Source organism: Scatophagus argus, chromosome 13, assembly GCF_020382885.2.
Source record: "Scatophagus argus isolate fScaArg1 chromosome 13, fScaArg1.pri, whole genome shotgun sequence".
In the NCBI taxonomy this organism is placed as follows: Eukaryota; Metazoa; Chordata; class Actinopteri; family Scatophagidae; genus Scatophagus; species Scatophagus argus.
In genome coordinates, this window is record NC_058505.1 from 12,588,693 (window position 1) to 12,649,640 (window position 60,948).

The 60,948-nt window shown below is 40.9% G+C and overlaps 3 protein-coding genes across 10 annotated transcripts; 2 read left to right on the plus strand and 1 right to left on the minus strand.

Annotated features, from left to right (window-relative positions):
* Positions 1-2,681: 2,681 nt before the first annotated feature.
* Positions 2,682-18,227, plus strand: LOC124069650 (zonadhesin-like). Of its 4 annotated transcripts, XM_046408965.1 has the most exons (30): positions 2,685-2,978; positions 3,071-3,123; positions 3,273-3,344; positions 3,851-4,074; positions 4,171-4,252; positions 4,626-5,023; positions 5,736-6,300; positions 6,406-6,602; positions 6,697-7,086; positions 7,567-7,859; positions 8,483-8,748; positions 9,150-9,215; positions 9,548-9,685; positions 9,799-10,055; positions 10,183-10,267; positions 10,443-10,514; positions 10,733-10,867; positions 10,986-11,242; positions 11,347-11,431; positions 11,684-11,929; positions 12,050-12,187; positions 12,631-12,887; positions 13,071-13,155; positions 13,243-13,805; positions 13,854-14,367; positions 14,497-14,705; positions 15,483-15,639; positions 15,731-16,068; positions 17,009-17,138; positions 17,329-18,227. In XM_046408965.1, exons 1-30 carry the CDS (start codon positions 2,902-2,904, stop codon positions 17,469-17,471), a joined length of 6,492 nt encoding a protein of 2,163 aa, XP_046264921.1. In that variant the 5' UTR covers positions 2,685-2,901; the 3' UTR covers positions 17,472-18,227. The 4 variants fall into 4 exon arrangements, with proteins under 4 accessions (XP_046264924.1, XP_046264923.1, XP_046264921.1 ...); XM_046408966.1 differs by lacking the exon at positions 9,150-9,215; XM_046408968.1 differs by lacking the exons at positions 10,986-11,242; positions 11,347-11,431; positions 11,684-11,929; positions 12,050-12,187 and having other exon boundaries at positions 2,682-2,978.
* Positions 18,228-25,624: 7,397 nt separating this feature from the next.
* LOC124069774 (bypass of stop codon protein 1-like) lies at positions 25,625-36,642 on the plus strand. 5 transcript variants are annotated; one of them, XM_046409197.1, is made up of 13 exons: positions 25,625-25,882; positions 26,760-26,792; positions 27,207-27,227; positions 27,687-27,719; positions 31,712-31,744; positions 33,313-33,345; positions 33,572-33,604; positions 35,040-35,072; positions 35,226-35,357; positions 35,465-35,668; positions 35,908-36,039; positions 36,122-36,210; positions 36,325-36,642. In XM_046409197.1, exons 1-13 carry the CDS (start codon positions 25,828-25,830, stop codon positions 36,397-36,399), a joined length of 906 nt encoding a protein of 301 aa, XP_046265153.1. In that variant the 5' UTR covers positions 25,625-25,827; the 3' UTR covers positions 36,400-36,642. The 5 variants fall into 5 exon arrangements, with proteins under 5 accessions (XP_046265153.1, XP_046265154.1, XP_046265157.1 ...); XM_046409198.1 differs by lacking the exons at positions 31,712-31,744; positions 33,313-33,345; positions 33,572-33,604 and having other exon boundaries at positions 25,627-25,882; XM_046409201.1 differs by lacking the exons at positions 27,207-27,227; positions 27,687-27,719; positions 33,313-33,345; positions 33,572-33,604 and having other exon boundaries at positions 25,627-25,882.
* Positions 36,643-42,818: 6,176 nt separating this feature from the next.
* pax3a (paired box 3a) lies at positions 42,819-60,678 on the minus strand. Its single transcript, XM_046408454.1, has 9 exons — positions 60,315-60,678; positions 59,502-59,737; positions 58,902-59,031; positions 58,500-58,643; positions 49,635-49,834; positions 48,824-48,989; positions 48,487-48,707; positions 44,953-45,216; positions 42,819-43,789 (listed from the first exon to the last, which is right to left on the minus strand). The coding sequence occupies exons 1-9, from the start codon at positions 60,397-60,399 to the stop codon at positions 43,772-43,774; spliced, it is 1,464 nt and encodes a 487-aa protein (XP_046264410.1). The 5' UTR covers positions 60,400-60,678; the 3' UTR covers positions 42,819-43,771.
* Positions 60,679-60,948: the final 270 nt, after the last annotated feature.

The following is a 60,948-nucleotide window of genomic DNA, read 5'->3' on the forward strand; positions in this document are numbered from 1 at the left end:
TATATATATATATATATATATATATATATATATATATATATATATATATATGCATACATGGCTGATTGCTGTGTGAAGAGGACGTGAACATCGGATTATTGGTTTATTGACAATTTTGGAAATTCTCAAGTGCAAGCCTTCCAATCCAACATGGGAAAATTGTGAGATTTGGGGATTTCCAAATCTGTTTGGCCATCCGACAGCTGCCTCTGTTGAAGCACTCCAGCACCTTAACTCTCAGCCACTTCCATGATCACTGTATAGTTGTCTCAAAAATAAAACTTCATCTTGTAAGTGAAACTGGAAAATTACAGGTTGTTCATGGATGTTTAGATCAGTTTGTTTTTGGGGGGGTTTTTTTGTTTTTTTTTGTCGGAAATGATGGTAACAGGAGAGCAGGTCACCATCTGTCCTTGAGATCTGTGAAAAAAATAAAATAAAATAAAAGTACACCTCATTTGTTCCGTTTTCCCAAAATAACATCCGTTGCTTACCCAGGTGTTTTTAGCGATGACATAGTGGAAATAGCAGAAGTGAGCGTTAAAAACAAACACAAACTTATTAACTGTTAGTCATGGAACAGGGCACATGTAGTCCTTGTAAAAAACCACAGTGTACTGCTTTGTCCTGGCCCCCTGTTGCTCTTCCTCCCGCTTCCTGTGCATGAGGTTGATTATTAATGGGTCCTCTATTTGTTAGGTAAAAAGTTATGAGTTCAAGTATGGAATTATGGACTGATCGATATGTATTATGGATAGATATCAGCATTATCTGATTGATTACTTCGGATTTTATTTTTGTACACCGACTGACATTACCCGTAAGATCCATCAGGCTGGTTTACTGAAAGGTGGGTTTGTATCTCTAGATAAAGAATGAATGCACTTGACCCTGGGACAGGCCTTATCAACACAAAGATACAAAGTATACATACAAAGTATACATACAAAGTATACATACAAAGTATGTGCTTAGCAAAAGCTCATAAGTGAGTGCGATAAAATGTTAACTGAAATAAAGCAAAAATATTTGTGTGCTGCTTTGAGTAAAAATTAGATTTCAGATGAGACATTGCAGAGCTTTACATGCTTTATTTCAAGGTACATCATCTAAAAGTATATCTGTACAGATCTGAGTGGATGAGTTTATGAGTTACTCACTTCCGGTGGCATTTTTCACACACCTTAAACACCCTGAGATAAAACGCTGATTATCTGTTAAGAAATCAGGTTGGTGTCTTTTCAGATAACTGAAGATTATCTCCAAAGTTAAGATACTGTATTTTAATATTGTGTTATTTTTCTATTGCCAAAAAGGACAAAAACTTATGTGTTAAACTACTTTGTCAATGTTTGCTCACAAAGACCTTCTATTAGGTTGGACAGGTTTAAAGAGCACCAATATTTGTCTTGGGCCACTCTTTCTATTGACGCATACCGACAGGGTTACAGGAATGTCACAACAGGTGGGTCAGACAGCGCCTCTTTCTTATCACTCTTTTTCCATCTGTTCTTACAGTGTGTGCTGCTATCTAGCTGACATAAACTTAATATACTGTAACATTATCAGGGCACGATGTGCACATGCTTGATTTAGTGCTTTTCGAAAATATGGATTGCATGAGCTGAAACTCTCAATCGCTCATCGTTTTGTCTTATCAGTGCAAAGTGTCAGTAAGTTACAGGATTTGCACAGAAACACAGTCTTTTACTGCATGTAGAATTCAAGATAATCAGCACAGAATACACTTTCAAATACATTTCTATTAACAGTTTCTTAGTTAACTATTATAGCATAGTTTCTAAGTTCTGAGATATACGTTAGGAGCTAAATTATATTATAAGAAAGTGATTTCTGTTTCTGTAAGGTCCCAATAGTAACATTTCTCCAAAGGTATCACAAATATTATAGCGATTATTATACAGTAATCTTATATTGCAGGGGCAGCAATAAAGTCATTCATCTATTCTTATATTGCAAGTGTGCTTTTGAAGTTTGGTGAGTTTCTTTCAGTACACAGAAATCAACACCACTATATTCTTTAAGCATACAATGCAAGAACAGAAGAGGAGATCAGAATAGTATTTATTGTCATTGTACATGTACAACGAAACTGAATGCAAAGCTTAATTAATGCCAAAATTGAATACAAAAAAAATTGAAACTACAAAACAGTATAAAAGAAAATGTTTAAAAAAGACAAACAATAAATAACTGAGGCTAATAAGGACAAGTGGAACACATAAAACCATACACACATCACTTTATGTGTTCTTATGTGTAGTTAGAATCCTGTTGCAATTTTGTCATTAAAATTGCCAACAGATTCTAAACTTGTGTGTCTCTGTGACAATGTCATGCACGTCAAAACCACCAAACCTGAGCTCACGACATCCCATGAAAACTCAAAATCTTTTTACACTATAGTGAGAAGTCAGTGGAAGATATTTAATTGCTGTGCAAAAAATATAGTAAATAGGATCTGTACATTCACATATCTTGGTCTCTGGTCTTTTTTATGACCTAAAAATGCCCAACCCTGACCTGGCCCTTCATTGTTTACTGTAACTGTGTTAGCTACTGTCGTCACCTGTAGAATATTTTTACACCCCAGACTCAGTCCAACCCCTTTTTATTTGTTCCTTGCCTCAAGTCCTCTTTCTCCACCCTCTGCTGAGGTTACCTGGTCAGGTGGAGGGGCTATAAATGCTTAGAACCTGCAGCTCTGTTCTGAGAATGACACAGGAGGACCCACATCTCCGTGCTGGCAGTTACAGGGAAATAATACGTTTGCACAGAGAAGCTCGGCAGCAGTTACTGCTCACTATTCATTCTTCAACTCATCAAAGAGAGTATTAGCAACGGGAGAGAAGCTGACAGGCTGCCGTTAAGGGATCAGCAATGCTTGGAGGAATCCACACAGATTTGTTGGTTGCAGTGACTATTCTCTTTCTAACCCAGACAGGAACTCAGTGCAAGTGAGTCTGAAGATGTTTCAATTTTCATATATTTAATTAATTTTTGGCGATTGTTAACTTGTCCTCATGTTGTTGTTATTTTTTCATTTCAGGGCTGAAAATGACTTTTCATTAGTTACTTTACCAGACTGGAGGACAAACTCAGGTATGTAGTTAAATTAAAATTCAATTGCTAGAACAGCCTGAATACAATTTGTCCCTCAAATAAGGACTTAAATACACAGACATAAATAAACAGAGAGATACACATTCTGTACACATTACTATATCTGACCCCTTTCTTATCTGTTATAGAATACGTTACACAATGTGACAACAATCTGATTTGTGACTGGACAAGGAATGGATCATCTGTTTCTGCAGCAGGTACAGAAGATAACAGGGATTGTGCAATATTGCAGCATACTGTGACCATGTCATTGCCTCACTGCATATCATTAATTGATCTGAAGCAAGCTAATAATATTTTATAGACTACTGTTCTCCCAAGGGCAATCAAAGTTGAGGGCCTGCACTCAAGGTTAACATTTGCCATCAAACACTCCAAACAGCTATTTTGTATTTAATGATAATCACATCACAACAGATGTACTTCTTGTTTTATTACAGTAACAAAGGAAATGGTTTGCTATTTTTGATGGGATTAAAATTATGATGCAACATAAAGCCTCATTTTAACTAAGCAGAGTTACAAATATATTTGACCATTTGTCAAAAAAAAACCAACAGAAAAAATAGGTCATTGAATTTATCCGTTAGAAACAAAGTGTTACACTGGAAATATTTGTTTAAAAATACATCTGGTCACTTTCTATTATACGGATGAAAGCATCTGGTTTATTAAGTTGTCTTATTGGCATTTTTACCCACAGAGGATGTTGCAGTGAATATGTTAAAGAGTGGTCCACTGGGGATGGAGGGCGAGGCCTGTCTAGAGTTTTGGTACCTGACCCCAGCTGCAGCTAAAGTGTCAGAACTCCAAGTTCTGCTAAAAAGCAGTGTTGGTCTGGTGGAAATCTGGACCTCACCTGGCCTACCCGGGGATTCGTGGAGACAAGTGTTTGTCCCCTTGACCATCACTGAACCAGGGACTCAGGTAAAATGGCAGACAACCACATATTTGTGACTGTACCATAGTCAGGAATTAAAATAATATATTACATGTGTAAATTATTATCTGTTTTTATATCAGGTTGTATTGAAAGCATCATCAGCAGTGTCCATGGAGGGACAGGTCGTTTTTAACCGGATAGGAGTAAGAAAAGGCTCATGTGGTAAATATTCTTTTGTTATTTAAAGAACAGCCAACTTTGGTCCCATTAATCAATATGAAATAAAAATTCATGCACTATTCATAGGTAGAATATGTAGGTGCAACACACATAAGCTATTACTGTCATGACACTTCTCAGATTACTGTCAGTCATTTTTTGAAAGGTGGTAAGAATGTTTTTCATACTTTTGATCATTGGCAATTAACAAATTATTAATCTTAGTATCACTATGAGCAACAGGTCACATAACTAAGATAATTAAGAGCAATCCATGCACGGACCATTATAATTCATTCATGTTCCTAATCACTTATTCCTTGCCAGACGGTGTTGTGATTATAAAGTCATAATTTACTCATTCACATACCCACAGGACAACAGTGTGAATCTAACACAGAGTTATGGACAGATGAGTCCACTCGCTGCCTCTGTTCTGTTGGCCAGCTCTCCTGCTCTCCCTCTCAGTGCCCTGAGGGCCAAATCTGTGGTCGTCAAACTGAAAGCTCCGGTGGGATTTCCGCCTCTGGGACGTGCACTATACACAGTAATAGAGACTGCAGCACTTTTGATGGAGCGCTGTTCCGCTTCATGTCATCCTGCACCTACACACTGGCTAAGACCTGCTCACCCAATGAGACCCTGCCCCTATTCAGTGTGGAAGTGGTCAGTGTCGAGAGAGGGAACTCATCTCTACCAACTGTGCAGCAAGTCATTGTGGAAATGGGGAACTTGAGAGTGTCCCTGTTGAAAAAGCAGACACGCCGTGTTGTGGTGAGTTACTTTACAGTGAGATATAAATTTATGCAGGCACACATACTATGACCCATTGCTAATGTCTATAGCATCTGCCAATATAGGGACAATTCTTCATAAAAGTTATAAGACCAAGTCCAAGTCCAAGTCACACCACCCTGTTCCATTTACAAAGAGACACCAGCTCCGAATGGCTGTTGTATCCAAATAAGTCATGATCAACATTAACATAGCATTTATGTCACTACACCGATGCAGCCATAAAGTCATTTTTGGCACTCCTAACAGATTATTTTCAGTTTCCTCAGCTAAGTTGGACAATATGAGCATTTGAAATTTTTCATAATTAATGGGGAGAGTAATTTGCAGACCAAGCCATCCACAACCTTTTTGCATGTTGGAAGATGTTTTTTTATTCCATTAAAAATATACAGTATTTCCTATTTGTCATTGCTCCCTAAACTTAAAAATAACTTAAGTACTATCTGTGCAACTTACATTTGTGGCACCTTGTGGCAATGAGTGTTAGAATACAGCTGTGTAATATACTGAACTGAGCAATTTCCATTCTACTGATAAAATTTAAGTGCAGAATTCAGTGCCATAATGTCCTGGAATTCGTAGAAAACCAACTGTCCTTATCAATTCTCAAACACAGCATCAATTTTCAGAATGCTGCTATTCATTGCTGATGATAGCCAGTAAGTCGAAAACTTATCATGTTCTTCAGGTTAATGGGATCTGGAGGAAGCTTCCACTTAAGCTCAGCAACAGCACTGTCAGCATCAAGAGCAACCCTGCTGCCGTTATACTGGAAACCACCTCGGGTCTTTCCGTCTCATACGACACCGCTGGTGCTGTCCATGTCACCTTGCCATCCATTTACTCTGATCATGTCTGTGGCTTGTGCGGAAACTTTAACTATCTCAGAGGAGATGACTTCAGAAAACGTGATGGTATAGATGCCCAAGATGCTACAGCTCTGGCCGAGAGCCTGCAGACTGGGCAAACTACCTCCTCCTGTGACACCATTCCTGTACCTCATCAGTGTGACCCTCTGGAAGAGGCTGAATACGCAAGTGAGCTGTACTGTGGAGGTATTCTCTCAAGTACTGGGCCCTTTGCTGAATGTCTGGCAGCTCTGGGAGCCGAAAGCTACTTCAGGAGCTGTGTGGTCGGCATGTGCTCTACTCATGGTGACCTTGCGGTGCTATGTGAGACATTACAGGACTATGCAGATATCTGCCGAGAGGCTGGAGTAGCAATACCCATATGGAGGAACTCTACAGTCTGCTGTATGTTGTTTTATTAATTCCTTATTTTGTTTCACTACCTACTTATAGCAGCAAATAATGACTGTACTAATACAGTATGCTCTCTCTTCTTTCCTCCCTTCTCAGCCCATCAGTGTGGTGAGAACAGCCATTATAACTCATGTGCTGATGGCTGTCCTGAAGTGTGCTCCAGCCTGGATATAGCTGGTCCCTGCGGAAGCTGTGTAGAAAGATGTGAGTGTGACTCTGGCTTCAAACTCAGTGGGGGAAAGTGTGTCCCAGCAGAAGACTGTGGGTGCTGGTATCACGGAAACCACTATGATGTAAGTGGGGCAGAGGAACAAGAAACAATTTCATACTGACCTATTCACTTCTGCATTGCTAGAATTCATTCACACAACTTCCTTTTGTCTGCAGAGAGGAGAAACATGGCTGCAAGGAGAGTGTGCGTGGAAGTGCCAGTGCGTCGGTGAAAATGTCACACAGTGCACTAAAATGCAGTGTGCAGACAATGAGATCTGTAAGGTCAAGGATGGGATCAAAGGCTGCTACCTTCTCAGTCCCGCCACCTGCAGTGTGTACGGCGATCCACACTATATTACATTTGATGGGATGGCTTATGATTTTCAAGGGGGCTGCAGTTACACACTGGCTACCACGTGCGGAGAAGAAAGCTCAGTCCAGTTCACTGTCGTTGGACACAACATGCATCCTCCTCTTCAGAACGTTACACGGTCCAAGCTGGAAGCTGTGACTCTTCAGGTTGAGGATCTACACCTTACCCTGAAGGATAGTGGACAAGTCGATGTAAGCACAAAGACTCCTTCTAATTCTCTACAGATCAAAAAAAAGTGGAATCCCGAATGGAACTCTTTTACAGCACATGACTATAACAAAGGCAGTGAAAATGTGAATGACAGCTTCCAGTCCATCAGTTGTGTCTTGACCTATAAGTTTACTAGATTTGTAATGTCGTCATTCTGTATTATGGCTGTAATCCATTCATGACAGTGGCTACTGACTATAGTATCAACACACCCATGTTTACAAGGGGCAGTTATTACTCTGTGTCAGGTCACCGGAGGATGTTGCCAATAAGAACACACAAAGTAATAGCCATCCCACTTGACTTTGCCCTGAACAGCCAGGTGGCAGTTAATTAGTTGCACTTTCTATCCTAGAAAAAAAGTTTCAAATAACTTACCAGTTGTTTTGTCAGGCATTTAAGACAAATTCACTTTTCACAAGAATAAATGTATTACAACTGATGGATTGTCCTCTCTTTAGGTGAATAATGTCCAGGTCCAACTTCCCTATTCCACAGAAGGTGCATATGGCTCAGTACGGGTTGACATGAAGAATAACTTCATTGTCTTGGAGACAACCTTTGGTCTCAGAATGATGATAGATGGGCAGAACAGACTCTTCCTGCAGGTGGATGAGCGCTACAAGTATGAACTGTGTGGACTATGTGGCACCTACTCTGATCAACAGGACGATGACTTCATAACATCTGGAGGCCAAAATGTTACTGAGCCCTTTGAGTTTGGTGATAGCTGGAGGGTGCCAGACGATGATGAGTAAGTCACTCTTAACATACTTATTATTATATTATACTTATTTAATTTGTACTAAAATCTCCACACATTTTAGTACAAATTAAATAAGTGTTATAACATTTTACTATCTCCAAAAGAAAAAAAACACACATACCACACTCACACACAACCATACTAGCAGCATGTATTTAGATGATGAGACAAGACGAGCATGCTAACCCACTAAACTAAGATGATGAACATGGAAAACATAGACCACCATGTTAGCGTTGTCATTATATGTTAGCACACATACAATAGATTTTAGGTCAAACTACTACTGGTGCTTAAGTACATAAATACATGAAATATTTTCTGTGTAGAGGTAGTTGTTTGTGCTTTATAAGGAGGCAATAATTTTACAGCCTGGCTTGCCTGGTTCATGTATTAATAGCCAAATTAAAAAAAAAAAAAAAAACAGGTTACCTTATTGATTACCAGCTAATTACTAGATGAATACATGTACACAAAGTAGGTTACTTTTGCAAAATACATACACCAAGCTCACAACCTCACAAACATTTCTCAACCATTAACAAACTATATTTTGTTTTATTTTGTGGTGGAATAAATCTAGCTTTTTATTTAATTATTTTATTGTCAAGGTGTGTTGCTCATCCAAATAATCCCAGACTCTGTGATTATGAAGAGGAGAATGATGCCTACAATGAGTGCTACACCCTCCTAAGGGATGCCTTCAAGTCTTGCCATGAACTCATTCACCCGAGCATATACATCAACAGTTGTGTGTATGACTACTGTGCCACAAATGGTGACCAACACACCCTGTGTGAATCTCTGAAGTCCTATGCAGCAGCATGCCAGGTTGCAGGAGTAGAGCTTCCCCACTGGCAGACAGATACAGCCTGTGGTGAGTCAGCTGTGGTTACTCTCTGAAAGGATATGAATGTGGTGAATCTGGTGTTTTATAAGCACTGAAGAAAAAATGAAGTTATTCTAGTAGATGTCCTGTATTTGTTATTTATTGATTCTCTTTACCAATATCTTCAAAACTCTCTTCTCCTCTTTTTTTTCCCCATTATGGCGAGGGATTGGCTCCTTGCATGAGGCAAATGCCTAGAGCCCTGCCTGATTGAATTTTGATTGTCTTCTCATTCATCTAAGCAATATAGATAGTTCTAGATATGGAGGGGGGAGCCCTATGCAAAATATTTTGCAGGGTGTCAAAAAGGCTAAGGTGGTAAACTCATTTCTTTTTGTTTATTTTTGTTTGTTTGTTTGCCTTTTGTTTTATTTTTGTCCCCATTCCAGCTGAGCCCCCAACCACAATTCCTCCAACAACTCGAACTCCTGCCTCACCAACACCAGATCAAACTTGTAAGAGCATTCAGGGGGAAAGGGTTTATTTGTTGCTAATTTGGATAAGATGGCAGTGGCATAATCCAGTTTGTGTATAAATATACATACACACACCCATATATATCTATCTATCTATCTATCTATAGATAGATAGATAGATAGATAGATAGATAGATAGATAGATAGATATGAATGTGAATTGATTAATTTTTATTGATTTTGATTAGGCACAAAGTTAATGGAATTATATTTTTATGGATAATATATTTTCACATAAAAACTGTATTTTTCAGATTGTAACTTCATCATCATCATTTCCATTTTCTTTGTTTGTTATGCTTCTTTCATAGTCTGTCCTATGAATTGTAACTTTGAAGAAAATTTGTGTGGGTGGGAACAGCTCATACAGGACAGTTTTGATTGGACAAGGAATTCAGGATCCACCCCATCAAATCTAACTGGCCCAAACCAAGACCACACCACTGGAGGTAAAACTGAACATCAACACTTGATATCATATCTGTTTCGCTGCTGCATTTGTTTTTGTTTTTTTGTTTTTTTTCATGTAACATTTATTGTGCTATTTGCAATGGTTCTCTAGCTGGTTTCTACATGTATATTGAGGGAAATAGTGCAACCTATGGAGATTCAGCCCGTCTGCTGAGCTCAGTGTGCCATTATAATGGCCCACTCTGCTTGCAATTCTGGTACCATATGTATGGTTCAGCTACAGCCATGGCGCTCAACATCTACCTGCTCAAAGACAATAAAGTCACCAAACTCTGGTCCATGATGAATAACCAGGGACCAAAATGGCATCCAGTATATCTTGACATCAGCGTGTCTGGACCATTCCAAGTAAGTCCAAAACTATACACTGAGAATATGTGTGCCTAAAAGATGCTGGCCAAATGTTGCACAGGTTTCTTGAAATGACTAGTGATCGTATTCTGTATGACGAAACATATCTTCCTTCCACTTTCAGATTATCATAGAGGGAATTCGAGGCTCTGGTGCTAAATCAGATGTGGCCATAGATGATATATCCATCCACATTGGCTCATGCTCAGGTGATGTTCACATCCAACAAAAAGGAGAAAAAACATTGTACATTTGATTACTGATACAACCCGTCACAATTTTAAATGTTACATTTCCAATGGTGCAAATGCATTAACAACTAAAATTATGACCATAGAAAATATATCAAGGTTTATACATAGTCAATTATCTAACTTCCTTTAGGTAACTTCCCTGGTCTGGTTAGTGGAACTGAGCTTCCTTCCACAACTGTAGAAATCCTCCCCTCATACCCAGGTAAGTGTTCAGGAAGCTATGTTTTATGGGCCATTTGTTTCTACATCAGAAAGATGTAGTTTGGTTATAAATTAACTTTTGTGTCTAGCCCAGTAAACACTGAATGTGCAATTTTAATGGTAACTGAAGTTACAGGTCACCAAAATAAAGGAAGTTGCATAAGGGCAATATGGTGTGCAATGGTTCAAGTTAATTTTTTGCAAATGTTTCCTTTATAGTCTGCAATATTGACTGCAGCTTCGACAGCAACCTTTGTAGCTGGAATCAGATGGTCACAGATGCTTTTGACTGGACATGGCAAAGTGGTTCCACTCCCACCCTGATGACCGGTCCCTCTGCTGACCACACTGGTGGTAATTCACTCTATCTCTGTTTAATATGGCGACAGATGCAACTGTATGGGTGACAGCTGTATCACCATGGAAAGTTTATCTACCAATTTTGATAACGAGTTTCACCCTTCTTTTTTAGATGGCCACTATCTTTACATCGAAGCCAACAGTGTGACACACGGAGACACGGCTCGTCTCATAAGCTCAGAGTGTTCTGACTCTGGTCCTCAGTGTCTGCAGTTCTGGTACCACATGTACGGTTCAGCCGACACAATGGGCCTCAATGTCTACTTGCTCCAAGACAGAAAGGTTGACACTGTCTGGCAGAAGAGGAATGATCAAGGAAATATGTGGCACCTGGCTCAGCTGGACTTCACAACAACTAGAGCTTTTCAGGTCAGGACACCTTCCACCAGAGAGCCAGTGACGGTGTAATGTTAGAATATTACCAATAAAGGACATATTACAAAAAATAACACATACATATTTTCCAAACTCAGATCATCATTGAGGGGCGTAGAGGCTCCAACGAAGAGTCTGATGTGGCCATAGATGATGTAAAGCTTTATCATGGTCGATGCTCTGGTAAGAAATTTTCGTACAGAATAAGTACCAATATACCTTGAAAACATATTGCTAATGTTAACGCGTGTACCTTGATAATGTTTTAAATGTACACAATTATTATGTTGGGCTCTCTCTATTTACAATTTAATTAAAGAGTTTGGTCTAGACCTGCTCAAATTGGAAAGTGTCATGAGATAACTTTTGTTGTGAATTGGCGCTATATAAATAAACTGAATTGAATTGAATTAAAATTATTAACATTTCTTGCAGATCTGAGTGATGTTGTGACAAATCCTCCGAAACCTGACGGAGACACAACAGCTCTTCCAAGCATCAATGTGCCAACCACTGCAGCTCAAGAGACTCCTCTGGTCAATGTTACTGACCAGCTCCCTGTTACACCTCAGCCCCCTGTAGCAAATGTCACCATACCTTCTGCAGTGCAAACAACAACCCCCTTAATTAACAAAGACAATGTTACTGAAGCTCCAACAAACAAACCACCACCACACCCAGGTATAGCAAGGACTCCATACTACTGCTTATATATCTCTTTTTTGGGACTTCCATAATTTTTTGTGATTTCCAGAATTATGGCATCAGTGATCTAAAGATATGTCTGACTTGTGTCTCTAGTGTGCCAACTGCACTGTGATTTTGAGCAAGACCTATGTCAGTGGAACCAACTTCTTACTGATGTTTTTGACTGGACAAGGCATACTGGCTCCACTCCTACTATGATGACTGGTCCTTCTTCAGATCACACCACTGGAGGTAATTAGCCTTCTGACACACGGCAAATAATGTTGGCATAAAACTGTCAGGAAATAATAAAAATCACACTCTTTTCCAGTTTGCAATCAGACATCATCATCAGACAATGCCATGCATATACCTAATGAAAAACCCCTGAAGCAGTTCTTCCTTGTCAAACCAGAGTAGTAGACTGAAAAAGGTTGTCTGAGTTCCAGATGTATTTCATCAAGATATTTTTGCATCCGCCTCCTGTGTATGTGCCAGTAGAGATACTGCTTATAAATTTAGTCATTTTTTGACTTTCAACATTTAGAATGCATGTGCAGTCTCAACTTCTGCAAGCAGTTTCAGAAAAAATGGATATCTCTTCAACATGAAATTAAATGAGAACTCAAAGCATTTTCTAAGGAAAAGTTGCTGTCACTTACTCTAACACTTTTTACTCTTATGTCCTTAATCAGATGGCCACTATCTTTACATCGAAGCCAACAGTGTGACACATGGAGACACGGCTCGTCTCATAAGCTCAGAGTGTTCTGACTCTGGTCCTCAGTGTCTGCAGTTCTGGTACCACATGTACGGTTCAGCCGACACAATGGGCCTCAATGTCTACTTGCTCCAAGACAGAAAGGTTGACCCTGTTTGGCAGAAGAGGAATGATCAAGGAAATATGTGGCACCTGGCTCAGCTGGACTTCACAACAACTGGAGCTTTTCAGGTCAGGACACCTTCCACCAGAGAGCCAGTGACGGTGTAATGGTAGAATATTACTGATAAAGAATGTACAAAATAACATGTTTCTCCTCTTAACCTGTCTAATATTAGAAATGTGCAGAGCAAAACAGTAATTATGGGCAACTTAAAACAATAAACTGACCTCATCATGTTCACTTTATTTTAGATCATTTTTGAAGGGCGAAGAGGCTCCAACGATCAGTCTGATGTGGCCATAGATGATGTATCGCTTCATCATGGGCACTGCGCAGGTTATTTTCTCCTCATACTCATTTTTCAATTTAGATTTCATGATTAGAAATTGATACAATTTATTGGATTGTGAAATATCATTACAGACCTTGGTAAACCAACAAATCCTGCTCCTACAACCTTTAATCCACCAACAACAGAAGGCACAGGGCTCCCACCAGAAATCAGCTCAACACAACCACAAACATCCACTTCATCAGAAACAGACCCAGCGTCAACCTTTACAACAACAACTGCTACAACAACCCCCACAACAACTACAGCCACCACTAACTGTGATACACTAAACACTAGAACAACACCAACAACTGTAACCCCAAAAACTTCAAATCCTGATTTCCCAACAAGTTCACAGCTACCCATAACATCAAAACCAATACCTACAGCCACAAGTAAGCCAGAAACTACAGCTAGACCCCAGCCACCAACAACAGAGCATGTAGGGGTTGAAACTTCAGAGCAACCAGAACCTGAAATTACAGAAAGACCCCAAACAACAGCAAGACCAGAGCAACCACCTACATTTACTAATGAACCTCAGCCTCCAGCCACAAATAAGCCACAGCCACCAACAACAGCTAGTTCACAAAAACCAACTAACACCCAGTCACAAACAACTGTTACACCACAACAACCAACCACAGCTAGACCACAACCTTCAACTGCAGCTCAACCACAGCCACAAACAACTGTTAATCCACAACCTCCAACAACATCTCAGATGGCATCCCAAACAACAAGTAGACCTAAACCTCCGACCACAACTACAGCAAAACCACCATTGACAGCAAGGCCACAACCATCATCCACAGTTAAACCACAACCCACAACAGCTGAACCACAGTCCACAACAACATCCAGGCCCCAACCTACAACAACCATTAAACCACATTCAACAACTGGCAGACCTCAGTCTACAACTACAACTATTCCACAATCGCCAACAACAGCTAGACCACAACCCACAACAGCTGAACCACAGTCCACAACAACATCCAGGCCCCAACCTACAACAACCATTAAACCACATTCAACAACTGGCAGACCTCAGTCTACAACTACAACTATTCCACAATCGCCAACAACAGCTAGACCACAACCTACAACAACCATTAAACCACATCCAACAACAGACACCCCTCAGCCTTCATCTACAGCTGCATCACAATCTACAACTGAGAGTCCACAACCATCAACTACATCTGTAACAAGTAAGTTGTGTAGTTATTTGCAGTTCCATATTTTAACAACAAATATATGTGTACATTGACTGCATTGTATTTGTCATTTTAAGCGTATAACTAAGTATCCACCCCATCCCTCCCTTTTTGGCTTTTTAGCACCCTCTTGCCCACAGAACAGCCATTACACCACTTGTATCCCTGCCTGCAGTCCCACCTGTGCACACCTGAATGGCCCACCAGGCTGCAGTGACAATAAGAGTTGTATACAGGGATGTGTATGTGATGCTGGCTTTGTGCAGAAAGGAAGGGTTTGTGTGCCTATCCAACAGTGTGGATGTGTGGACAGGAATGGCACTAAACATCAAGTGAGTGGCATTTCAAAATAACTCCTAACTCGCTCCAACAATGGCACAAGTCATATACAGTGTTGATTTTCAAATACATAGAATTATACCAACATAAATATAAAAACAATATTTTTGTTTTCTTTTATGAACACAAAAGACATGTACAACAGCCTGTTATAGTTCCTGCCAATATGACGCAACTTCACACCCTTGGGGATGAATAAAATATCAATCTATCCATCTCTATCAATCAGTGAAGAGCTGTGGAGCAATATTCCATAGGACACAATCAGCAACCTGATTGGCTCCTAAAGGATGTGTGTGGCACTGCATGAGGCAAATGATAGTCACAGCAGACACTGATTTTCTGGTTTTCTGATCCATGATCCTATTTTATTCTTTGTGGTATCTATAACCAAAAAATGCACATCTGTAAACCTTGACATGTGAAGTCTATATTTTAGTGCACAATGATTGTCTTTTTCAAAACAGAGTGACCTTTAATTATGACCAGCCCAAGGCATACCTGTTCAATAATCATGTTGTTTAATCAGCATTTTGTTAAGCCATGCCTGTTATTTTGATGGATTATCCTGAGTGAGAGAAGTGAAGGAAGTGCTCACTAAGTCTTTTGTATGCATACAAATGTGTTAAATGTGTTAAACTTGTGAAAAATGGGAGCAAAAATGAAAATGTTGGGTTTATATTTTTCCTGACTACACTGAAATTATGAACATTATTGCCAAAAATGTTGCATGTGAACACTGAGTATGATGACTCTTTCTTTTTTGTCAGTTTGATGAAGTGTGGTACGCCAATCACTGCAGTCAGAAGTGTGAATGTGAGAAACACCAAGGTGTGGGGAAGATCGACTGTGATAACAAAGAAGAATGCGATGGAAATGCTGTCTGCCTTCAAAATGAGGAGGGCGATTATTACTGCCAGCCTACAGGTGCTGTAAATGCCAGAATTTAACTTTGTGATGTATCTAGACCATACAGCTTGTTCAGTAATTTTTGAAATGCTCTACACTTGCTCCACAGACTTCAATGAGTGCACTATCAAGAAGGACAATGAGTACAGAACTTTTGACAAAATGAAGTACGACTTCGAAGGCGAGCACTCTTATGTGCTGGTCCAGACCAAGAACTTACCAAATAACCTTCAAGAGGTCTACATCGAGGGCATCAATACACGCATAGTACATGATGATGATGAAGATAGTCAGCAGCATGGTGACAGTAGCAGTGAAGAAGACCACAGTCGCAGTGACGAAGATGATGATGACAGTGAAGAGCATGAGGAACACCAGATATTACAAGAGCTTAAGATCAGAGTGTACAATCACACTGTGGAGTTAAAGAAAAAACGGAGGCTAGTCGTAAGTATCAAGGGAATTCTTTAACAATATACAGCCTCCATCTCGTTTTCCATTGGTGCCCTTTCAGCTGACACAATATTTTGTTCATGGGATAATATATTTCTGCCCACCCACAAACATTTGTGAGAGCGCAGGGGAAAATAGGCAGCACTGCTTCACATTTTCTCTGTGAGGTGTTACAACAGCAGTGAGGCAGATAATGTGTCATGTGCTGTGTGCAAAATTATGCTCTGTCATATGTTATTTCCTAGTTGGCACTTATACATTTGGGTGTGTAGAGAAAGAAAATGAAAGAGAGAGAGAGAGAATGCAAAAGTGCTGCAATATTAATTTATTCAGGAGTCAGACATTATTATGCAAGTATACTCTAAAATACAGCCTGAGCTAAATCGAAGAAGGCCTGCATAGAGAATATTGTTTTAATATTAATATTCTATAGCCAAAGAAAACTGGCACTGAAGCTTGAGGAGAAGGTCATAGACACTTTTAGGAGAATCAAAATTATTTTTTCAGTATTACCAGAGTGTCAACTTTAAACAGCATCTGAAAATTTTATATGCAGTCAAAATAAATTAAAAGTCATGCCAGCAGCCATGCTAGCAGTATAATCTTTGCCAATATTAATTTAGCATGTTGGCAAAGTAACAAAGTACGATTTGCAAATTTAAATGTTGTCTTTCATATATTTGGTCTTAAATAAATTAAATGTTTAACCTTGAAAAGTGATTACGAGAAATTGCAAAGTCAGTCTGAACAGCGTTGACCTAATCTACAAACTGGCAATGTTATCACTAGAACGACATTAGTAGCACAGCTAAAAATGTATGTTTTGTGCCTCCCTGCACTTAGTATACATAAAGATAAACTAATGAATACTAGCTAAGACAAGTATTTTCAAATATGAACAACTGCATTGACAAATCCCCTTCTCTGTCTCCAGGTGGATGGGAAAAGAACTAACACTCCTATAGCACCAACTGCTGGTCTAAACATCTATGAGCACTTCTCTCGCATTTATCTAAAGACCGACTTTGGTCTCTCAGTGGAGTTTGATGGACAAAGCACAGCAGGTAACTGATCTTCGCCTCATTAAACAAGTCTAACAGAATGAGAAATAATCCATAATTTTATATGATTCATATCAAATTGTTGAAATTACAACTCTTCAATCCATCTAATATTAATGTCAGTGTTATTTACTCTGGGAAAGGATTATGCAATGAACTAATTGACATTTCACGATTAATTTTGCTCCTGCAGAGATTATCCTACCACGTATATACAGAAGGAAGGTGGGGGGTCTTTGTGGGAACTTTGACAGTCAAAAGCAGAATGACTGGATGAAGCCAGATGGTACCAGGGCCAGGAGTGTTCAAGAGTTTGGAGAGAGCTGGAGAGTGTAAATATCACATGGATACAGGGATTCAACATGCCACTTAAAATTATCATGAAGAGGTTTTGACCACTGGTACACTCATTACTGTGGGAGTTTACAAGAAACCTTAATATAGTATATGTGTCACCTATAAAATAATAAAAGAGACAATTCATGCAGAGGTTGTTAATCTGCCATTTATCTTCATGAGTAATCATTTCGTCCACAAAAGATTTTTTAAAAAATGTAAAAAAAAAAAAAAAAATTGTCCAACCAACAGTCCAAAAACCAAAGAACTGTCATTTTTCATCATGCAAAAAAATGACAAAAAAAGCATCAAATCATCCTTCAAGAAACTAGAAGCAGCAAATGTTTGACATTTTCACTTCAAAAATGACTAAAACAATCAATTTTCATTTTTTTGTTGATATACACAAACTACAAAAACACTTTAACTGCCTACTACTGCACCTACCTTATGGGATTACGCATTTGCTGTTTCAAGAATCTTGTATCAAGCTTTAAAGTATTTTTTTAAGTAACTCACCTTTTTAAAATCTCTTAACATATTCTTTCATCAGTCTATCAGACTTTACTCTTTGTGTCATTACCATGTGTGCTATTTATTCATAAGTGAACCTTTGTGCATACACTGTATGCCTGTATGTTTGACTATAGATGGATTAGGTATCACTATCTGAAATAAATTTGATGTGCAATAACTAGTTATTCAAAACACTGCTTGCACTTGTTGTACTGTTCAAATAAATATACAGAGAGTTAGAATTTGTGTCACCTGTTGTCTAATCATTTCAATCTCAAGCTTAGCCACAAAAGCATACTTGAAATATCTACAGTGTGAACCCATTATCTACCTGTAAAACGGAAGAAAGTATCATCACGGGACGCCTGTAACATGATACTATTCTGTAAACAAAGGGTGCTTATTAATTCTTCCTGGCAGACAATAGGATCATTCTTTCTGTGAGTTTGTAAATAGTTGTGATGTTCTTATAAAACAGTCCTTGTTACACTTAGCATCGACACACAGTGATGGATTGGTTTGCGTTGTACTTCTTTCTCCTGCTCGGGCTGCCATGCTATCATGGTGAGTGGAAAATTACCATATTTTATATAGGAATGGTTTAATTAAACAAAGTCATGGGATAAACATTCCATTCTACAAATGTGTTAAACTAGTAAAGAATTTGGGATACGAGGTTACAACAAGACTTTTTAACTAACAAACATTGTTTTATTGGTGTTTTACTTGCTTGTAAAAAGCTAATCATTTGCCAAATGATTAAATAATAATGCATGACTCAGATGACTGGATTTTTACAAAAACATAATGGAATCTAATTTAATCCTCACAACTGCACAGTAAGCTCCTGCTGACTCAGGCTGTTATCATCATCTTCATCATCATCTTTGGGTGCTCAGCTCTAGTATAGGAAAAATCAGAGTCAGCTTGCAGGTCATAAGTGATCAAAGTAGTAAGTAAACAAAATCTACTTGTTTATCAAGTAACAGTGAGAGGTCATTTATCAGAACTGATTGTCCGGATGGGCGGCACGGTGGTGCAGTGGTTAGCACTGTCGCCTCATAGCAAGAGGGTTCCAGGTTCGAATCCCGGTCTGAGCCCTTCTATGTGGAGTTTGCATGTTCTCCCTGTGCCTGTGTGGGTTTTCTCCGGGTACTCCGGCTTCCTCCCACAATACCAAAAACATGCACATTAGGTTAATTGGCTACTCTAAATTACCCCTAGGTGTGAGTGTGAGAGTGTGTGGTTAGAGTGTGTGGTTGTTTGTCTTTGTGTGTTGGCCCTGCGATTGACTGGAGACCAGTCCAGGGTGTACCCCGCCTCTCGCCCGTAGTCAGCTGGGATAGGCTCCAGATCCCCCGCGACCCTGACGGATAAGCGGTATAGAAAATGGATGGATGGATGATTGTCCGGACCTCAGTGTGAAAACTCCCACAAACAGGCACTAAGAATTACCAAGAATTACTAATTTAATTCTAATCTAAATATAAAAGCGGGTAGCATAAAAAACAAACAAACAAAAAAGTTTATGTAAAGTTGGTAAAGACTTCATGATGGTAAGTGATGCCATTATTAAGGCAACTAAAAAGTTAGGTAAATTTTGTAAAAAGTTAATCAATAGCTAAATGATTAAATCATAACATACAACTTAAATGACTAGATTATTACAAAACATACTGTAAAATAACTATTACACAGCAACCTCGTGCTGGACCAGGTTGTTGGCGTCTTTGGGTGCTCAGTTTCAATGCAAGAAAAATCAGGTCATAAGTAATTAAAGTAGTATGTAAAAAGCATCTATCTGCTTATTACATGATGTGAGAAGTCATTTATCAGTGTTAATTGTCCTGACCTCAGTGGAAAATTATCCTCATACAGAGATTAGAAAAGGTGTTCACCCCTTTGGATGTTTTCTCTTTTTACTGCTTTTATAAATGAAATCACGGTCAGTACAATTTGGCTTTTTGACAAAAATATACAAAAAAAAACTGTAAAAAAAAAAACTGTAAAAAAATAAACTTTGTAAAACGGCTCCAGCTCTGTCAGGTTGCATGGGGATTGGCCACTCCAGAACATTCAGCTTCTTGTCTTTTCTGTGCAGCTTTCACTGTATGCTTCAGGTCATTGTCTTGCTGGAGAATAAATCCTCTCCCAAGTTGTAGTTTTCTTGTGGACTGAATCAGACAGTCCTCCAGGATTTTCCTATATTTTGTTGCATTCATTTTAACCTCTACTTTTACAAGCCTTTCCCATATCATGATAATGCCTCAGGATAATGCTTCACAGGACAATGGTGGTTTGTGGTGATGTGCAGTCCAGCAAACACAACGTCCAGTCTGATGGCCAATAAGTTCCGTTTTGATCTCATTAGTCCACATGATTTTGGAGTCTCCCACATGCCTTTGAGCAAATTGAAGTCTAGATTTAATATGAGCTATCTGCAACAGTGACTTTCTCCCATAAAGCTTTGACTGGTAAAGAACCAGTCAAAGCAACAGGCAACAGTTGTTGTATGCTTACTCCTTCACAGTAGTCATAGGTGTCTTGATGGCCTCCCTCACTAGTTTTCTTCCACGGTGACTTAGTTTGTGAGGACAGCCTGCTCTAGCTAGGTTTACACTTGCCATATTTCTAATGCTAACTGAACTCCAGGAAATGTTCAGTGACTTGGAAACTTTTTTTTGCACCAATCTCATGACTTTTCAGTAAGCTTTTCCCGAAGATGGATTGTGGTTTTGTCTTCACAGTGTAAATGTAGCAAGAAATACTGATTAACCAGTGACTCGACATTCCAGACACAAGTGTCTGTATACGACAATCAAATGAGACACATTCACTGCACTCGTGATCTCCATTTCGCCATCTGTGAGATAACTAGCACCCAGAGGCTGGACCTGTCTAGAATTAGGTTAGTCAATTTAAAGGGGGTGAGTATTTACATAAATTGGTAGAATCTTTTTGGCACTCAACATTGGCACTCAAGAATTTATTGTTTTTGTACATTTTTGTCAAATTATATTAAATAAATAAAAGTGGTCATTACTTTTTATAGGCACTGTAAATAGACACTAAGAATTACTCATTCAAATCTAATCTAACTTAAGGAAGAGGTTTAATTAAATAAAATTTTTATGTAAAGTTGGTAAAGATGCCATTATTAGGAAAGCTGCTATTTCTACAGACATAGGTGACGAAAAAAGAAAGGACAGGAAAAGTCTGTAAAAATGTGGAGAAATCTGGCAAAAATTACCATCAGTTACACCTCTATCACTAAACTGAATGAACATCAATTTTTTTGCGAGTGCATCTCTCGATCTGACATTAAAAATTACATTAATATCATGTAATGACAAGGCAACAGTTCTCTGAACAAGAATTAGCCTGTTTTGTCAGGTGACTGTGTGGTTCTAGTTGTCAGAAAACCATCTGAACAACATCATTTCCGACTTACCAGACAGCACACTGGGACATCTTTGCCAGTCCTCTTGCCTTTAATCTCAAGTAAAGGCTCAGCTTAAATTTGTTTCCTCATAATTGACATGTCATTGTCTCATTTCATTTATAGCTCAACCAACTCAGAATACCGCTCCAACAGGTAACATCCACAACACCACCTCATTCACCATACTCACTGTGCCATTCTTCAAGTGCAACATATACTGGCTCAACCTCATTCTCACAATGATCAGCCAGAATATTAAAATAAATCTCACACAACGCTCAAACCTCAACTCTTAGCAACATCTACTATCATTACCACACCCTGCTGTAGCATATGCAAACCTATCAGTGATTTGCTTAATTATAGGGCTGTTAGTCACTTTGTATGTCACCACAGTGATCATGAAACAACACGCCAAATGCACAGTTCTGCATGCCTACAGTGTTCATCTTATACACCTGTGCTGTGTGTGCTGCAGGCTGTGCGGGTCCCCCTGTGCTGTGTTGCCCTGGTTTAAACAACAGCTGTTCAAGGACAACATGTTTCTGTGATGAGTATTGCCTTAATAATAATGACTGCTGTCCTGACTACATATCAACCTGCACACAAAGTAAGTGAGGGTAAACACAAAAACAGGAAGAGCACAGTTACATCAGTTTAGGATTCAAGATAGAGATTGGTTTAAAAATTTATACTGTAAATTTGTCTTTATCAGCTACAGAAAGACCCACCATCACAAGCAGCAGTGCTACATCTACACTGGCAAATAATGTCACAACTTCAACATCCACAGTATCAACAGCAGTTGCACTCAATACGGAATCTGCATTAGTGAATACAAGCACAACCTCCTTAGTGTCTGCTGCTACAGCAACAAGCAGCAGTGCATCCACCCCAGCAGATGACAGTACAGCATCATCAGCCTCTGTATTGACAGACCCCAGCACAACAACCACCAATACCACCACTACATCAACAGATATGAGAACCTTAGCATCTACCATCTCTGATACTACAACACCAAGCATGACAGGCAGTAGTGCTGCACCTACACTGGCAAATAGTGTTGCAACTTCATTATCCATGGCCTCATCAGCAACAGCACCCAGTACAACATCTGTCTCCTTGATGTCTGCTACTACTACATCTACAACATCTAGCCAGTCTACTCCAGCAGATAACAGCACAACTCCACTTTTCTCTGCAACGACAGGCTCCAGCACCACAAACAGCAAGACTGCCACCACGTCAGCAGGTTTAAGAACAACTTTAGCATCCACAGTCTCTGATGCCACAACACCCAGCACAACAGGAAGCCCTGTGACATCTACACTAGTGGAAATGAGTAAAGCTTCAGCACCTACAACCTCTGATACTTCAGTACTTGAGGGGAGCACAACCTCAACCACCATAGTCTCTCCTACTACAGCACTCAGCACAGTAAATAGAGTTACTACATCTACAGCAGATACAACCCAAATGTCATCATCTACAGTTGTTGATACTTCAGCAACGAGCACAGCAGGGAGCAGCACTGTATTGGTTAAAGTGAACACAACTTCAGCAACCACAGTCTATTCAACAGCAACACCCAGCAGAACAAGCAGCAGCAGTACTTCTGCCCTTGTAAATATCATTACAACTTCACCATCCGTGGTCTCTGATACTACAACGACCAGCCAAACAAGCAGCAGTATGCCTACACCAGCAGAAATGAGGTCTACATCAGCATTCACAGTCTCTGATACAACACCACCCTGCGTGACAAACAGAAGTGCTTCCTGTACATCAGAAAATTCCAGCACAACTTCAACACCGGCAGTCTCTCTTAATACAACACCCAGAACAAATAACACCAGTGCATCTACATCAACAGATATCAGTCCATCTGCAGTCTCTTCAACAGCAGCACCCAGTACCAGCAGTAATACAACACTGCTGGATGTGAGCACAATCTCAATGTCCACAACGTTTTCTACAACAGCAAATAGCCAAAAAAGTAGCAGTACTACGTCTACAGCATTAGAGGAGCTCACAATTTCAGCACCTACAGCTCCAGGTTGGTCATTATAACTGTTATCTGAAGAATGCCATTCAAAGAAATACATTCACTGTGTAACTGTTGGAAATTGGAAACTCACTGGCAATCTTTTCTCAAAGTTAGATTCATTCCCAAATATTTTTTATTGTATGCATCAGGGTCTGACCAACCAACCATCCTCAGTTAATGAGTTACCTCCCTTGACATGCTCACTCAAAACTAAAAAAGTTTCCTTCTATCCATAGCTGGAACAACACTGACAGACACAAGCACAACTCTGGACAATGGTAGTGTCACGTCTTCACCAGCAGATGGAAGCAAATCCACAGTTTCCAACAGAAACACAGATTCTGGAACCACTACCAGCTCAGATAGTGGTATAGTCAGCCACATGTACTTCAGTGATGTTGTTAAAAGTTTAAATGGTAACATGCAAACATTTATTTGCACCTTTTTCAGATGCCCAAACAGTGACTCTTCACCTCAAAGCTTCTGTTTTACTCAATAATGTGGAAAGCGAGGATGTGGTGTTAGAAGCTGTATCAAATGTAAGTAAGAACAGCCTTCAAAACCATACATGATACACTCACAGAATCTCCAGAACAAAGTATTGTACACACCTCTGTCACTCACCCCATCAATGAGTGTCCTCTCTTTCACAGTTTATATTGCAGACTCTTCTCAAGCAGATCTGTGAGGGCTGCACTTCGACTATCAGACGCATCACGCTCACCTGAGAAAGGACCCATGTTAGAATCAATGGAAGCACCAGTGTGGCTACTGTGACAACAGGCTGCCCGACTCTCAAAAACAACAGAACAACCCGTTTAGACTGAGCGGACTATTAAAGATCAGCATTTACTTAAAGTTTTAAGTCATGAAACAAAAACCTACATATTTATTCGGTATTATCTGATGAGAGGCAGTGCCATTTGGCTAGAGAGGGTCTAAATGTGGTATTTCCACACTTAACAGGAGGATGAAAAAAAATGTTTAATTATGCTGACAATGACGGCTCTGGCCCGCTGATTTAAACTAAGCCCTCATTTTAGCTGGGGGGGGGGTCGGTTTAGAAGCCAGGGCAACAGGTCCTGTCAACATGGTTTAGAGACAGTGGGTCACTTTAACAAAAGAAAGTTAGAAACAGAGACATTTGCTCGTCTCATCTCATTTACACGAGTCCAGGTCACAACTTCAGGTCCTGTCCTCTACCAGCCACTTCCACCAGCTCATCTGGGGGGGTACCAAGTGGAGAAATAATCCCTCTATTGTGTCCTTGATCTGCCCCGGGGTTCTCCTCCTGGATGGACATATCCAAAACAACTCCCCAGGAGAAGTCCAGGAGGCATCCTAGTCACCCTATCTCTAAGGCCCACCTTATCCCTAAGGCTGAGCCCATCAACCTCATCAAGCTCATGTGGAGGAAACTCATTTTGGCCACTTGTATCTGTGATCTCCTTCTTTCGGTCACTACTCACAGCTCATGACCATTGCTGAGGATTGGAAGACATATGCTGTTTTTCGAAAAGGGTATAATAATATGACAATATCCACTGTAGCCTTGATAGGCTCCAGCCACACCTCACAACCCTGCAGGGATAAGAAGTATAGAAAATGGATGGATTGATGGAATATCAATTGTCGATCATCCACTGCTGAAACAGAACATCTAATATTGCCATAGTGACACTGAAAAAAAAATAAATAAATAAATTAAGGAAAGTTTGAGTAAGATGTCTGGCCAGTTTAGTCATAATTACTGAGTATTTTATCCCATACATGCTTTGTGTGTTAACTTTTTCCCGAAATCAAAAATTTAACATTTAAACATGGTGGACCACATTCTTTAATCCTCAGTGGTTGGTGCTGGTAGAGTATTTATGCCACACTACTGCAGAAAGTAGTTATTAGCAAATAAAAACAAGATAATCCTGAATCTTATATGATTCATATCAAATCACTAAAATCTCAATTATGTATCACTGCTCAATTAAATTCAACGTGCAATAACTGATCATTCAAAATGCTGCTTGCACTTCTTCCACTGTTCAAATAAATATGAATGGAGGTAGAATTTGTGTCATCTGTTGTCTAATCATTTCCATGTAGCCACAACAACATTCTTGAAATATCTACCGCCTGAATGTGTAAACCATTATCTACCTGTAAAACGAAAGAAAGTTTAATCATTACAGAGAACTTTAACGCTATGCCTGTAACATCATACTATTCTGTAAACAAAGGGTGTTTATTAATTCTTCCTGGCAGACAATAGGATTATCCTTTCTGTGGGTTTGTAAATAGCTGTGATGTTCTTGTAAAACAGTCGTGGTTAGACTTAACATCGACACACAGTGATGGATTGGTTTGCGTTGTACTTCCTTCTCCTGCTCGGGCTGCCACGCTATCATGGTGAGTGGAATATTACCATATTTTATGTTTTAATGGTTTAATTTAACAAAGTCATGGCATACATGTTCCATTCTACAAAAAATGTGTTCAGCTGATAAAGAATTTGGGATACACAATTACAACAAGATGAATAACTAAACAAACGTTGTTTTATTGATGTTTTACTTGATTGTAAAAAGCTAATCATTTACCAAATGATTAAACAATACTGCATGACTTAGATGACTGGATTATTACAAAAACATAATGGACTATATCTCAATCCTCACAACAGCACTGTAAGCTCCGGCTTGACAAGATTGTTACTGGACCAGAAAATTACTCTCACAAAAAGGCACTAAGAATGACAATTCAATTCTCATTTAAATTTTAAAAAAGAGGTTTAAATAAATAAAATGTTTATGTAAAGTTGGTAAAGACTTCATGATGGTAAGTGATGCCATTATTAAGACAAGTGCTACACACACAGGTGACGAAAAGAGAAAGGAGAGGAAAAGCCTGTATAAATGTGGAAAATTCTGGCAAACAAATAAATGCCAATTACACCTCTCTCACTAAACTGAATCAACATCATTTTGTGTGTCTCTCAATCTGACATTAATGACAAAGAAGTAATTCTAATTCCCTGGTCAAGTATTATCCTTTATTGTCAGTGGGCTGTGTAGTTCTAGTTGTCCAAAAAGATTCAAAAATTCAAGATTCACGACAATCAATGTCATTTTACGGGGACTGAACAACATTAATGCCAACTTGCAGTCATGTGACATCCTTGCCAGTCTTCTTGTCTTTAATCTCAAGCTCAACTCAGGTTCAACTTGTTTTCCCTCTGAATTCCCATAACTTGACATGCCATTGTTCTGTCTTGTTCCATTTTTAGCTCAAACAACAGCTCAGAACACCACACCAACAGGTAACATCCACAACACCACTTCATTCACCATACTCACTATTCCCATTCCCAGAAAATGTTGCACTGGGGGCAATACAACTTAATAAACTTAATTACAACTACTATCATTAGTACCACATTCTGCTGTGAGTGCATCTCTCAATCTGACATTAAAAAATACATTAGTACCATATAATGACAAAGAGACAGTTCTTTGAACAAATATTAGCCTTTTTTGTCAGGTGACTGCATGGTTCTAGCTGTCTGAAAACCATCAGTGTCACCTTTCACAGGGACTGAATGGTATCAGTGCCCACTTACAGAACAGCACACTGTGACATTTTTGTCAGTCTTCTTGTCTTTAATCTCAAGCAGAGGCTTAACTTGTTTTTCCTGCAAGACTTCACATGTCATTGTCTCATTTCATTTTAACAGCCGAGAACACCACACCAACAGGTAACATCCACAACACCACTTCATTCACCATACTCACTATTCCCATTCCCAGAAAATGTTGCATTGGGGGCAACTTATTCTGGCTCAAACTCACTCCCACAATGATCAGCAAAAACAAAAATTTTATACACCCCTTAAACTTCAACTCTTACTTACAACTACTATCATTAGTATCACATTCTGCTGTGAGTGCATCTCTCAATCTGACATTATAAACTGCATTAGTACCATATAATGACAAAGAGAGTCTTTTTGTCAGGTGACTGCATGGTTCTAGTTGTCTGAAAACCATCAGTGTCACCTCTTTCAGGAACTGAATGGTATCAGTGCCCACTTACCGAACAGCACACTGTGACATCTTTGTCAGTCTTCTTGTCTTTAATCTCAAGCAGAGGCTTAACTTGTTTTTCCTGCATTTTCCTGCAAGACTTCACATCATTGTCTCATTTCATTTTATAGCTCAAACAACAGCCGAGAATACCACACCAACAGGTGACATCCACAGCAGCACCTCATTCACTATAATCATGTTAATCAATCACTTTGAATGTCACCACAGTGACCTTCATACAACAAATGCAAACTTATGCATGTCTACAGTGTTCATCTCATACACCTGTGCTGTGTGTGCTGCAGGCTGTGCGGGTCCCCCTGTGCTGTGTTGCCCTGGTTTAAACAACAGCTGTTATAGGATGTGTTTCTGTGATGAGGCTTGCCTTTCATTCAGAGACTGCTGTTCTGACTACATATCAACCTGCAACGCACAATGTAAGTCAGGGTAAACACAAAAGCAGGAAAAAAGCACAGTTATCTCAGTACAGGACTCAAAATTGAGATAAAAATTAAAATTTGAAATTTTCTTTTTCATTTGCAGTTTCTATCACTCCACCACCAGAAACATCCACCACCACAAGCAGCAATGCTACATCTACACTGGCAAATAATGTCACAACTTCAGCTCCAGGTTGGTCATTATAATTGTTATCTGAAGAATGCCATTCAAAGAAATACGTTCACTGTGTAACTGTTGGAAATTCACTGGCAATCTTTTCTCAAAATTAGATTCATTTCAAAATACTTTTTTATTGTATGCATCAGGGTCTGACCAACCAACCATCCTCAGTTAATGAGTTACCTTTCTTGGCATGCTCATTCAAAACTCAGGCATTCAACAGTTTCCTTCTATCCATAGTTGGAACAACACTGACAGACACAAGCACAACTCTGGTCAATGGTAGTGTCATGTCTTCACCAGCAGATGGAAGCAAATCCACAGTTTCCAACAGAAACACAGATTCTGGAACCACTACCAGCTCAGATAGTGGTATAGTCAGCCACATGTACTTCAGTGATGTTGTTAAAAGTTTAAATGGTAACATGCAAACATTTATTTGCACCTTTTTCAGATGCCCAAACAGTGACTCTTCACCTCAAAGTTTTATTCAATAATGAGGAAACCAAGGATGTGGTGTTAGAAGCTGTATCGAATGTAAGTAAGAACAGCCTTCAAAACCATACATGATACACTCACAGAATCTCCAGAACAAAGTATTGTACACACCTCTGTCACTCACCCCATCAATGAGTGTCCTCTCTTTCACAGTTTATATTGCAGACTCTTCACAAGCAGATCTGTGAGGGCTGCACTTCGGCTATCAGACGCATCACGCTCACCTGAGAAAGGACCCATGTTAGAATCAATGGAAGCACCAGTGTGGCTACTGTGACAACATGAAACAACCCACATAGTTATTTGGTACTATCTGATGAGAGCCAGTGCCGTTTGGTTTTAGAGGGTCTAAACAGTATTTCCACACTTAACAGGAGGATGATAAGCGAAACGTTTAGAGAGTGGAGAGAGCTGGAGAGTGTAAATATCACATGGATACAGGGATTCAACATGGCATTTAAAAATACCATGACGAGGTTTTGACCATTGGTACACACATTACTGTGAGAGTTTACAATAAGTCTTAACATAGTGTCACCTATAAAATCATAAAAGACAGAATTCATGCAGAGGTTGTCTCCCAACATGCTTAACATGACTTGGCACTAGGGATGCAACTAAAGATTATTTTAATTAATCTGCCTTTTATTTTCACAATTAGTTATTTAGTCCGTGAAATGTTTTTAAAAAGGTGAAAAATGCTTCCTTTGGCAAACCAACAGTCCAAAAATCAAAGAATTTTCATCAGAAATGACAAAGATAGACAACAAATCCTCCTTTAAGAAGCTGGAACCCGTAAATAAACAGTGGAAATGATGTCCAGTTTTCTGTACCTCTAGCTTCTCAGGACCGTAAATACAGGATGATAACCTCTTACTATTATACACAAAGTATATTCTATTAAAAACACTAACTGCCTACTACTGCACCCACCATTTTGCACTGTCAAGAATCTTTTGTCAAGCTTTTTTAAAGTGATTCATCTCTTTAAAATCTCTTAACACATTCACTTTTTTAAAACAAGAAGAAATCTTTCATCAGTCTTTAGCAGAATTTACTCCTTGTTTCATTGCCATGTGTGCTATTTATTCATAGGTGATTTTCTCACATGTATCACTGTTCAATTAAATTCAACGTGCAATAGCTGATCATTCAAAATGCTGCTTGCACTTGTTCCACTGTTCAAATAAATATAAACGGAGGTAGAATTTGTCTCATCTCTTGTCTAATTCTTTTTTATTTCAAGTGTAGCCACAACAACACTCCTGAAATATCTATCGCCTGAATGTGTAATCTATTATGATCCTTACTCATGTAACACTACTACAAGGATCAGTACCTACATACTTAGTCCCTGAAACAGATCTGTGGAATAATTAATCCATCCACTAATCATAACCTGTGGGACTCCAGTGTAAATAGTCTTTTTCTTTTCTCTGCTGTGTACAGCTGCAGGTACTTGTTTCCTGTGTATTTATTCTTTTTGAATGCACATACTTCCCCTTTCCTTGTATGCTTTGCACCCTCTTTATCCTGTTTGCTGCTGTAATACTGCAATTTCCCAATTATGGGACTAATAAAGGATTATCTTATCTTATCTTATCTACCTGTAAAATGAAAGAAAGTTTAATCATTACAGAGAAAGGAATCACTTTTATGCTATGCCTGTAACATGATACTATTCTGTAAACAAAGGGTGCTTATTAATTCTTCCTGGCAGACAATACGATTATCCTTTCTGTGGGTTTGTAAATAGTTGTGATGTTCATATAAAACAGTCCTGGTTACACTTAACATCGACACACAGTGATGGATTGGTTTGCATTGTACTTCCTTCTCCTGCTCGGGCTGCCACACTATGATGGTGAGTGGAAAATTACCATTTTATGTTGGAATGGTTTAATTTAACAAAGTCATGGCATACATGTTCCATTCTACAAAAAATGTGTTCAGATGATAAAGAATTTGGGATACACAATTACAACAAGATGAATAACTAAACAGTCATTTGACTAACAAACATTGTTTTATTGGTGTTTTACTTGATTGTAAAAAGCTAATCATTTGCCAAATGATTAAACAATACTGCATGACTTAGATGACTGGATTATTACAAAAACATAATGGACTATAGCTCAATCCTCACAACAGCACTGTAAGCTCCGGCTTGACAAGATTGTTACTGGACCAGAAAATTATTCTCAAAAAAAGGCACTAAGAATTACAATTTCAATTCTCATCTAAATGTAAAAAAAAAGATGTTTAAATAAATAAAATGTTTATGTAAAGTTGGTAAAGACTTCATGATGGTAAGTGATGCCATTATTAAGACTTATTAAGTGCTACACACACAGGTGACGAAAAGAGAAAGGAGAGGAAAAGCCTGTATAAATGTGGAAAATTCTGGCAAACAAATAAATGCCAATTACACCTCTCTCACTAAACTGAATCAACATCATTTTTTTGTAAGTGTGTCTCTCAATCTGACATTAAAAGCTACATTAATTCCATGTAATGACAAAGAAGTAATTCTCTGGTCAGGTATTAGCCTTTATTGTCAGTGGACTGTGTAGTTCTAGTTGTCCAAAAAGATTCAAAAATTCAAGATTCACGACAATCAATGTCATTTTACAGGAACCGAACAACATTGATGCCAACTTGCAGTCATGTGACATCCTTGCCAGTCTTCTTGTCTTTAATCTCAAGCTCAACTCAGGTTCAACTTGTTTTCCCTCTGAATTCCCATAACTTGACATGCCATTGTTCTGTCTTGTTCCATTTTTAGCACAAACAACAGCTCAGAACACCACAACAACAGGTAACATCCACAACACCACTTCATTCACCATACTCACTATTCCCATTCCCAGAAAATGTTGCACTGGGGGCAATACAACTTAATGGCATCAATGCCCACTTACCAGACAGCACACTGTGACATCTTTGTCAGTCTTCTTGTCTTTAATCTCAAGCAGAGGCTTAATTTGTTTTTCCTGCAAGACTACACATGTAATTGTCTCATTTCATTTTATAGCTCAAACAACAGCCGAGAATACCACACTAACAGGTAACATCCACAGCACCACTTCATTCACCATACTCACTATTCCCATTCCCAGAAAATGTTGCATTGGGGGCAACTTATTCTGGCTCAAACTCACTCCCACAATGATCAGCAAAAACAAAAATCTCATACACCCCTTAAACTTCGACTCATACTTACAAATACTATCATTAGTACCACATTCTGCTGTGAGTGCACCTCTCAATCTGACATTAAAAACTACATTTTTTTACATACACATACTGAATTTGACTTCTGCATTTAACCCATCCCCAGTTGAACACACATGCAACACCTGGCAAATTACATGCAGTGAAACACACACAGGAGCAGTCAAGCGCCCGGGGAGCATATTGTGGGGTTAAGTGCCTTGCTCAAGGGCACATCAGCTGGCTAATGAAGGGGGGGGGGCTTTTTTTCACATTAATCACTCCACCACACCCAAATTTTTCCTGCCCGTCCGGCGGGAGAATCAAACCGGTGACTCTCAGATCACAAGCCGCTTCTCCAACCTCTAGGCCACGGTTGCCATATAATGACAAAGAGACAGTTCTTTGAACAAATATTAGCCTTTTTTGTCAGGTGACTGCATGGTTCTAGTTGTCTGAAAACCATCAGTGTCACCTCTTACAGGGACTGAATGGCATCAGTGCCCACTTACCAGACAGCACACTGTGACATCTTTGTCAGTCTTCTTGTCTTTAATCTCAAGCAGAGGCTTAACTTGTTTTTCCTGCAAGACTTCACATGTAATTGTCTCATTTCATTTTATAGCTCAAACAACAGCCGAGAACACCACACCAACAGGTAACATCCACAGCACCACTTCATTCACCATACTCACTATTCCCATTCCCAGAAAATGTTGCATTGGGGGCAATACAACTTAATACAACTTAATGGCATCAATGCCCACTTACCGGACAGCACACTGTGACATCTTTGTCAGTCTTCCCGTCTTTAATCTCAAGCAGAGGCTTCATTTGTTTTTCCTGCATTTTAATTTTCAAAAAGGCACTAAGAATTACAATTTCAATTCTCATCTAAATGTAAAAAAAGATGTTTAAATAAATAAAATGTTTATGTAAAGTTGGTAAAGACTTCATGATGGTGAGTGATGCCATTATTAAGACTTACTAAGTGCTACACACATAGGTGACGAAAAGAGAAAGGAGAGGAAAAGCCTGTATAAATGTGGAAAATTCTGGCAAACAAATAAATGCCAATTACACCTCTCTCACTAAACTGAATCAACATCATTTTGTGTGTCTCTCAATCTGACATTAAAAGCTACATTAATTCCATGTAATGACAAAGAAATAATTCTCTGGTCAAGTATTAGCCTTTATTGTCAGTGGACTGTGTAGTTCTAGTTGTCCAAAAATATTCAAGATTCACGACGATCAATGTCATTTTACAAAAACCGAACAACATTAATGCCAACTTGCAGTCATGTGACATCCTTGCCAGTCTTCTTGTCTTTAATCTCAAGCTCAACTCAGGTTCAACTTGTTTTCCCTCTGAATTCCCATAACTTGACATGCCATTGTTCTGTCTTGTTCCATTTTTAGCACAAACAACAGCTCAGAACACCACACCAACAGGTAACATCCACAACACCACTTCATTCACCATACTCACTATTCCCATTCCCAGAAAATGTTGCACTGGGGGCAATACAACTTAATGGCGTCAATGCCCACTTACCGGACAGCACACTGTGACATCTTTGTCAGTCTTCTCGTCTTTAATCTCAAGCAGAGGCTTAATTTGTTTTTCCTGCATTTTCCTGCAAGACTTCACATGTAATTGTCTCATTTCATTTTATAGCTCAAACAACAGCCAAGAATACGACACTAACAGGTAACATCCATAGCACCACTTCATTCACCATACTCACTATTCCCATTCCCAGAAAATGTTGCATTGGGGGCGACTTATTCTGGCTCAAACTCACTCCCACAATGATCAGCAAAAACAAAAATCTCATACACCCCTTAAACTTCAACTCTTACTTACAACTACTATCATTAGAACCACATTCTGCTGTGAGTGCATCTCTCAATCTGACATTACAAACTGCATTAGTGCCATGTAATGACAAAGAGACAGTTCTTTGAACAAATATTAGCCTTTTTTGTCAGGTGACTGCATGGTTCTAGTTGTCTGAAAACCACCAGTGTCACTGTGAGAAGGTGAGCACCCCCCCTTCTCACGGTCTCCCACGAGGGACGCGGTTTTGATGACGTGCCCTGCGAGGCAGCGTCGGAAAATTAAAAGACTTTTCGGACTTTGTGGCGCATGTATGCGCATGTATACGCGGGTGCGTGTACGCGCACACACACACACGGATGGACTCTTTCATCAGCTTGTATATATTTCAAGTGCTTGGTGACATGTTTGGCATGGTGTACGCCATGGACGCTTCGGCGCAGTAAAATCAGCCCGCTGCATCGCTCACTCACTACAACCACAACTCACCCGTGTCAGTTTTCTCCCGGGTTTAGCATCCAGGCGTGTGGTGAGGTACCCACTACTCGTCCACCTCTTCATTTCAGTTTGTAAAGACTCTGGTTTGTCATACACTCACAGTCACCTGCACTCCCGGTCCGGCTCCACTGCTCCTCTGCGGAAGCGCGCGTCGCTGCAGGGGCGGATTTTATTGAGCACGGGGCAAGGGGGCACGGCCCATTGCACTCAGGGTTTTTTTTATTTCTTTATGGTGTTGGCTATGTGGCGTTTGTATAAAGTTATTGTGTGGTGTGTAGATATTTGGTGTGTGGATAAATTAAATAATGCGGTATTTATTTTTTTGCATTTATTTATTATGATTGGTATATTGTCAGAACCATTATGTTTGTCAGTAATCCCCTCAAATAATGGTTTGGACCATTTGGGCTCAACAAGCAGCCCTATTTAAAGGAGCCTCATTTTGCTCTTGGTGTTCCTAGGGAGAACTACCATGTGCTGCTGTGAGTGTTTGTTATCAGTGTTTAGTTCCTGCATTTTATGTGGCTCTGAAAACCTTGTATTCTGGGAGAATAAAAGGGCTTTTTCTGGCACCTGATGCTCTTCCGCCTGAATCTGATCTTGCCTAGATCCCGTTATTCGGGGAGACCACTCTGGTCCCTCACAGTCACCTCTTACAGGGACTGAATGGCATCAGTGCCCACTTACCGAACAGCACACTGTGACATCTTTGTCAGTCTTCTTGTCTTTAATCTCAAGCAGAGGCTTAACTTGTTTTTCCTGCATTTTCCTGCAAGACTTCACATCATTGTCTCATTTCATTTTATAGCTCAAACAACAGCCGAGAATACCACACCAACAGGTGACATCCACAGCAGCACCTCATTCACTATAATCATGTTAATCAATCAATCACTTTGAATGTCACCACAATAATCTTCAAATAACACAACAAATGCAAACTTATGCATGCCTACAGTGTTCATCTCATACACCTGTGCTGTGTGTGCTGCAGGCTGTGCGGGTCCCCCTGTGCTGTGTTGCCTTGGTTTAAACTCCAGCTGTAATAGGATGTGTTTCTGTGATGAGGCTTGCCTTTCATTCAGAGACTGCTGTCCTGACTACATATCAACCTGCAACCCACAATGTAAGTCAGGGTAAACACAAAAACAGGAAAAAAGCACAGTTATCTCAGTACAGGATTCAAGATTGAGATAAAAATTAAAATTCTATTTTTTTCTTTTTCATTTGCAGTTTCTACCACTTCACCACCAGGAACATCCACCACCACAAGCAGCAATGCTACATCTACACTGGCAAATAATGTCACAACTTCAACATCCGCAGGATCAACAACAGTTGTACCCAGTACAGAATCTGCAACAAATAGCCAAAAAAGTAGCAGTACTACATCTACATCATTAGAGGGGCTCACAATTTCAGCACCTACCGCTCCAGGTTGGTCTTTATAATTGTTATCTGAAGAATGCCATTCAAAGAAATACGTTCACTGTGTAACTGTTGGAAATTGGAAATTCACTGGCAATCTAACTTTTCTCAAAGTTAGATTCATTCCCAAATATTTTTTATTGTATGCATCAGGGTCTGACCAACCAACCATCCTCAGTTAATGAGTTACCTCCCTTGACATGCTCACTCAAAACTAAAAAACTAAAAAAGATTCCTTCTATCCATAGTTGGAACAACACTGACAGACACAAGCACAACTCTGGACAATGGTAGTGTCACGTCTTCACCAGCAGATGGAAGCAAATCCACAGTTTCCAGCAGAAACACAGATTCTGGAACCACTACCAGCTCAGATAGTGGTATAGTCAGCCACATGTACTTCAGTGATGTTGTTAAAAGTTTAAATGGTAACATGCAAACATTTATTTGCACCTTTTTCAGATGCCCAAACAGTGACTCTTCACCTCAAAGCTTCTGTTTTACTCAATAATGTGGAAAGCGAGGATGTGGTGTTAGAAGCTGTATCAAATGTAAGTAAGAACAGCCTTCAAAACCATACATGATACACTCACAGAATCTCCAGAACAAAGTATTGTACACACCTCTGTCACTCACCCCATCAATGAGTGTCCTCTCTTTCACAGTTTATATTGCAGACTCTTCTCAAGCAGATCTGTGAGGGCTGCACTTCGACTATCAGACGCATCACGCTCACCTGAGAAAGGACCCATGTTAGAATCAATGGAAGCACCAGTGTGGCTACTGTGACAACAGGCTGCCCGACTCTCAAAAACAACAGAACAACCCGTTTAGACTGAGCGGACTATTAAAGATCAGCATTTACTTAAAGTTTTAAGTCATGAAACGAAAACCCACATATTTATTCAGTATTATCTGATGAGAGTCAGTGAAGTGGGGGTTGGAAGACATATGCTATTTTTCCAAAAAGGGTATAATAATATGACAATATCAACTGTAGCCTTGATAGGCTCAAGCCACACCTCACAACCCTGCAGGGATAAGAAGTATAGAAAATCAGAATCAGAATCAGAATCAGAATTCTTTATTTGTCACATGTGGACGTGCATCCACAGTGAAATGAAAAAACAACACTCCTTTTTACAACTGTGCAAAAATAATAAAAATACAATTTACATGAGAATTTTTATTTTTTTTAAAAAAAAAAGATAAAAAGTTAAAAAAATAGAATAGAATAGAATAGAATAAAAAAATAAAGATAGAGATTTAACCTCAGTGGCAGAGGGAATGTAAATATATATAAATATACATATCGTATACATAGTATACAAGTATGCATGTATGTGTATGGGGGGGTGAGTTAAGTGGGGGAAAGAGAGTCCTGATGGCCTGGGGGAAGAAACTCTTCCTCAGTCTTTCAGTTTTGGCCATGCGGGACCGGAAACGTTTCCCCGATGGCAGCCACTGAAAGAGTCTATTGTGCGGGTGGTTTGTGTCTTTTAAAATCCTGTGTGCACTGGATGTACACCTGCTGGCATACACCTCTTGCATGGAGGGCAATGCTGTCCTGGTAGTCCGTTCAGCAAAAATGGATGGATTGATGGAATATCAATTGTTGATCATCCACTGCTGAAACAGAACATCTAATATTGCCATAGTGACACTGAAATAAAAATAAATAAATAAATTAAGGAAAGTTTGAGTAAGATGTCTGGCCATTTAGTCATAATTACTGGGTATTTTATCCCATACATGCTTTGTGTGTTAACTTTTTCCTGAAATCAAAAAATTAACATTTAGACATGGTGGACCACATTCTTTAATCCTCAGTGGTTGGTGCTGGTAGAGTATTTATGCCACACTACTGCAGAAAGTAGTTATTAGCAAATAAAAACAAGATAATCCTGAATCTTATATGATTCATATCAAATCACTGAAATCTCAATTATGTATCACTGTTCAATTAAATTCAATGTGCAATAACTGATCATTCAAAATGCTGCTTGCACTTCTTCCACTGTTCAAATAAATATGAATGGAGGTAGAATTTGTGTCATCTGTTGTCTAATCATTTCAATTTCAAGTGTAGCCACAACAACATTCTTGAAATATCTACCGCCTGAATGTGTAATCCATTATCTACCTGTAAAACGAAAGAAAGTTTAATCATTACACTACTACTACATTACTACAGCTCCTTTCACTCCAGCACCAGTAATATCAGTGCAGCACCTACAGTGACAAAAAGTGTCACAACTTCATTATCCATGGTCTCATCAGTGACAGCACCCAGTACAACATCTGCTTCCTTGATGTCTGCTACTAAAGCAACCAGTCAAACAAGCCACAATATTACATCTTCAGTACTTGAGGGGAGCACAACCTCAACCACCATAGTCTCTCCTACTACGGCACTCAGCACAGCATGGATTCCGTACAACAAAAAGCAGTAACTCATATGTACCAGTAGGTGGCAGCAAAACTACAACATCAACTGTCTCTGCTACTTACCATCGATCAGGGTCCAACTTTGTTGTTGTTTTTTTTTTTCCCATTATTTATTTATTGGAGTTGGAGTTTCCCCTCCTCGAACATCACCCAATTAAACTTACATTTCCAGGATAACTGACTTGTTTGCTTGCTCTTCACTTCATTAATGTCTTATCCCGCCACCATTTTCTCACAAAGGCTCACACCCATTGTGACATTTTACTGCCCCTGGGCAAGTGCGCGATCTTGCTGCCAAATGTGCTGCTGTTCTAAAAAATGAGTCCATAGCAATTATTAGAAGAATGTTTCCGCCACACCTATGGGTGCTTAATACCAGCTCAGGTGACAAGCTGTTTCCCTGTACTCACAGCTGGAAGGGTGACCCTGTACAATGCTGGATGCTGGCAGTGTCACATCTTCACCAGCAGGTGGCAGCCTATCCTCAGATTCTCAACAAAGGCCACACTCCAGAAAAACCATCAGCAAGGCCAATGATGTTCTAACAGTCTTCAGAGTAACGTAGAGTATTTTCGTTGGCCCTTTTCTTTCCTCAGATGCCTTGACAGAGATTGTTCATTTACAGGTTTCTGTTTACAGTGTGATGAGATAAATAACAATGTGATTTTAGAGGTTTTATATATTATTACATAGCCTATATGCATTTTGCAAATACATCATGAAGTTACAGTATCGCAAGAAAGAGACCATCCAACATATACGCTGTTTCGTCCTTTTCACTGTGAGTGTTTCCTCTCATTTTGCCCCCAGAAGAGCTATGATGGCTGCACCCTGAAGCTGACACATATCAAACCTGCCTGGGAAATGATCTAATTTTTTTCAGTGGACCATCTGTGTGGCCACATTGGAGTATAATGCTCATCCATGGAGCAGCTCATGAAAATTCACTGTTCGTACTGAGAAAAGTTTTCACTGACTGCTGTTGATTAATGCGCCATGTGTATTAAGGTGCATCTGGTCCTGAGGAGTTTCCAAATTGACAGGTCAAACCTCAGATGCTACCAAAGAGACGCTGAGGGTACTGCGTGATGTTTTGTACTGTATCATGTCAGAACTTTTTTATTATTATTGTAGGCCTACTGATTTGTTGTGGCAGGAAAGTTTGGACCAAATTCAAACAGCCTTTCTCAAATGAACAAAACCCAGGCCAAACGCAGCATCATTAGGTCAGACTGTAGGCAAGACACTGTGTGCATAAATTAAGAAAATCACATCGTCAATCAAGAATGTCATGAATATATATATATATATATATATATATATATTCACAATTCACGCACATATACGTATACATACATAGAAGGAATGAAGGAAATGTAACAACATGATGCTCATCCAAAACAAGGCAGTGTTGTTCGGTCAGGTAGGATCGACACGTGGTGGGCCAGCACTTCAAGGGAGGAGGTTGTCACAAAATCTAATTGTGAGGAAAGAATTGGAAACGGGTCCACACATGGCCTCAGGAACCGGCATAACCTCTAGAAGCGGATAGTTCAAATTAGAGCAGCATTGTCAGTCCGGACCCACCTCTGACCCCGGACACTTAAATGCAAGGAAAACCTTCCTACAGAGAACAGCATGTAAAGGAGTTTAAGTCTTCCTTCGATGCGTGTTTGCGTGCTTATCTGGTTTTTCTGATACCGCGCCGCGCCGGTGCAGGTTGCGAGTCTGTTAATCTGACGCGTCCTCCAATTGCTCGCAAAGGTAAACGCTGGCAACTTGTGGTGCAAATCAGAAGCGTGTGTTCTCTTTAAACTCTTCTCCGAGATCCCGCAATTGAAGTTAATTCTACAGAGCGAGTCTCGAGTTCACGTTTCGGCACAGCTTCGTAAACTTAGATCATACGGGGTCACCCAGAGGTTGAAGCGGCCCTGTAGCTGCGCGTCGACCCTCAGAAGATCAGTTACAGTGTAATGGCAAAGGAATGTCGCCCAGTCCTGACTAATGCTCGGAGCCTTTGGCCCTAATTAGAACCAATCTGAGAGTGGGATGTCATTTTATTTTATTCAGAAGTATTGTTTGCGTGCGTTTACATTTTGTAAGCGCATATTTGAGATACCGTTTAAGAACAGGTTGATACTCCAGTAAAAGATCCTATTGATGCACATCTTATGCAGTGAAATTGTGCAACTTAAAATCACACTGTATATCCAGATAAAAAGTTTACAAATTTGTTTTTAAAATTCAGGTTATAGAAATGCTTGTAAATGTTTTTTTTTTCTTCTTAAAACAGTAAAATAATCACCCTTACCTAATTTGTTCAGTGTGTTCATTTAAATTAATCTGAACTGAGAGAGTGGAAAATCCAGTGGCAGGTCAGTAATCTCTCTCTCTCTCTCTCTCTCTCTCTTTCACACACACACACACACACACAGTATCCACGCTGTCCACACCATCAGTATGTTGAGGTATCCCTGGTTCCCTGTGGTGTGTGCATGTTGAAGGCCCCGGTGTTATTGATCCTGATTGGGCCTCACAGGAGGAGATTCCGGCCTGCCATTGACCCACACTTCTCCATGTTTCCACCCTTCTCTCAGATCATCAGACGCAGCCATCTCCTCCTGCTTGCTGGGCTGGCCGCTTGCGTGAGATTTTTGATTGTCAGATGGAAGGGGGAGAAAAAGAAAAGCGAATTTTTACCCCCGCCGCTACCACCACCACCACCACCATACGCTGATACCCCTCCTCCTCTTTAGAAAGACTGTGGCTCACAGGCTGTTCTCCTCTTCTAAGTAAAACTTCTCCACCACGTGGCCTGTCTTGAATTTTTGCGTTGACGGCTGCCCCCTGCTCATGAACTCCTCGTAGGGGTCTTTTTTGTCCTCGTCGCTGCCTATGCACTTGAAAAGCGTCATGGCAAGGAAGGCATAGAACAACATGACAAACAGGATGTAAAAGTGAGCGCTGTTGTAAGTCTCCCTGGACCTGGAGTTGGTGGGCACGAGACTGGTGCTGGACAGAGGGTTCACTGTGCTGCTGGAGACAGTCGTGTTGAACTGCTGTTCCCTGATGTCGATGCCGGTGTCCTCCAGAATCTGCTGGCATCTGGAGAGAAGAGGAAGCAGGAGGGTCCCATTCACGCGTCTCATGGCAGAACTAAAGGTGAAAGACAACCTAAGCGAAGAAACTTGACAGAAATCAAATAAACCAAAAAGATTAGACAGAAAAGTGACTGGTGCGACTGAGAGAGCACCACAGATGGAAAATGTGAGAGGCAGGCGCTCACCACTTTAGGAAAAGCACGCTGTGAGTCATCCACCCACTCTTCAACAGACTTGATAAGGTGGTATTTCATTGATAAAGCCCACTCCTTTTTTGTCCTATTGAATGTAGCCAAAATACCATAAAGGCATAACTATGACCTCAGAATAATTTGCACAGAAAAGTTTTTCATTTTCATCTAAAATAAATCTGTCAAAGATTACAATTCTTCAAGGACATTTTTGCTCGGCGCATCTTTAAAGCTCCCTTTTAACTTCTTCTTTTTTTCCCAGTCTGAAAGATTTTTTTGTTTCCAGCACATCCTTTCTTTGTGCTCCTTCCTTCACTTTCAATTTGCGGTCCTGGAAGCTGCAGAGATGCTTGGATTGTTGTCAGCTCCGGTCAAGTAGTCTACTCATTTCAAAGAGTGTTGGGGTCAGAGGTTAAGTTGTCTCCAGTGTGTTGCTGCTTGACTGACACTCCGCTCCAAAGCAACCCCTTTGGCTTTTTCACTCATTGTGTCTTACAAGTTGAGCACTTGTTAAAAAAAAAGAAAAAAAAAGTTTGTAGAGAGTAAAGAAAATAGTGAAACGTGATCTTGCCTTGATCTTCTCTTGGCTTTGTGACACTGAGCATAAACTCACAAACAAACATTCAGGAACCCAAAATACATGCCCACATAATTTATGAAAACACAAACAGACATTGAGCATGTTCCTATGGCCTTCTCTTCTCTATGAATGACACAGACAGCTGCATAACCCTGAATGATCCCCAAACCTCCGAAACAACAGAGAGTGATAAAAAATCCTCCAGTGATATCTGGAATCTTTTTGGGAGTCTGCCAAGTGGGTGAACTGGGTTTTCATTTCTGTTTGGCAGCGAGAGATAAAACCCTTCTGAACAGCCATGTCAGTGACTGATGTCCTGGTGTGACTGTGGGCCACTGTGCTTCTATAATTTATAGCAGCTCTGCTTTAGTCATTAAGGAGTGTGAAGGAGCCCCCAGGGAGCAGGAATTTGTCCAAAAGGAGTGTTTATGAATGGGGATATATTTATTATTTAGTGCTCTAGGAGTGTGCAGCTTAAAGAGAGAAGGTATTGTCACTGTCCTGCTCATCTGCATTAGTGGGGGGGGTGCACACAGCTGGGACGTTTAAAATAGAAAAAGTTGAAATAATTCAACTGACAAAATAAATTACAGGGTCACAGAAATAAGCCTCGAGCCCAGAAAGGCCCAGCCATAAATAACACCCACTCAAAGTCACAACTTTTTGCTTTTTTATAGAGTTTATTATAAATAGTAAATAGTGCTGTATTGTACACAAAACTTCTTACGACAAAATCATTTTACAGCAGCGTAAATGAAAATTATACAAAAGAGAAAACATGTATAATGAACCTTGTGTAAGACTTAAGCACTTAAAAGTGCTTCATACAAGACACATCGAAAAGACATAACATTTGAACGACACTAAATAAATAGAAAACGGAACTAAAGTTTGCAAGTTCCTGGTTAAAACTAATTTAACACATGCAAAAAAAAAACAAAAAAAAAGTAAAAAAAATTAACTGTCAAACTGAATAACGTATTCACTGGCAGAGAATTTTTTGGCTTCATGAAATCACGACTACGCTTGCTATTTTTCATCGCTTGATGATTTCCCCTGATTGATCAATGCACACAACCCAAAATTATTGACATTAGAAAGAGACAACATAATATCTTTGAAGGTACAATCAGGGGCATTCGATCTGTGTTAATTTACATCACATGAGGTATGAATGTATTGCACTTTCTTTGGGTTGCAGTGGTTTCACGATGACTCCACTCCGCCTTGATTCATGCGCCTTTCTTCTGGTTCTTCCGGTGTAGTCACATTTTCATCTCCAATGTCTTACACAAGAATGACATCAATGTACAGTAAATATTATTTTTCTAAGACATTGTGATGAAGAGAAGCACGGGGCGCACTTAGCAAGTCCACCTCAACTTGCATCTCTGCCGCTTATTACAAAAAACAAATACACAGTCTTGAATGTATTTACTCCCCTTTCCCCACCCCTCTTCTTTTCCTCTTTATCCACGGACTACAAACCATGCTTGGTCCTTGGAGCATGACGTGACATACAAGCAAAGCGACTGCCAGGTAACAGGAGAGGCTGTGCCTTTGGTCCTAATTATTGCAGTCAACCCCCTCCATGGCCATCACTACAAACTCCATCTCAACTGGTTCCCGTTGCTGGAGGAGAAAAACCTCAACCCCTTCACCCACCCAACATCTCTCTCTCTCTCTCTCACTCTCTCTCTCTCTCTCTCTCTGTCCTCAGGGCTGGGGGTGTTTTCTGGCGATGAATGTCAGACCGGCCAGGAAGCCTCCTGTTCCAACCATGTTGGGGGCTTCATATAATGAAAGGCACCTGAAGAGAAAGGCATAAGGAGGGTTAAAGAGATTCTTTGCCTTTTATTCAGCTTTAACCGCTTGAATTCTCTGCTGAGCAACATAGCAAAACTTGTGAAACGGGAACTTAAATGAGAGGTAAAAAATGACTGTGAAAAAAGGATGAGGCGTTTAAGAGCAGATGAGAGCAGGTGAGAGTGGAAACTGGGGTCCTAGGTTAAATAATAAAACCTAAAAAACAGGTGAAGAGCTTTGGGAATCTTCTTAGGCATTCTTTGAACCTAATGTGGTCGGTAAAACTAGTCCGAGTCTGAGCTTTAGCCTGGATCTCTGGCTCTGCTCCACTGATCAATAACAACTCTAAATCTGACCTCAAGTGGGACACATGGTTCTAATCCCAGCCTGCCAAGGGCCATAATCACCCCCTGTTAAAGAACCTCTTTTTACACACACACACACACACACACAACACACACAACACACACTAGCCTGTGCTCACATCTACACATAGACACACACACATTTCACCATACCCCCAAAAGCTACATGTGGGTCTCTCTCTCAGGACTGGCTAAATTAATGACATCAAGATGTTGTCACTGATGGGCCAGTCAACATGTGGTAGCGTACCTCAGATCAGTCCTAACAACACACCGCCGCAACCCACGCTCTCAACCTCCCTCCTGTCAAACAAGCTTTGGGAAGTAGCTCTTTTCATTTGGGCGGCTATCTTTGTTACACAAGGGTCATTACATGGCTAGGTGAGCTACACTGAGGGTTTGATGGGCAAGCTCATCATACGGGGTCATGAAAGGACAGTGAGTGAAAAATGTGCGTTGTGGTATAATACCTGAGCATGCCTCTGCATCAGGCCATGTGGATAGCCTGATGATGGTAATGTAAACTGAGGTAACCTGGCCACTTACGCTCTCTAACATACATGTAATTTCAGCACAGCGTAGAGTGATTGGAGAAGCTCGCTCATCAGAGGGGTCTGCTCAGTTAACGTGGGTTTGAAAATATAAACTAAATCACATAGCCAGACCAAAGGTTATGGAGGGACACAACACTCCAATCAGTTATAGATCATTTGAATGCTAGTATATAAACTGAAGTTTCTAAATATCACTAAATCAGTGTCAGCTAAATATACTATCGTATTTGTGTGTATTTCAGGCATACCTTGCTCTGGCTGTACTGTCCATACTGGTAGGATGGGTGGTGGTCCATGGCATAGGCTGGGGAGGTGTAGGAAGGTGGGCAGTAAGACTGGGTGCTAGGCAGCGTGGGCATACTCGTCAGACCCGGTAGAGCCTCGAGGCGCTGAGAGCCATGACAGCTGGCAGCCATGCCTCCATTAGGCTCCAGGCCTCCGGTCAGTGGGGAGAGAGCAAAGTCACTCTGAGACTGATGTGGCACTCCGCTTGGGTTCAACAGACCCATTACCTGAGGGGAGACACGGAGGGGAAACCAAATTATTAGAATAGAACAGAATCAAATGAAGAGACACAAATAGGTTGCACTATGACAACAAAAATCAAATAATTAAATAATGTGTTACAAGCAATATTTAAAGAAAATACATTTTACAAAATCTGACATTACATCTTTTCCACTCCACTCAGGTGGGCTAAAGTATTGGCCACTCTCCTCGTTCAATGTCAGAAAAATATTATTACTGGCTTCCCTCACACATGTGGTTTCCCTTTACTCATTTAGACTGATTGAAGAGCTGATGGTGGCTGAAAAGTCGAAATCATCGGCCAAACCAACTTTTTCTGTTTGAAGCATCCTGTCAAATTTATTAAATTGATTTATTTATTTACTGTGGCTCGTGTGGGCTTCCAGCGTTGTGTCACAACTGGAAAAAAAATAGTGTGACTGTGGAGTGTGACTCTGGCTGATCATAATATAGGGAAAAAATTAAATCAAGAATGTGATGTGTTCTAAGTAGAATTTAAGTGCATTGGCGTGTGTCCATTGATTTATGGGGCCTCTTCAGAGCAATACACTTTCTCTTATTGTCTGTTTTTCTCTCTCACGTTCTCTCGGTGACTTAAAATCACCGTGTCCTCATGAGGCCGGGGTGAGCAGGCCAAAGGCTACGTGGGAACGAGGAGCAGAGTGTGTTTGTGTATGTGTGTGATCTCTACCTCTCTTATATGTGGATTTGCGTATTTAACGGTATGTGTCCGCGTGCACGTGTGTGCACGTGTGCGTGCACAGTCATGTGTAATATAAGTATTTTTTGCTCTGATGTCAGGCTTGTAGGGGTATCAGTGATACATTGTGAACAGCTGCATGTCGCTTTGCGTGAGAAGCAAAGTCATGAAAATGTCTAAAAAATGAAGTTAAAGAGAGAACAAGAGTTACAGGAGAAAGTGAAGCTAAGGCAGAACACAAAACCACGGAAAATAACCTGGTAAGATGCAATGCACAGTCAGCTGGCAGTCACACACACACTGAGGAAACCTCAGGTGTCTTTAATGTTCAGAATTTGCAGTTTGTCTGTCAGAGCTATCTGACCTTACACATCTGACAAACACATCAATGCGGCCTACCACTGAACTATTTCTCTTAATGCTAAGGATATGTGATATACTGTAAAATACAAACATATGTTGCGCACAAAATCCTTAAAAAATGTAAACAGAATAGAATAGAATAAAAATCTTCACTCTGCTTTAAATGTGTCCTTTCTCTAAAGTGCCACAAGGAGTTAGTAACCACGGTAGTTAGTGTGGTACATGTTTTTGCAGAGGTTCTGGGTCTAGGCCCTGCATTTCTGCAACTGAAACAGCGGCAGTTCTCGCTGGTGTCTGTTTCGAGGTTGTTCCGGGGATTAGGTCTCAGGGGGGTGCAAATCCCGGCCGCTCGCTTCCTTGGTGAGAAAGGGTTCCTTTGGTATGCACCAGATCAGCAGTGAGACAGCAGACATTCAGCACCACAGGGAGACCACTGGTCTGACTGAAGCACCAAATACAGAGCTAACTGCTCAGACAAGAATATCACCTATCTAAAGTAAACCTTATCCATATCAAAACTCCACAGCACTCTGATGTGACCATATCTGGAGTTCAGTGAACCTCTGAATCTCCTGACGGATACAGAATAGTAGATAGAGTAGCTTTTATTGAGAGATTTGGAGTTCAGATGACCAGATAATTCCTGGGAGGATTTAACATGAAATGGACCAAGCTGTGTAGCTGAAAATAAAAGAAAGAAAATTGAAGCCGTAAAGTTTTCTAAGTCTAGAAAGGTCTTTGCGTATTAACTATCAGTGTCATAAAATTTAATCAATCCTCATTTCCTCCCTGTTACCAAGTTAAAGTCGGGGAATTAATTCTATCCTCATCCAATATAGTGAAAACTGTATCGCAATATACATTCAAACAGCTGCAAGGAATACATGAATTAAAACAAATTAGCCAACAAAGTGAGTCATTTGCATAAATTACACACTTTGTTACAAGAGGATAGATTACTTCATTCCAATCAATTAAGTCACTGGAACGTTCTGTGATTGCATTTCCAGACTGAGAAAACATTCCAGGCACGAGATGAGATGTCCATTCTGTACGGAGATGCCCACTAAGGTTAATGCCGAAACCATCCATGAGACCACAGCACCTTTGGCCTCTTTATTGGAGTTAAAGTCACTCAGTGACCCTTGTGGCTGCGTGAACTCGCGCCACAGCCATGCACTCAGTTACAGAAAGGCAGGATTGCATAGTAGTTGTTTCGACAAAGTCTTCAGCTAAAGTGCAAATTATGAGTTACAGAAGTTAGCTAAGATTAAACCAGTGACGTGTGGTTTGTCTCATGTTAACTTTCCTTTGTCTCTCTACACTTCTATTTGTCCAGTGACAATAAATATCCCCCAAGAATAATACTTCAGAATTAAACATGGTTGGTTCTTGAGGAGGGAACAAAAAATTCTCGTCCATAACCACAATTCATCAATTCAAAACGGTCAATTATACCTTCAGCCACAATGGTGCCACCTACCATTTTCTAACCATGCACCCTGGCAGGCACAACAAAGATCTTTTTTTCTTTAATATATATACATCCTCAGGCATTCATGCAGTAACAAACCTGCCTGAAGCAGTTTTTTATCTGTGCCTGACAGGAGCCTGAGATTCTCTCTCATGGGAATTAGTACCCAGCATGCATTGCATGTGGGACGGCCAGTCTTTGTGGCGCTTAAAAGCTCGTTTTCCGCCTGTTAGTCCATCTTCTTGGCTGGTAGGGAGCCACCGATGGACACTGATGACTGTGTAATCGACCATAATTGTCTTTTCAGTTTTGATTTGTGTCATCATCCGACATCCATACATCCATCCTCATGTCTGGTCCTCTTCCCCCTCCCCAAAGACTGACGTTTGCCACATTTTAAATTCATCAAACAACCCATCAGAATAAACAAAAATGAAAAGCTACCGTGTTTCTTAGCCTAACAAGGTTTTCATCAATGTCATCGCAAAGACACCTCCTCAGGCGCACACACACATAAGCATGTTTGTGTGTATCGTTATCCTTCCATATGGTGAGCCGCAAAGAACTATTGGTGTCCTATTTCCTGGTTTGATAGCATTCATGTGTGGATAGGTGTGTGTTTGTTTTAGACTGTGAGTGTATATGTGCACGTTTGGATATGTTCATAGCTTCGGTTTGTTTCTCTGTTGTATTTTAATGCTGGATGTAGGGACAAACCTGTGGTGAGAGGCTGTTGCTGATGGTGGGGTTGACACTATTGGTGTGTCCTGTTGGGGCCACAAAGCTGTCTGAGTATCCTGAGAAGCTGTGACGCCCAGATGACAGGCAGTACGCAGAGCCTCCATCCTGGGAGCCTGCTGACGAACCGAGTCCGCTCTGGTGCACGGAGGTGGGGGGCAGAGGCTGCGGTCGGTGGACTGTACTGGGCTGCTCAGATGCTGCAGAGAATAACACATTAAGCTTAAAGTTCCATTTTGTTATCAAACTTGCAAAACCACTACTCCGTCTAAACCACCAATTTAAAGCGTGGTTGGGTGAGTTCGGCTGAACCCACCTTGAGCTATAGAAGTAGGAGTGTAGGGGCTGTCGGACAGCTGATAGGGCTGCAGGCCTGACATAGCCGACGGAGGGAAACCACCGGGTATGAGGTGGTTAAATGCCATCAGTTGACTGGCTCCTGCTTGCTTCCTCCACCGGGCTCTTCTGTTGCTGAACCACACCTGAGGGACGAACAGAGACAAGACTGTTAAGTGTTTATTTATCTTTATTTTAACATGCAATATAATTTAGTAGTAGTAGTAGTTAGTTAAGTTTACTTGTGCCGTACATTTATGGTCATCTGTATTGTGATAGTGTCTGACTGTGTGTGTGTGTGTGTGTGTGTGTGTGTGTGTGTGTAAGTGAGGCCTTGCTGAGCCATTACAGGGAGCCGAGCTGATAGAGATCTTAACATCTGGAGCGTGAAGTCAAACCACAGACATTACATTTTTGTGTGCTACTGCAAGTCACCGGGTTCAGAGGCAAACGCCAGAGGGCTGTTACAGCTGTTAGAAGCATATACTACATATACTACTACAATCAGCATCTATTTTGGGATCTTTACATAGCCGTTTTTTGCAAAGAGTCTGACAAAAAATGGGAATCTGTCTTGATACACAGTGGGTGCAGTGTATTTCTAGTGTCTGTGTCTGTCAAACATGGGGCTGCATGTCTAATGGCTGTAAGGAATGTGTGGCAACAGCCCAAGGCAATTTAACGCCCACATGACACATATCCATGACAGACTGACACATTGCTCTGCTGTCAAGATTGAGTCTGCAGGACTTTGAGGTTTTCGGAGGGTACTCGCGCGGCATGCGTCTAACCTGAACTCGAGCCTCCGTCAGTTTGGCCCGCTGAGCCAGCTCCTCCCGTGTGTAGATGTCTGGGTAGTGTGTGCGTTCAAAGGCCCTCTCCAGCTCTTCCAGCTGCTCCGCTGTGAAGGTGGTCCGACTGCGGCGCTGCTTCCTCTTCAGAGGCAGGCCTGGCTCCGAGTCCACGTCAGAGGCCTCGTCCGAGTGACTGGCTAGAAATGCAAAAACAAACAGGCCGTTACTTCAGCGTTCAGAGGAGTGATACAGAATGAAACTACGGGGTAAATACTAAGCTTGGACACAATAGACAGATCCAGGACAATAGATTATGCTGAGTACAACACGATACAGAGCAACTTTAGATTGTATCCTTCTGCTCCCTTAAACTCCTCAGCAGTTCCTGAGGGGATCAAAAGCCAGAGACTGCTTGAAAGCGGATTTAAAAGGACTAGATCCCTCTAGGGCATCTATTCCCTGGGACACTGTGTCTCTCCTAGTCTTAGCCATGCTGTGCGCTATGCCGATAGGGTCCCATAGTGAGGAGTACTCAGCCATTTGCAGGTGCTTCTTAATCTGTTTGTTCAGTTGAGGGCAGGAGAGAGACCGGGTAAATGGCAGACAGCTATTGGGATCTAATTCAGCAGAAGAAGGGAATCAATGAAGGCTTGAGACTAGAGACAGAGGACCATTGCTGCATTTCGGGGATGGTGGTGGGGGGTTGCCCATCTATTAAATAATGATTAGGCTCCACAAACTAGCGTGACAGCCTGCCTTTGTCTGCCATTACATGTCCGCAATCCCCCATCTCTTTCTCAGTCGTACGCACAAACATGCATCTGCTACGTCTACGGGCTTGGCTGTGTCTATGGGCTTCCACTCAATGAACGTAGTCCAAGACAATGTGTCAAACACAGATGGACACAAGACAGAAAGAGTCGGAATCCACTTCCAAATCCACCCCAGAGGGACTCCTTAAAGCTCATGAGGAAGGTTCACTGCACCTTTTCGAGTCTACACAGAAAACACCTAAACTGTGAGAAGAAACAGGAGACTCAAAAGCAGAGAGACAGGTGTACGAGACAGAAAAGCTTCAGCAGAGGACTGGAGCTTGTCTGTTTCCCCCAGACTGCTCATTCTCCCTCTGCCCTCTAGATTTAAAGCTTTAATTAAAAAGTGCCAAGTCAGACATGGAGGGGGGTAGCAGGGATCTCCCCTTGCCTCTGGAGCCTCTGGAGCCAAGCAGGAAATGTTTGTGCCGGTTGCTGGTGTGCGTCTGACCAGGCATTACACACGGATTTGGTCCCTGGGAATGCCGCTGTGCTCCAGACCGCCGGCACACAAGATTCTGATGCTGAGAAGAGCTCTTTATTACATCTAAACCAAGGGCGCCACGCTGGTACAAAGGCTCACAGAGGATTGGCGAGAAGCTCAAATACTCCTGGAACGTGCACTATGAGTTTTGGACATGGTTTGTTTAGGTAAGGATATGGCCTGAGACCTGTTGGAGTAAATTTTATAATACAACAGTCCCAAGGAGAAGGCCACACAGCATGCAAATAAAACTTGACATTTTTTTACATTCATTCTTATATTTTCTTATATTTTTCTTTTTTGATTATTTTTGTTCGGTAAGTGCCAATTACATAAATCAGCACATAAGCAAAACCAAAGGAGAAGACTACAAGAAACGGCAAGCTAAGTAACATGCAATGTCATTACCATTTTAATGACGGAGGAAGAGAGAAAGAAAAAGACAGAGAACCAATGACGGCGCAAAAACGAAAAGATTCCTGAGGGAGGGAAGGGGAGCTCATAAAACTCCTCAGAGGAGAAAGCTTCCCCATTGGCACTGTAACTCATGTTAACTGCAGGGTGGGGGTTGATCTCTCCTCCTTTGCCCCCTTTATTTCTGTTTTACCTCTCTTTCCCCTCCCTGTTTTTATTATTAGTAACTACAGAGAAAACACTCCGTCACAGATGCTCCCTTAATGGCAAATGACAGTGTTGCTTTTGTCATCCTCTGGCTTGCACTTTCTATTTTGCTCTCTTCCTCTCTCACTCTCTGTCCCTGTTTTTTTTTTTTTTTTGGTTTTGTTTTGTTTTGTTTTGGAAGCGATGTGGCCAAGCCTTTGTATCTTAGCAGGGAAAAGCCTGTGGCAGGGCTCTATTGGGCCGATTACCACGCTCCATCTGTAGGAGCCATCAGGGACGCCCGGGCCTGCATTCAGGGGCCTGTCACCTGCCCAGCAGGGGAGTGTGGTGGGGGCTGCAGGGACAGGGGCTGAGTGGGGGAATGAAGGGAGGGAGGGAGAAGGAGGAGGGCACAAAGGGGTCCAGAGAAGGGCCACTGGGGGCTGTAGAGGGGCACAGCAGGGGAGCACCCCTTCATCCCCTCCTTCCACGGCCTGAGGGGCACCGAGCTGGGGGATGGGGGAGTTGAAGAGGTTGACATGGAGAGGAGATGGGAAGCTGAAGGCACCTGAAGAAGATGCTGGGGAAGGGGTATGGGGTGCCAAGCTCAGGAGAATGGGGGTTCTGGTTCATTCTTAAAAGTGAACCTGTCCCTTCCATCTCACCCATTCACTTCACTTTTCCCTTTCTCCGTGCTCATTCGTCGCTGCATCCAGATCTTTGACATTTTCAGACTTATGCCACTGTGGATAGATTTTGAGGCATGCTGACGCAGAAACGAACTCAGAAAGGGCTGTTCCCACACATTCCCTGCAACAAACGGCTGAAGAGGATACTAAACACACAAAGGGAGGCCTCGACCTCCTTACTTAAACACCCAAATCAAATTTTCCGCTGCAGCTCAAGCACCAGGGAGCTGAAAATACTCCATAGCCACTCACAGTTTGGCTGTGACTCTGACAAGAGTCTTAATAGAAAGATAGATTATTATCCCTCAAGCGGAAATTGGGGCTGCTGCAGAATCATCCATAATGCAGACCTTTCAAAACAAAGTAAGATGTAGGTTAATAAACTAATAACAAGCTAGTTTAGACATTAGAGTGGATCATTAATTTAACGTAGTTTGTAGCACAGTTTCACAGAGTGGAATATTCAACAAGTGAATTCAACAGGTCCTCTGATTAGACATTCTTATAGAAAATGACATAAAAAATAAAATAATACACACACTCAAACATGAGCAGAGAAAGGACAGTGCTATGCACTGACCAATTAAAGTACACAGAAACCTTTATCGATCAAGAGAGGAGACTGACAGGCAGGGATGATAAACTCCAGAGGGTCACAGATGTGAACTTGGGGAATGTCCAGTCCCATTAGCTTCACCTGCCGCAGAAGTGCCTCAAACAGGCCAAAAAAACCAAGTGAGGACTCCAACTGCAGGAATAAAGACTGCTCTTGTTTACCGCCTAGTCTACATCAGCCAGGGCTCGCCTTGCCAAGCATTCATCCCCCTCCCATCCGTTCAAGAGATGTTAATATGAAGAGACATGCACAGACGCACTCATCTACGTATGTGCACACATGTGCACACAAATTCACACATGTAACTTGAAATGGCAAAAAAAAAAATGAATGAGGTGGAAAAAGTGACAGAACATGCAAGGAATGGAAAGAAGGAGGAAATGTGGAGAGGAGAGAAAGACAGAGAAAGAAAGAAAGGGAAGGGGATGAAGAGCCCCAGTGAGAAAGAGAAGTAGAGCATATGGGGCAGTTTATAGTCTTGCCTTGGTAGGGGCTGGCTAGCATTTCCTCCAGGGGCTGTTAATAGAGAAGGTAATTGAGCTGGTGACATGTGTTCACAACACTAAACAAAGGGCAGAAGAGACAAATGAACTAGTTATTTGCCCAGGGAAGTAGATCTGGCTCTTTCAGGCCACAGAGCATAGTGCAAGTGGGCCACTGAATAAAATAGTGGCGTGCCACATAGAGCCAGAGCGAGCAGATGCACTGGAGGGAAAGAATGGTTAACTGACAGCTTACGGGCTCAGCTGGGGTTAACAGTTAAGTGAAAAAAATGGCAGTGAGTGGGCTGCTCACTTGACTTGCTAAAGAGCCCCCAGGAACCCGCAGCTGCCTGGGAAAAGAGGGGGGCAGATAGAGAGAAAGAGAGAGCGAGATGATGATGTGATGGACGGGAAAAAAATGGAGTGAATAAGCGCAGGAGGTTGGCACTTAACCGACAAAGAAATAGCTGCCGATATGACTTTGAGAGATGTATCTCTGTCTAATATTGGTGAAGTGACAAAAAGCCACAAATGGCCCTTCATGGCTATTATGTGTGCCCAGTGTGCGGTGGTTATTATTTAGTTCCACTGTGGTGCAGTTAGGTGACAGTTTCACGGTGGCATTTCCACCCCCGGGGCAGAGACAAAGCAACGGCACAGAAGTCACGCAGGGGCAAAGCAACAGGCCAGTCTGCCGCACGTTCCAGTCAAATGGAAACCAACCAGCAGAGATCCACTTCAGTCCGCCCTTGTTTAGGCCAGACGGACAACTAAACCTATCGCCCCATTCAGAATAACCAGCAAACTCCCACCACTCAACAGCAAAACCTGTGCTTGAATTCACACAACAGATCGAAAGCAATACGCCTTAAGGTGAAGCATTTACTCAGCACTCATTCAGTGATCTGATATTCGGGAGTCGGTCGGTTGTCATCTTTTCCCAAACATTATTGTAACCACCTTTTCCTGGGGCCTGATAGTTTTAACAGTCAAGCGACCCTAGGTTAGCCCCTGACCTTTTCACGGCTACTGTGCAGCTCTGCAATGAAAACAGCCACAAAACTTCACTCGACGAAAAGAAGGAGCCATCTTCACGTTCCACATAAATTTTGTTTGACCATACAAACACTCACCAATTGTTGCAAACCTATTTCTTTTGAATTCAACAGATTTCCATGCAAATTTTCAACTTTTATTTTTGTGTTAATGTCTGTGTTTGGGCAAATGTCAGAAATAAATGCTATAACTCCGCGAGCACTTTTTTAAACTTATATCCTAAATTCCTGCTCCTTTTTTAACAGCATTTCTTTGTCCAGAGAGCAGAAAAAATGCATTAATCAAAACAGCAACAGAGTTGTACTGGCATGTCCATAATGTGCAATGTGCTGGATGAAACAGCTCCACAAAAACTGAGGCTAAACAAAGTTAAGTGATTGACAACGCTGTCTGGTTTTACTCAATTAACTATCCCATTGTGTTCCTCTTTGCAGAGTCCCTTCGCCCCCGACCCTTTTCTCTTCGCACTCCTTTATCCTCCCCATCACACAGTTTTGCTTGGCTAATACTTCCAAGGAAAAAGAGAGTTCTTTTTCTACTGGGGCTCCTCTCCTTGACCTTCCATTGCTCATTGCCTCTCTTTCAGTCACTTCACAGTGTCTCTGGGGTTAGTGGGGAGAATGTGGAGAGTACATCAGCACCGAGGGGCCGGCTCAGGGCAGGACCCCGGCCCATTACTTCAAAGTTGGCCTGCATTCATTAATTGTCCTTTGAATTAATATTGGAGGATCACAATGTGGGTGCCAACAGAGAAAGAGGCTTTAATGAAGCATAGAGTCTGCATTCAGTTGCAGATCAGCCGGTGTGGATTTTTTCTTTCTTTTTAGAGAAAGAGGCCGTCTTGAGAATCATGCCAACAGAACGTAAAAGTGTTGAGTATTTATATTTGAGAAGAGGGACAGAGAAAGGGCAGCTATCTATCTGCCTGTCTGTCTGTCTGTCTATCTATCTGTTTTTATTCCAACTAGCATTATAAGCAATGTTAACTTGGGAAAACAACATAGAGTGGGGCCCATATATGAATTTCTCCATTATCCAGCCCTGAGAGGAAAATGGAAATGTGGCTGTAGCAGACATTCCTCTGGTTACATGGAGGCCTTATGTCTCCTGTGACGAGTAGAGACTGTCTCCTCTAAACCTTCAATCTTAAACTCATTCACCGTGGAAATGCAAGGACCCCTAACAAAGGCATAAATTCAAAAAATCCCAACATCTATCACTCTGTTTACAGTTGCGGGTTACTGCCGTGATGCTTAGTTTCTTTCACGCCCGTGTTTGTTTGCGTGTGAGAAATGTATCTGATTATATTCTTACATGTCTCACGAGAATCTGAGTTTTGAACTCTGAAAATTGGATTAGATGACTCTGCACATGGAACTTCTGCTACCGTTACGACGGCCTTCGAGCTGAATGTGTGTTATGTCCCTATTTTAACTGGTTTAAAATATGATAAACTCTCAAACCCAAATATGATCTTTCTGCTTGCCTTACTCTCTTAAATTTCCCTCACTCTAAATCCATGCCAAAGTCACGGGGAGCCAGTAACCCAGTTTATTTACACAAACAAAGTCCTACTCAGCTCCTTTGACAAAAGCAGCTAAATCTTTCATGTTTTGTCAGCACTTGATTCCTCCTGTCCCTCTGGCTATTTGCCTGCCTCCGGACAATAGAGGCAGGAGAATGGCAGCAGATTGTTGGAATGCACCTCAATGAAACCAATTATTACATGTTGACTGCGTTCACCATGGCAGATTTGAAAGAACTGGCCTCATTCAATTTAGCACTGCAGGATTCCCTTTAAAGAAAAGTTATCCCTTTGACTGTTTGTATTTCTGAGCTTTCTTTTCTTCTTCTTCTTTCTCCCCTTCATCCCCTCTGCCATAAATGGATCCTGCAAGAGTGGCCACCGCTCTTTCATGACTTTGGTTACTTTTATTAGTTAAATGAGGCTAAAGTGCTAGCAGTAATAAATAGAGGAAAGGATGATATCAATTAATTCAATGCCATTCAATTAATGGCACTGCCGCGTTATTCAGTCTGTCAGTTAAAATGAATGACCAGAGATGCGCCGCGATGGATGTACTCGTGCTGCACGGGCAAATGCAATAAAAGGCACAAAAAATTCTTTCAAACAAACTGCAACTCGTCCATACCCAAATTCTACCTAAATACCTCAACAGTTAAAGGAGATAGAAACAGCACCAGATTTATTCCAACCAATATCTTATTTTTTCCCCACAATGATCCAGCCACCGTGAGCCACTTGCTAATGCCATGCAGACCTGGAGCTACCCAGTAGACTTTATCCCACTAACCATAGCAGTCTTTTTCCCAGACAAATAAATCTAAATGAGTCAGCTTTGATCTTAGCACTTAAGGAAAGTCAACAATAGTGGTAGAGGAGAAAGGGGCAGAGAGCAACAGGCCTCTTTCCACCACAACAATAGCCTCTGCAAACACCTACTTAATCAATATTTGGCCAGAAGACACTCTCTCAGTCACCAAAAACACCCTTTTCACATTCTAATGAAGAAGCTATAAAAGAGAAAAACAACAACTACTTCCACAAAGAGACACAAGAATGAAATAGTGCTCCTCTGTATATCAATGGGGGAAAGTGCCTCAGAGCTGTTTGCATGTAGGATGTAACTTATTTCATGTTAAATAGCTAATGTTATTTGTTTTCTTTGGAGAAATTCAAAGCAGTCTTAAAGTATGAAATTAAAGATGTTTCAAGAGTTACTGAGTTCATGTTCCTCAAGGGTTGGCTTATTAAATACAAACCAGATAATTTAAGAATCTAAAATTCTATTGAGAATATACATTTTGTACGTCATAATTATTTATTTAAACTTATTTTCGTAGAAACGAGCTTTACGGACGCGTCTTGCCTGGAAGAGGGAGAGGGAAGTGCCCACAGTTATTGCATGAATGTGTGCGCCCTAGGCGGAAAGGAAAGGGGCGGACTTTGTCGGAGATGAAAGTGGAGAGAAATAAAAGGTTTGGATTTAATCTAGTGGAGAGAAGAGGAGGGTTTCCCTGTGCGCACTGGCTGAAGGCGTCACGCTCAATGCGCAAAGACTGTGACAAAAGCTCCGTGCGCTAAAGTAACGACACAGTCCAACACATTTCAGCCAAAAAGCACGAGTCTTTCGCCAGCTTCCAAACGCTTTAACTTTATATTTAATTTATTTTTTCTCTCGGCTTTAAGCTAAATCGGCTAAAATCAAAAGACAAAACCGAATCAGAATTAAAAATAAAACACTACAAAGCAATAACAAGAATAAATCCACCACAACTACAAGTCCGGCCATTAATAATTAACCATAGACTCCATTATGGATCCTTTCGTTTCGCGGCGACACTCCTCAGACCCCAACAGGTCGTAAATCAACAGGTGTTTGCCCAAAGTCTGAGCTTCTTTTCCCCCGTGTTTTCGTTTTTTTTTTTTCTGGGTGACAAACTGTAAACAGTGGGAAAAGACCCCGCAGTGGCACTTTTTTAGCAGTCTATAAACCAGGTCGCACTGGGCCTATTGGTGTCCCTGAATAATTCATCGCTCATTGCGGGTTCATAATGTCTTCTCCCGGCCTTTTGTCAGCGCAGTTTTTTCTCCCTTTCTTTCCTCATTTTGAAAGGCCCTGGCGTCTTTTTGTACACCACTGAGCCGCTCACTCGAGTTTGTCTTTTGTGCTCGCCAAACTGAGGTGTGAGTCTCAATGGACTCTCCCTGCTTTGTGCTCCCTGCCTGAAGTTCATCCTCAAGTGTCCGATTGTGTGTAAAAGAAAAAATTCTCAGGCTTGGAAGTTAGATAAATGTTTGGTTACCCTCTTAAAAAAAAAATTCTTCGCACGTTTGTTAAATTGTTATATCTCAGAAACCTCTGAGCGCGTACGTAATGCGTAAGCAGCAGAAACTTTATTTTTAACTTTTTTTTTACTGCATGTAACTTTCCTGTGCAGTTGGCACAGAAAAAAACAGCTGATATATTGTCATTATTGTTGTTGTTGTTATTCAAAGCTTTCTGTCTAAGTTGAGGCCGACGATCCGACACCAAGCCGGATATTTTCGTTCACGCGTAAAAGACGCAGAAAGGGTGGAAAACCACAGAGCTGCACTTACATCTGTCTCCCAGGATGCCGTCGATGCTGTGTTTTGTCCGTGGCTCGCTTTCCTCCATCTCCCTCTTCACTTCTTCATCATCCTCTTCTTCATCATCACCAACTCCGCCGAATTTAGAGCGCATGATGCGACTGATTGCGCTCACTTGGAAAAAAGCAAAAAAAAAAGGAAAACAACATATAAACTAAATATATCTGGGCAAAAACAAGTTACACACTGAGATTAAAAAAAACGGAAAATGTAAAATTTGTAAAACGCCAGCATATGACTAATGTTCCCAAATTGGATGAGCATTTTCAACTTGTCTGATTAATGGGATATGAAAGCTTTAATATAAGCAACTCTTTCCACAGCTGTCTTGCTATTTGTCACTTCGCTGCAGGTCCACAAAGTGTCGCCTACCTGAGGGAACGTTGTTCCTGTCGCAGATCCCATCTTTCAGCAATTTGTCCCTGATTTCCCAGCTGAACATGCCAGGGTTTTCTCTCTTGTACTCTTCGATTTTCTTGTCCACCTCTGGAGAAGCAGTTTGCTTTGATGGGAGGAAGCAGAGAGGAACAGTTTGCTACTTCTGTTTTTCCTGACATTCAAGGACTACGTGAAGCTGGAAATAAAACTTCAATTATATGCTGAATTTAAGAAGTTAGGGGTCTGAAGTCGTGACACACTCATTCAAAATATTATTGAGCTTAGATGAGGAGCTTAAATCAGATTTAATCAAGTTATTTCCAAAAGTGTTTTTTTTTCCACAAAGATCTTGTTGAACTCCGTGATTTTGAATCGGCTTTGCTTTGTATTTATTAACGATCACAAGCTCACAGATGATTTAGCCGGAACAGTGAAGGTGGCAGGTCGCATGAGTCAACAGCTGCCCGTTATGGAAATTAAATCATCGATATCTCAGTCACATTGCTGAATTTCATTTTTTTTTTTTTAAATCACTAGTGGCTTTCTTCACGTTTCAGTCATGTGTGAATTTAGCAGAACTTCTTGATGTCTCACCTTTGGCTTGCTGCCTCCGATGGCCCCCGGCCTGATGGAGCCTGTCTCCTGGTACCGGCAGAGGATTTTGGACACGCAGCCGTGGGACACCCGCAGCTGACGGGAGATGACACACGGCCGGATACCGTGATGGGCCATCTCCACGATTTTGTGGCGGATGTGGTTGGGTAGAGGTCTGCCGTTTATGAAGACACCACCCAGCTGGTTGACCCGACCCTGTCCTAACGGAGTGGACACTGGACAGCGGCAGCAGCACATTGGATTGAGTTAGATGAATATTCACACACCAGTAGGCTGAACAATGTGTCTTGTTTACTTTTTGTTTGTTTGTTTTATATGGGCCATCTTATAAAACAAACAAACTACCATCGAGCAGTTTCAAAGTTCAATCAAATAAGGGACATGCAAAAAGTCTTAAATGCGCTATAAAGTTATTTAAATAAACACATCGTTCATTTAATTTAGTTATTATTTATCCGTAAAAGAAGTGGGGGAATTCTTCTTCCAAAGCCAAAGATTTTTCCTTCACTTATCAGTCGTGTTTCGCCCAGTCGTTCAGAGGTGAGGTACAATAAATGAATAAATAATAAAAGAGCATTAACAATTACAATTGAAATCTAAACAGCACGTCGTGCTGCGGCGGGGGATGTGTTTTGTTTAGGTTTTTTTTTCTTTTGCTTTGTCAGATAACATTTAAAACTCAGGTCTTTGCTACAACAAAATTAAACAAAATTTAGCAGATTTAAAAAAAAAAAATAAAAATCCAGAACTCGAGCCTGTAAACCAGCGACAAGTTTTGCCCGTGTGTCTTACCTTCCAGAGAGTATCCTCCCCGCGGATAGCTCTGGTGAGGAGTTGGCCTCATCATTCTGGGTAAACCTCCGGCAAGCGCTGCCATGATTCCTGACCTTCTGTCAGGTAACACTTTTCCTTTCCTTCTTTTTATATTTACTTTAAATGAAGTTGCGTTTCCCTCTCGCTTTTAATCCCACGGAGAAAAAAAGGCCGTTTTGTTTTGCTGTAATATCTCGCCTTCTCTGTTTCCTTGAGTAACAGGTTGCCTCGTCAAGAGAAGAACTGGACGTCAGAGGTGCTGGGAACCGACGCGCAGGTGGCTCACAGTCCTGCGAGGATTGAGGGGATGGTTTGAGCTGATGGATGGAAGTCAAACATTTTATCTGCGCTCGCTGTCCCCTCTGACTCCGCGCTGCGCTCCCTGATTGGTCAAAGACCCGGACGTTCGGGGGCCCGGGGAACTTTCTGATTGGACGACAGCAAGATCCGTTAGGTCCGTGTTGACTTCACGAGGTTCAGCTCGTCGTGTCACACGCTTCTGCTGCCGCGCATGAAACTTTTAATGAGAGGAAATTAATTAAAGAAATCTTTGAAATATCCGCCCCTGCTGGAACATGGAGCCTATTATGACAATGTCTGGGTGAGAAATCAG

What these genes read in the sequence shown, in the direction of transcription:
- LOC124069650 (XM_046408965.1), top strand. Translation starts at nt 2,902, where the DNA reads ATGCTTGGAGGAATCCACACAGATTTGTTGGTTGCAGTGACTATTCTC. An exon ending in ACCAACACCAGATCAAACTT is followed by an intron (nt 9,216 to 9,547) that starts GTAAGAGCATTC and finishes CTTCTTTCATAG; the next exon opens with TCTGTCCTATGAATTGTAAC. An exon ending in CAAACCACCACCACACCCAG is followed by an intron (nt 11,930 to 12,049) that starts GTATAGCAAGGA and finishes TTGTGTCTCTAG; the next exon opens with TGTGCCAACTGCACTGTGAT.
- LOC124069774 (XM_046409197.1), top strand. Translation starts at nt 25,828, where the DNA reads ATGGATTGGTTTGCGTTGTACTTCCTTCTCCTGCTCGGGCTGCCACGC. An exon ending in TCAGAACACCACACCAACAG is followed by an intron (nt 26,793 to 27,206) that starts GTAACATCCACA and finishes TCATTTTAACAG; the next exon opens with CCGAGAACACCACACCAACA. An exon ending in ATCAACCTGCAACCCACAAT is followed by an intron (nt 35,358 to 35,464) that starts GTAAGTCAGGGT and finishes TTTCATTTGCAG; the next exon opens with TTTCTACCACTTCACCACCA.
- pax3a (XM_046408454.1), bottom strand. Translation starts at nt 60,399, where the DNA reads ATGGCAGCGCTTGCCGGAGGTTTACCCAGAATGATGAGGCCAACTCCT. An exon ending in CAGGAACAACGTTCCCTCAG is followed by an intron (nt 58,644 to 58,901) that starts GTAGGCGACACT and finishes CTTTTTTCCAAG; the next exon opens with TGAGCGCAATCAGTCGCATC. An exon ending in CGGCATCCTGGGAGACAGAT is followed by an intron (nt 49,835 to 58,499) that starts GTAAGTGCAGCT and finishes TTGCATTTCTAG; the next exon opens with CCAGTCACTCGGACGAGGCC.